A 72,089-nucleotide genomic window follows, 5' to 3' on the forward strand; every position below is an offset into this window, starting at 1 on the left:
AGCAAAAACAGATATTGACTCAGGGTTGCACCGAGGCCGCTCAGTTCTTGCCTTCTCCCTCATTTCTTCAGGTGGGTGAGAAATGGGCGACTGGAGTTTCCTGGGGAACATCTTGGAGGAGGTGAATGAGCACTCCACTGTCATCGGCAGAGTCTGGCTCACCGTGCTTTTCATCTTCCGGATCCTCATCCTTGGCACGGCCGCGGAGTTCGTGTGGGGGGATGAGCAATCCGACTTCGTGTGCAACACCCAACAGCCTGGCTGCGAGAACGTCTGCTACGACGAGGCCTTTCCCATCTCCCACATCCGCCTCTGGGTGCTGCAGATCATCTTCGTCTCCACCCCGTCCCTGATGTACGTCGGGCATGCGGTGCACTACGTCCGCATGGAGGAGAAGCGCAAAAGCCGTGAGGCAGAGGAGCTGGGCCAGCAGGCGGGGGCTAACGGCGGTGAGAGGGGGCCCCTCAGCCCGGACCAGGGCAACGTCAAGAAGAGCAGCGGCAGCAAAGGCACCAAGAAGTTCCGGCTGGAGGGGACCCTGCTGAGGACCTACATTTGTCACATCATCTTCAAGACCCTCTTTGAAGTGGGCTTCATCGTGGGCCACTACTTCCTGTACGGGTTCCGGATCCTGCCTCTGTACCGCTGCAGCCGGTGGCCCTGCCCCAATGTGGTGGACTGCTTTGTGTCCCGGCCCACGGAGAAGACCATCTTCATCCTGTTCATGTTGTCTGTGGCCTCTGTGTCCCTCTTCCTCAATGTGATGGAGTTGGGCCACCTGGGCCTGAAGGGGATCCGGTCTGCTTTCAAGAGGCCCGTCGAGCAGCCCCTGGGGGAGATTCCTGAGAAATCCCTCCACTCCATTGCTGTCTCCTCCATCCAGAAAGCCAAGGGCTATCAGCTCCTAGAAGAAGAGAAAATAGTTTCCCACTATTTCCCCTTGACCGAGGTTGGGATGGTGGAGACTGCCAAGCCTTTCAATCAGTTCGAGGAGAAGATCACCACAGGACCCCTGGAGGACTTGTCCCGGGGCTACCAAGAGACACTGCCTTCCTACGCTCAGGTGGGGGCGCAGGAAGTGGAAGGCGAGGGGCCACCTGCAGAGGAGGGAGCTGAACCCGAGGTGGGAGAGAAGAAGCCGGAAGAAGAGAGGCTGACCACGGAGGAGCAGGAGAAGGAGGCTGTGCCAGAGGGGGAGGAAGTAGAGACCCCCGGAGTGGGGAAGGAGGGTGAAAAAGAAGAGCTGCAGTCGGAGAAGGTGTCAAAGCAAGGGCTGCCAGCTGAGAAGACGCCTTCACTCTGTCAAGAGCTGACAACAGATGAGGCCAGACCCCTGAGCAGGCTGAGCCAAGCCAGCAGCCGAGCCAGGTCAGATGATCTAACCGTATGAAGTGATGCCAAAGGAAAAAAAAAAACGCCCAAGCTTACATAGGGCAAGATGAAAGGAAAAGGTGCCAACATGATCTGAATCTTGTCTCCTGCCCTCGCCCCAGCCCCTGATTAGACAGGCACTGCAGCGGGGCGGTGCATGCCACGCAACTAGGAAACAGTCTTTCCCACATCCAACATAAGGGCTACCAAGATAAACCCATCGACCCACTAAAGTTCCCCAGTCGCATAGGACTGACCCCTTCCTCCAACCCCAACAGCTATGGGGTACTCTTCTTTCATCCCCATTTCTCCGTAGAAACCCTTACATCAGAATTGGGGTTGCCTCATAGCCGTTTACCAGTCTTGTCTCAAGCTCACTAAGCCAGAATCTATCATCCCAGCGTTTCTGAAGCAAATACCATGTGACCATATTTCAGGGATCCACACTCAAAAGCCTACAAAATACAGACAGGTGACTTAAGTTGCAAAGCAGGCCTGTTCTAATGCAAGGGAGAGAATGGGGCTGTGAAAGTTGGAGAGCAGGGGGAGCTACTGCTCACTTCCAGACAATGAGTACCATGAAGTGTTACCTGGTCTTTCTGATTTTTCAAGGGAAGCCAGAAATCCAACTTTTTTTTTTTTTTTTAGACAGACTCTCTGTTGCCCAGGCTGGGGTGCAGTGGCACAATCTCAGCTCACTGCAGCCTCAACCTCCCAGGCTCAAGTAATCCTCTCACCTTAGCCTTACAAGTAGCTGGGACTATAGGTGCACACCACCACACCTGGCTAATTTTTGTATTTTTTGTAGAGATGGGGTTTCACCATGTTGCCTAGGCTGGTCTCAAACTCCTGGGTTCAAGTGATCCACCTCCCTCAGCCTCCCATAATGCTAGGATTACAGGTGTACACCACCATGCCTGGCCCATGAAATCTAAATTTTAATTGAAATTTTCAAAACTGTTAATGTTGGCAACTAAATTTTAAATACAACATGTAGGCCAAATTAAATATGTGCAAGCCACATTTAACCTGTGAGGCACCAATTTGCATTATCAGCTTATGCTAATTAGCCCAGCTTTCCTATGGAATTGGTCTTATTATTTATGGTCTCAACTTGTTTCAGTAGCTCCCAAACCTTATTTCACTACTTTAGAGTGTTTTGTTTAAATCATCAGTCCAGGAGATATCTACAGTTCTCACTGACCATTTTTCTGGGTTATTGTAGCCCCTGGATTCTGAAGCAATAATATGCTTTGTATTGGTGGGAATTCTGCCCTGGGTACCATCAGAGAAACAGAGCAAGTTGCCAAACCTCTCTCTTTGAAATCAAAAGGCTTTGAGGCCTGATCGTAGTTTTTTTTTTTTTTTTTTTTTTTTTTCCCTGAAAGCAAAGAAGATCCTTTCTTTACTCCCTTCTTGCATCATCAGTGCTCAGCCTAAAAGCTATACCTCTTTTCATTAGGGACTAGAAGCAAGCCCAGTTTTGAGCTGGAGGACACCTGCTCACAGGTGTGTCCTGGGAAGAGGCAGCTCTCAGGCCTTGTTCAGGCATGAGATCAAAAGGGCCATCAGAGTGGTGCCAGAGGGAGCCTCTCACAAAGTGGGTGCTCACACAGCTAGGATCCCAAAGTGGAGTCTCAGGCGAAGCTTCATCCCTGGAAAAGACACAGAGGCTAAAGGGAACAAGAAGAATCTTGAAGGGCTCCAGTCCTCATACTCCCACAACTCACCCTCCTCAAACACAGAGTCTATTCAGGGGGAATCCTCATGTACACGTACATATTTCGTAACAGGAGCAATTTTACCCTCAGCCAATCGATTTCCAGAGCAGGGAGAGAAAACTAAGATGGTTCACCTAAACCAACACGATGCTTCATGGACTGCAGTGCCAAAGATCGGGTTGGAGGTATAGAAACCAAGTTGACGTGGCAGGGACCTAGACAGGAGACCAGCAAGGGACCCAAAAGAGGCACTTAGAAAAACTGCCTTTGTTGTATCTTCCCAACCCCAATCAGCACCATCTCAAAGTATTGCAATCCCCTTTGCTGCCCTCTGGTTACCACCTTCCTTTTAAGATATTCATTCAAGATATACTTTTCCAAAGCAGGCCTTTTCCAAAACTATTCCTCCCCCTTGACAAAATGTCCATTCCTTGGTGACCCATTCTAAAGCAAAATAGTCTAAAAATTAAATTCATTCTAAAGTTTATTTGTTTGGTAACTACTCCCGGGAAAATTGCATTTAAAAGAGAAAGACCTAGGTAACCCAAAGTAACAAACCTTCAGTGGAAGGATGTTGAATAGAAGAGGTATGTTTATCTTGGAGACGCGTGACTTTCTGGCTACTGCTTGATCTTATCCCTAGCAGGCAACCTTATTCCACACAGACCTTCTCCTATATGGTGAGACGATGAAGAAAATCTGAGGCCTGAGAACCAGAGAGTGCATCCTTGACCCTAATGGCTGCACTATTGCTCCTATAGTTTTGTTCCTGAAGACGCATTTTAGGAAGAGCCTTATGAATAGCTTGATCATTACCAGAATAAAGTGTCTATCTCAACTAGAGTCTAATACAAAAAAGAAAAGAAAAAGAAAAACAATATCCTGTTCTAAGTAAAACTGCTGTTTGGTACCAGTTGTAGAAATGTGGGCTGCTGGTCTCCTTATCTCAGGTGAGACATAAATTTGTGAGTGAGTGTCTTTCCTCAGATGAAGCAGCATCCTGCTTCCATGCACATACCCACACTGTCCCCACATTTTCCCTCTTAGTCTTCCCAATAAAAGAAGAAGCCTATTTAGGAAGAAACAGACACAGGCATCAAGGGGCTGCATTTTTTTTTTTCTATTTCTGCCAATTAGTAGCTCTGTCATTATTGTGCCTTGAGCTCTCTGTACTTCAGTTTTCTGTCTACAAACTAGAGCTGGCATTTGCCACCTACCTACGTCCAGGGGTGTCGTAAAGATTGAGTTGGCTGCCAAGCATGAAGCCTGCTGAGTGGTGCCATTCCCTGAGAGATTCCTCCAACAGCAGTGAGACTGGGAACAAGGGCAAGTGGATGGTTTCCATCTGTCCCCCCAACCTGCCTCCTAGTTAGCTGGTGAGTTTCTCAACATGAAATAGACACTCTAGAGATCAGTTTTCTCAGAAGAGATTCAAAACAGAATCTTAACCCCATATGTTTAGTAGGAACCTGAGGCTCATTGACCTTAAGAAATGATTGGAGACAGATTGCCAATTACTTTCATCCTCTGAGAAAGAGGTCCCATCTTAAGCTGCCACACAAATGCAGCCAGTTTCCATTCAGAAGCAGCTGCATGTCTGTGGTAGTCCTTACTCTAGGCAGCTGCACCCCTCAGCATCTGTTTTGAGGCATATAATTATGACTACTCAGGATTATAATCCCCATGGGCTTCATTATGTCCAGATTTCATTTCTACTCCTAGTCGGTCCCTTGTTAGATAAAAACCCTTGGGCACATGGACCTACCAATAAAAAGATGCATTAGACAATGGGACATCAGTAGTACAGCTCCTTCCAGAGGAAAAGGGCTAAGCACTTGAGAGCAGTTCTAACACCACTATCAGGGGAGATCTGTGACCAAGGATAGAGGTACTCAAAGTTCAGTGAGAAAGGTTTGAGCCTGGCTGTGTAAACCCTGGCCTAGTGTTTTGGGCGTTGTAAAAAAACAAAAAAAATCCTGTCTGCTTTTCACCATGTCTTTGTCCCCTGCCACACAGGGGAAGCATCCAGTACAGCATTGGACAGATATTCCTGAAGGTCTGTGTGACCTGGGGACCTACAAAGAACACTGCCATTCAAGTCAGGGGTGTTGACTGCCCCTCCTGACTCTGCGTATGCCAAATGCCACTTACCTGCTCTATGAGACAATTTTTTCTATGTTAATTGAGGATGATAAGTTCTGCCCCTCCTTCGCAAGATGTTATAGGTCTTTTAAAAGCTCACTTATTTGGAAATAAATGGAAAAGAAAGAAGCCATCATCAAAATTTGTAAGTCCATATTGTAAAAGGTATACTGAAGCAGTGACAGTCATCACTTTCAAATACTGCGTAGATTGTTCACTAAGATACTGATAAAAAGTGAGCCAATAACTAAAATAAGGGAAATAAATTTGGAGGGGCAGCAGGCAGTCTTGAATTCCTAAGAATTACGGTACAAAAAAAGAAGAATGTCTTTAATCACTCAAGAATTGGCTGCCAAAAGAGATGCTAAAGGTACTCGGCTTACTAGAGCTCACATACGGAGAAGCGTCAACCCCTGAGACAATCTCTGACTCATGGCAGAAGGGGCTCCATGGCTACGGAAAAAGCTGCATGCAAGAACTCTTCAGTCCAGGCCATGTGGAAGGCCTAGGAGAAGCCTGATACAAACCGCTGCTCCTCTCCAGTTCCTGAGAAGGGTCAATAGGCATGCTCTAATTAAGAATGGGAACACCAGCCCAACTGCATGTCCCATTCCATTCCCCCAACCTCCTCTTCTCTCATTTCCCTGACCATGATTTACCGTCTATGCATATCATGTGCAAATGATTGCACAACCCAACTTAGCAAAGTTTAGATGAGAAAGGTTTGCCTGATTGGAAGAAAAACTCTTCTGCGTGTAAATACAATCTGTAAAACTAGTTAAGTGTGTACCTAGAAATGATAGCAAAATAGGCAGGGAGACTTTCCCCTTTTGCAAGTATTGTATTATAACTAAATATGTACTTGGGGAAGGGAGGAGAAAAAGGAAACAAAATTCTCAGTTCAGCGGTTGAGTAAGAGGAAAGAAAAACTTTTATGAAAGACAGTTCATTCTCCACTGCCCTAGACATTGCGGCTCCCAGAGCCAGGAAAAAGTGGTATTCAGCACTGGCAGTAGCCACCAAGTTGCAGTGGGATATCCCATAGCCTCCAGCGCCACTGCTTTCTGGAAGTTCTACAGAGCAGACAAAGAAGATTCTAAAAGAATTCATAAGGTTGCCTGAAGGGAAAAGTAGATGGCCCCATGGCCTTTTTCTGCAACTTTTTCACCTATGAAACAAAGTGGTAAAGACTCAGTTTGTTATGAAGCACATTCATAACAAACTTCCTGGGGAAATCTCTGGCAAAAGAGAGAGGCATTATTGGGATGGTGGTCCTGTATTCTCCAACCTTCCACATTCTTGTGTCAGAGCTAATAGTCGTGTGTTAGACTGTTATAAAACAAAATTAACTTGACTTTTCACCATCTTTGTTTTTTCTTTTTCCGTGTCAGCTCAACTAGACTGTGAAGAGACTGCCTCAGTTTCTAGTTATTTTTCCTTTGGAGTTGAGGGCCTAGAAAACAAGGGGAGTGGGGTAAAGTGGGTGAGGGTGGTATGTTAGTAAGTGTTCCACCACCAGCTCTCTCCAGGGCAAAGAAGGCCAACTTTGTAGTATTTGCCAATTTCCTTGGTATAAATTTTCCCACTGCCACCAATTTCAAGCTACCAACATAATGTCACTGAACGCAGAGCTGGGAAGACGTGCAGTAGCATAACATAATAAAGTTTTCCACCATACGATGGATGTATACCATTCAGTAGGTATAAATAACCTCAAGAACATAGATGATAGTAAAATAATTAGGAAGTGATTAGCTTTGAATATTTATTACCTTTGTGTTTCATATCTTTTTTGTTTAAATTCATATAACTTAACTGTTAATAATGACTGTTCTTAACAAATGACTCACAGAATTCCTGAAAATTTAGCAAATGACTCTTGTCAACCAGTACAAACCAGCTCCAACACACCACTGGGTGGGATGGAAGAGAATCCGATTCAGAAAGAGCATGAAAACTTTCTTGATCAATTGAGATTAGGTCCATTTTTTCCCCCTCTCTTTCACTATACAAATCTCAAGAAAAAATAAAAGATGTATTTGTTTGGACTATGGAAAGGTACAATAGAATGATATTTGTTCTCTTCCATGTCAATGAGAACTACGGAAAGAGTTAAATTTGTTCATTACAGGTAAAAATAAACTGATAACAAAATAAAATTAGCCAAAAGCTTCTGTCTGGGATTCATCATGTCACTTCTCTGCTCAAATTCCTTCAATAGTTCTTCATTGCTTACCCAATAAATTCTAGATTTTTTAAAACATTACTTACGAAGCCCTTTGTTACTGACTCCAACTCACCTAGAGACTATGTCTGTTTTTAACTGACCAGAATCTATTCTCCTTCTTTTATAATTTCCATTTCACCTATGGGAAACATCCTTCCTCAATTAGATGTAGTCTTAGTGAACCCTTAGTCATGTTAACCCAACATCCCCTGGTAAAGGGTCAGGTTTTTTGACCCAAATGGGTCAGTCAGACACTCTCTCCCTGGAATGTGAATCTTGAATAAGAGTAATAAAGAAACTGAAAATCGGTTGGAATTAATTTATCTTGGCAGAAGCTCCGGAAGAAAAATTCACAATTAGTTTCTGCTTACCTAGATTTCCAGGAGATGTTTGGCTCCACATTTTTCAGATGATGGTTCTTCAGCCTTTCTTCAATTTGCTAAGCTACCTCAGAGTTCCTTTTTTTCTAATTTAACACAGCCAAAATCATCTCCGTTGCTTGCCAGCACAACCCAACTAGTACACCACCTTTCTAGCCTCACCTCCCACATTCATCTACCCATACCTGTGCCCCAGCCTTACAGAACCATTGGCCACTCCCCAGTATGGACAGTCCTGGCAGATCATGATGAATGTCATGTTGTTTCAGGACTCTGTGCTCTGTCCTGCCTTTTTCCTACAGTCAGCTTCTTCTCATCCTATGAGAGTCAGCTCAGTTGTCTTTCTCTTTATGAAATTTTACAAACTTCCCAAGAAAAGTCAGTTGCCCCCACCTCTGTGGTCCCTCAGTACTTTTGTGCCCTTCTATCATAGCACTTACCAAATTGTTGTATTTACTTGCTTTTCTCCCATCTGACTGCAAGCAACTTTAGGACAGAGATTTTATCCTATATCGCTGAATATTCAGTACTTAGCACAGTGCCTGGAACATTGTATGTTTGCTGAATTAATGAATGATTACTGAGACATCTCCCAGGACAGGAAGCAGATAACCAGCCAAGCACTCCCCAGCAATAGAGCAAGCTGACACCACACAGGCATATATCTGAGGAAAAGGTTCCCTGAAAGTCCCAGGAGTTCCAGGCTTGAAAGAAAGCAAACTTTCTTTGTCATAAATAAAGGAAGAAAAAGGTATTTTTCATATGAATTACTGGATGTTGTCACCTAGAGCAACCCCAGAAGCCACATATTAAAGATAGTGTCCTTATGTTAAAGACGCTGTCACCCAGAGCAACCTTGGAAGCCATGTTATGAAGGTGTCAGTCAGTTTTTGAACAGTTGTGGATCAGAGGGCTTCCCACCCTGCCAATTCCCATTAATTGGACTTTTAGACCTTACATGAGATGAAAAGTAAACTTTTATTGTATTAATCCACTCAGATGTCAAGATTTATCTGTTATAGTATCTAGCATTATCTATTTACAGAAATTGGTACATTGAGGTTAGGTGTGATTGTAACAAAACCTAAATATGTGGCTTAACAGTCAGCGAGTGATAAAAAACAAAAATCAAAACCTACAAAGATGGAGACCCAGGTTTGTACTATGCAAATATTTAATAAAAATATTACCTATGATGACTTGTGTATTTGTTGTATATTGCTGTGTAACAAATCACTCCAAAACTTAGTGAGTTAAAACAACAAGCATATCTTATTCCTCACAGTTTCTGTAGGTCAGAAATCCTAGAGCAGCTTGGGTGGGGTCTCTCGGAAGATTGCAGTCAAGTATAGGTGGGACCTTCAGTTATCAGAGGTTTGACTGGGATGGTAGGATCCACTCATTCACACGTCTGCACGACTACCAAGTTAATGCTGGCAAGTTAGTTTCTCTCCACTTGGGCCCTTGCATGGGGCTGCTTGAGTGTCCTTATGACCCAGTAGCTGGTTTCCCCCAGAGAAATTGATTCAAGAGACCAAAGCAGAAACTTCAATGTCTTTTATGACCTAAACTTGGAAGTTGTGTACCATCGGTTCCACCATATTCTGTTGGTCATTTTCTCTCAGACTGCCCCAACCACTGTGGAGAGAATAAACCAGAAAGAAGCAAGATTTAAGGCAAAGACATCAATTTTGGCTCTTTTTTCTGTTTCAATGATTTCATTGTACGTATAATATGCATTGTAATCTGCTCTAAATGCTTCTGTTCAATTGTCACCATAAAGGAAGCCCTCATCCGAGGATAATGTGTGGTCATGACCCCTTTGACCAGGACAGTTTCTGTGTCCTCTTTTCTTTCTTTTCCTCTAGCATCTGTTTTTCTCTGACACTCAGCTTTCCTGAAAACTGTTTAGCATTTCTAATTCATCCAAATTTTCCAGTTGTATTTTTCTTTCTCATCTGCTGCAGTTTTCATCTTTAAACTAGCTAGATCTGTAGATGGAAGAAACAATGAGGTACCTCCGAAATTGAGTTAGAGCAGCGTGACCAACAAAAAATGATGAAATTAGATAAACACAAGAGACCTGAACCAATGCAATATAACTTAACATTTAAAAAACTCAGTAATATCTATGAGGCAGATACTATGACAGGGAATGTCGTTATGATATTACAACAATTGTTCATCTCTCTAAGATCTCTCAGATCAGAAGGTCAACTTTCTCCATTTTTTTTTTCATAATTGCATCAGCCTATGGCACTAAGTTCTAGGACAACTCTATATTTTTCTTGAATTACAGATTGCTTGTCTTCCTTTAAATATTTTTTAGAAATTTACTTATCCAATAGTCAAAAAGGATTCCTCTTTACATTTTTATTAATTCTGTTGACCTAATTTTACTGTGTCTAGTCAGGTCCTATTCCTATTCTGGAATGGACGAGATTCTCAGTTTTATAGATAAGTAATAGAGAAAATGACAACAACTAGACAGAGAATAACCTGGAGTCTGTGGAAGGTTTCAGAGACATGAGAAGAAAACAACACCGAAAGTAAAAGAATGGCATAATTTCAAAAAATCTTTACTTAAAAAAATATTTATTTAAAATCTGTTTTGTACTCTCAAAAGAAAGGTTAAAGAAAACATGGACTCTATAAAACAACACATGAAACACAAGATAATAAGGTACTAGACTGAATTGTAAAAGGAGCTGGCAGAGTAGCAAACAATGCCACAGCAGAATTTAAGAATAAAGAGCAGAATTAGCAATACATAAAACCAAATCAATTTTGTAAAGAATCAATATCAGAAATTGGCCCAAATGCCAAAAGAAAGGACAAAGAGATGAAAATTATCAAAGAAGAAATAATAGATATGGAGGAAAGACAATAAAAATCCAACACATGAATATCAATGCTCCTGAAGAAAAGTCAGGACAAGTGAACCATAAGCTCTAAAGATACAATAGAAAGAAATTTTCTTGAGCTGATAAAAGATCTGAAATTGCAAATTGGAAGGGACTCATCATACACCAGGAAAAAAAATCTAGATAAATTTTGATTTGCAAGTATAAAGACATAATTCTATAATTTAGAAAAGTAATGAAACAACCCCTGCAATGGTTTTTGTACCACTGTTGAACAGCTGTTTTCACATTCTTGTCTGCTTGTGAACACAGAGTAGGGTCATACCTCTCTCAATAGGAGGTGAGGCTTCCTTGAAGATAATAGATATTTCAAATGCCAACTGCTGAAAAGAGAAAGATTATAAGGTGAGAAAAGCGAATTTGGAAGGTGGGCCTTAAACAGGAACAAGAGGGAATTCCTTTCTCTGAGCTTCATTCTTTTGAGGCTGCAATCCAAAGTCATAATCTGCTCACTAGTGCTTCCAAAAAAAGAAGGGAAAATGGCATCTGCCATATGGAGGCAAGCTAGGAACTAAGTTGGGGAGTTAATGAGTTAATACAAGTCAAGATCTTAAAACAGTACCTGGCACGTAGTAAGCACTTCACAAATATTAGCTGTCATCACCTTCATAATTATCATTCTATGTGATATGATTACTGTAATTTAGCATAGCCTTATTATTATTATTATTACTGAGACAGTCTTGCTCTGTCACCCATGCTGAAGTCCAGTGGCACAATCTCAGCTCACTGCAACCTCCACCTCCCGAGTTCAAGCAATTCTTCTGCCTCAGCCTCCAGAGTAGCTGCGACTACAGGCACATGCCACCATGCCTAATTTTTGTATTTTTAGTAGAGACTGGGTTTCATCATGTTGGCCAGGCTGATCTTGAACTCCTGACCTCGTGATCCACCCACCGCGGCCTCCCAAAGTGCTGGGGTTACAGGCAGGAGCCACTGCGCCCGGCCTCGTCTTATTATTAAATGATGTACCTTAGACTCAGCTTTGATAGCGATTTAAGAAAAGGGTTTATGTGATCTGGAGGGTAGGAGAGAGATTCCTCCTCTCCCTCAGAGGCCGCTGTTGGTCACAGGGATGAGTAATAGCTTAAAAGGAAAAGGGAAGCTGGATTGAGCATAAGGAACCAAAACGCATGGCTCTCAGTTTCAGCCAACCCTCTCAATGTGGCGCTAGTCCTTCCAGTGCCAACTGTGGATGAACAAAGTGTTTACCAAGTTACTTACAAAGGAAAAACAACATCAAGCTGGCACCATACTTCTCCATAACACATTAAATCTCAGAAAAGAAGAGATTATCCACAGAATACTGAGGATGAAAAACTTAAGCTGAAAACTCCACAACAAGCCAAATTTCACTCATGTGTGAAGCCAATTGAAAGGCACTCTCAATTATGCAAAAGCTCAAAATACCTGCAAACCCTTCTTTAAAGAAAAAATTTATTTCATAAGCCAAAAGAGATATATATATATATATATATATATATATATATATATATATATATTTATTTATTTATTTTTGAGATGGAGTTTCACTCTTGTCACCCAGGCTGGAGTGCAATGGCGTGATCTCAGCTCATTCAACCACCACCTCCCGGGTTCAAGCGATTCTTGTGCCTCAGCCTCACGAGTAGCTGGGATTAGATGCGTGCGCCACCACACCTGGCTAATTTTTGGATGATTAGTAGAGACAGGGTTTCACCATGTTGGCCAGGCTGGTCTTGAATTCCCGACCTCAGGTGATCCACCCACTTCAGCCTCCCAAAGTGCTGGGATTACAGGCATTAGCCACCGTGCCCGCCCAAGAGAAATATTTTTTAAAAGAATTCAAGGCTGGGCATAGTGGCTCATACCTGTAATCCCAACATTTTGGGAGGCAGAGGTGGGAAGACCGTTTGAGTCCAGGAGTTTGAGACTAGCCTGGGCACATTGTGAGATCCTGTCTCTACAAAAATTTAAAAATTAGCCAGGCCTGGCGGCACACGCCTATAGTCCCAGCTACTTGAGAAGTTGAGGTGGGAGGATCACTTGAGCCCAGGACCTACAGTGAGCTGTGATTATGCCATTGCACTCCAGCCTGAACAACAAAGTGAGATGCTGTCTCAGAAAAAAAAAGGAAGAAACCAAGAAGGCAAAGTATGAAAGAGGCTGATGATGAATACTGAAGACATTTAAGCATGAAATGAATTAAATGTAACTATTTTAAGTATAGTTACAAAACAGAATACAAATATCATAAATAATCCTTAACAAAAAAATATTTTTAAAGTAAGGTTTAAAATCCCAGATTACACCAACATAAACTTGGGTATTGTGTGGGGTGTAGAGAGTAACAAAGAAGGAGAAATGTGAGAAAGTAGAAGTGTCCTGGTATTCTCAACTTACAAAGATGCTATTTTATTCTCTATGTTAGTAATAAGAAAAATATAAAGTTGTGTGTGTTATTTTAAAACAAACTGCCTGCCTTCCAGATTACTGGGAAACAAAACAAGAAACAAGGACTATACAGTCCATATAGCAAAAAAGAAGAAAAAAAAAGAAAAAAAAGCAAAACTAAAGACCAAACACACAAAATATGAGAGCAGAATCATTAAATCAAACCAAAATATTGATCTTTATTAATACAAAATATAATATGCAACAAAGACACACTATGAATCATTTTGCACTGAAATATAAGGCACTGGACTGCATGAAACTTTCAGAAAAAAATGGAGATATGGACAGAAAAATAGTAGCAATAAAAGACTTCAGTCCTTGACGAATTGATAGAAGACAAAAATATAGAGGACTTCAATGTAATTTACAAGTCTGATTTAATGGATATGTAATGAAACGTTAAACAAAATATTTCCTATGTTTTGGAGTTTCAGTAAGGTTACATAACCAAGGACAATAAATGCCCAATGCCTACACTTTCTAAAAAGTGGTACAAAGCACAATCTAGAATTCCTTTAAAAAAAAAAGTAGCCCCCAAATGGTCTTGCAACTCCTAGCTCATAATCCACCTCTGGATTATTTAAAAGAAAGATAAAGGTTAATCGATAGGAACAGTCTTTGAAGAGAGTTGTCAGACTGGAAGAAAGAACTGTGGTGTTTCTCATCCCCTTCCCTTACTCCCCTCCAAGTGAGGGGCTCAAGGAAAACCCCTGAGACTTTTCTGGGAAGCACTTGCTGGGAGGGAGGCCTGACCTCTTTCTCACTAGTCATTAGCGGCCTATTTGTCTGCAGAAGTTCACAGGTTCACCTCCGGCTGCCACAGTAGCCAATCTTGCAGGAGCTTGATGTGTGTCCTCAGAATTTGCTGGAACATAGACACAGTGACCTTACCCAGGGAAAATTGGAGGCTTGAATGTGTTTCTTGCAGGCCAAATTCTTCACCATCATATTATTTTATTATAGTAAACAACACCAAAAAAAAAAATCCAAAAGGTAGATTGGTTAAGTTACTCATGACATAACCATATGATGGAATGTTATTGAGTCAATAAAAATGTTATAAAGTCTTTGACATGAGAAAATATTCATAATATACATTTTTTGAGACAGGGTCTCACTGTCTCCCAGGCTGGAATGCAGTGGTGCAATCACAGATTACTATAGCCTCAACCTCCTAGGCTCAAGCAATCCTCCCACTTCAGCCTCCAGAGTAGCTGGGATTACAGGTGTGTGCCACCATGTCTGGCTAATTTTTTTTTTTTTTTAATAGAGACAGGGTCTCCCAATGTTACCCAGGTTGGTCTCAAACTCCTGGGCTCAAGTGATCCTCTCACTTTGGCCTCCCAAAGTGCTGGGATTACAAGTTTTAGCCACCATGCCTGGACTATAATATATTTCTTTTTTGTTGTTGTTGTTTTTTTTTTTTTTTTTTTTNCAGATATGATGCTCTCCAAGGAACACTTGTCCAGCAACAGCATCTCCAACAATGAACTGACAATAACTCTGACTTTGAACCTTGGGAACCAATGAACTCTGAACTCTGTTTCTTTCTTTCTTTCCTTTTTTTTTTTTTTTTTTTTTTTTGGAGACAAAGTCTTGCTCTGTCACCCAGGTTGGAGTGCAGTGGTGCAATCTCAGCTCACTGCAACCTCCACCTCCCAGGTTCAAGCGATTCTCCTGCCTCAGCTTCCCGAGTAGGTGGGATCACAGGCATGTTGCACCATGCCCAGCTAATTTTTGTACTTTTAGTAGAGACGGGGTTTCACAATGTTGGCCAGGATGGTCTCAAACTCCTGACCTCAAGTGATCCGCCCACCTTGACCTCCCAAAGTGCTGGGACTACAGGCATGAGCCACCGTGCCCAGTCCCATAATATATTTCTAAAATGAAGTATAATGAAAACTATATAACAACATAGCATGCTCATTGTCTTAATTCAAGCTACTATAACAAGATACCATACATTGGGTGGCTTCAACAACAAACTTTTTAAATTTTTTTATTCTTAAGTTTTGTGGGTGTATATAGTAGGTGTATATATTTAACAAACATTTATTTCTCACCGTTCCAGATGCCAGAAGTCCAAGATCAGGGTGCCAGCCTGGTCACTTCTTAGTGAGGGCCCTCCTTCTGGTTCACAGACAGCTGCCTTCTCACCAGATACTCACCTGTTAGAAAGAGAGCGTGCTGGTTCCTTCATCTCCTTGGAAGGGCACAAATCCCATCATGGGGCTTCACTCTCATGACCTCGTCTAAACCTAATCACCTCCCAAAGACCCTTCCTCCAAATTCTATCACATCGTGAACTAGGGCTTCAACATATGCATTTTGGGGGTACACAAACAGGATCCATTTTCTCAATGTTGGATCACAAGGAGTGCTATGGACTCCTTGTGATCCAATTTTGGGAAAATCCAAACGTATATGTGCATTGGTGTGGGTATGCATCACGTTAACCAAGAATAGGAATGAATATCCCAGACTTTGGAAATATGCCAGTGTTGTACTCCTTTGCAACTGTCTTAACATCATGGTGGCAAATCTCAATCCAGTGGTAAAGGTGGGGACTTCTTTAAAATAAGCAAATGTCCCTGCTGGTAGTCATCCCAAGAAGAGGTTAGTCCTGGAGCAAGAATTGGTGGGGCAGTAGGGAGAGCTTTTTGCTCTGCCTGAGCACAGATGGCAGGCGACCAGAAGTTTGGAACAGTTCATACAATAAGAATATGAACTTATTGACAACCAAAACTTTTAAATATACATGTATAAACATTAATAAATAAATATAGATTGAAACTAATTAACAATGAAGGAAAACTGAACGTATACTCATAATAATAATGGGTAAAAATTACTGCATACTTACTATAAAGTGCTTATTTTCCTGAGGGATTTATATATATTACTTAATCTTCATAATAGCCTTATGAGAAAAGATACTATTACTATCTCTATTTTTTACATGAGGAAACTGAAGTACAGAGAGTTTAGTAACTTGCATAAAAGCACACAATATTTAATCTTCTTTATTCCTCAGGAACACGGCCTCAAGAACAACCAAGCACTTGATACAGAGTTAACTCTAACTCATATGAACCAATCAAGGCCCTGGACAGGGCGGTGCATACCAGGTCAGCACCAAGGTCGATATATCCAAAATGAGATTGTATAAGAGGAAAGGACTAGAACGCACCTCCAAGAAGGTCTGGAAAAGAGAGAACCAACTGGGGAAGAGGTTCAAAGTAGACTCAAGGAAGATGAAGGGGAATTCTTGAGCCAAAGCACAAGTGGATGGAAAAGATTCTTAGGCTTCCTGAGGCTATGCAGTGAGCGTATCTAGAGAAAGGGGGGCGGGAGTGGAAAAAAGCAAAGAGCAAAGCTAGCACTTAGTCTCCTTTCTCTAGGCAAATCGGAGCTGGCATTTTCCTAGTGTGAAGGTGCTCACTCACTCTAGGAAAGTTTTTAGGTGGGGAGCAGAGTCTCACAACCAGTCCCCAGTCAGTATACATAAGAATCTCCTGGGAAGCTGTTAAAAATGCAGATTCCTTCTTAAAAAAAAAAAATTGAACACACAAAGCAGAGAGTAGAGTGGTGATTACCAGGGGCTGGGGGTGGGGGGGCTAGGTCGGTTGGGGTTGGGGAGATGTTGGTCAAAGGATACAAAATTTCAGTTAGATAAGAGGAGTAAGTTCAAGAGATCTATTGTACAATATGGTGACTACAGTTAATAGCAACGTATTGCATTTTTGAAAATCTCTAAGAGAGTAGATTTTAAGTATTCTCACCACAAAAAATAAGTATCTGAAGTAATACATATGCTAATTACCTTGATTTAGCCATTCCACAATGTATACACACTTCAGGACATCATTTTGTGCATGATAAATGTATATAATTTTTATTTATTATGACTCCCAGATTCCTCCTGGGAGTCACTTTCAGAAATCCCAAGTCCACTGGTCTACATTAGGGCTGATGAATCTACATTTTAAATAAGCTCCCCAAGTCGTTAGAGAACCACACGTGGAGAAAACTGCACCTATACATTTCTAGTTATCAAGTATAGATACTGTCCATGGGACCATTGGGAAATAAACACTTTTCCTCTGAATACTTGGGGTTTCCTGTCCAGCTTACACTGGTGACTTAGTGGGTCACACAGGGAAGTTCTGAGACTCAGTGAACCTGGCACAGTGGGCAAAACTGCAAGAAAGGATGTCTATCCATGAAGGGAGACAACTGGAGTAGGATGCCACGGAATTGGTGATATCATATGTCTCAAAAGATCCCAGACTTACAACTGCATGTGAATCTACAACTATATCACAATAAGTAAAAAATTTCAAAAGAAAATCCCTAACAGAGATCATCCAGCCACTGGCATGGGCAGGTGCTATATATGTGCCTGGAGAAGAGGTACTAGGGTGTTTCCCAGGGATCTGGTGTTAGTGTCTACTCCTGGGCCCAGTCTTTTGCATTAATTTGGAGGAAGGGGGTGAAATAGTTAGCTGTCAGTATGTGGATGGTGCTGGAAAGTGTGAGAGTACAGTAGGTATGAACACTGCAGTTGCTATGAAAAAGGATGGTAAAGTGGTGTGAGCAAACACTTGTCCAAAGGACACAGACTGATCACCTTGTCAATCGACTCTTTATAGCACATCTATGGGACTGGCTGTCAGTCTCTGGATGAGTGGCAAACAATGGCTACTAGTTATGAACATGACATATTTTGAAAAGCTCCCTTGGAAAAATAGCACAAACTGGGGACTCAGAACCCAGATTTGGTTTTACTGTCCATGGAGGCAGAACCAAAAGATCTCACTATTCTAAGAGGAGGGCAGCAGCTAGAGTGGATTGGGAGAATATTACCAGCAGTAGAGATGGGAGGACAAGCCATTTTAGTGTCAGAGTCCACCATCAGCAGTAGAGACTTGCTTTGAGAGGAGAGTCAATTGGATACTAAATGCAATGTGAAGGTTTCTAAAGACATTCCTCAATCAAAATCAGAGGGTAAAGCAGTCCCTTGAATCACCTAGGCCTGTCCTTTACCTGGACACAAGTGGTAGAGTAGAGAGAATTCTGAATGGTGTCACCCAAAGCTTTGCATAGGCCTTAGGTCAGCAGGCATTGCACACCTTTCTTTGCTATTCCTGGTTTCTGAGACTCTGATCCCCACTGTGCACCCCAGTAAGCCACCAAGGTAAACTGCTTGCCTTGATCGTCTCTCTCGGCACTCTGCACTATACACAGTCTTGAATGTCGGTTAGGTGCTGCTATGTGGGAATCTACCTGCTTCCCTAATAGATATAGCCAGGACACAAAGTTGTGTGGTTATGACACTCCCATAATAGAACTGCCTCCACAGCTCCTTGAAATTCTGGATCAGGGATTGGACATCTAACAGGTAGTTTTGCCTGCTTAGTATGACAGAGTTCAATCCAATGAAAGGAAGACACGGTCCCTTGTGTGTAATGAATCTGCAAGTCACTTATTCAAACTGTAGTAGTCTGAACTCAGATGCTGATGTCAGGTGTCCTCAGGATTGTCTTCCTGGGTCTTGACTGCAGCCACTCCTACACAGGGTGATTTCCTGGGCTGGAGCCAGTTTGCAGGACAATGAGACTATGCGGACTACAAAGACTAGCTAGGCCCCAGGGCGCGGCAGAGTAAGCCCCACAGCAATGCACTAAGCCTTCATGAAATGAGTGTTGAATGAATGAGGTAGTGATTCAGTGTATATTTGACCCACGGTAACAGGTGGGAAGGGGGCAGAGGGAGCTACTTCCTAAAATAACCCTTCTTCAGACTCTTAAAGAACTGATCCTTGTTTTGAATTAAAATCTGTCTTCATTTAACTTCCAATCATTTGCCCTACAGATAACTGTCAGTGCCACATCAGTTCTACCCATTCTTTCACATGAAGACAGATGTCATGTTCTGAGTCATCTTTCTTTGCCTCCTTCCACCAGCCCTTATCTGGTGGCTCACATTTGAGCGAGCTCCAATATGTCTTTGTATAATCTCTTTTTTTTTTTTTTTTGAGACGGAGTCTCGCTCTGTCGCCGGGGCTGGAGTGCAGTGGCCGGATCTCAGCTCACTGCAAGCTCCGCCTCCCGGGTTCACGCCATTCTCCTGCCTCAGCCTCCCGAGTAGCTGGGACTACAGGCGCCCGCACCTCGCCCGGCTAGTTTTTGTATTTTTTAGTAGAGACGGGGTTTCACCGTGTTAGCCAGGATGGTCTCGATCTCTTGACCTCGTGATCCGCCCGTCTCGGCCTCCCAAAGTGCTGGGATTACAGGCTTGAGCCACCGCGCCCGGCCTCTTTTTTTTTTTTTTTTTTGAGACGGAGTTTCGCTCTTGTTGTCCAGGCTGGAGTGCGATGGCGTGATCTCGGCTCACCGCAACCTCCCCTCCCGGGTTCAAGCGATTCTCCTGCCTCAGCGTCCCTAGTAGCTGGGATTACAGGCATGCACCACCACGCCTGGCTAATTTTGTATTTTCAGCTGGTCAGGCTGGTCTGGAACTTCCGACCTTAGGTGATCCGACCGCCTCGGCCTCCCCAAGTGTTGGGATTACAGGCGTGAGCCACCGTGTCCGGCCTGTAAAATCTCTTAAAAGTGTGGTACACGGAGTGCAGTACTCCACCTGCGGCCTAACTGATATGCAGTACAATATTATCACTAAATTGCTACAGACGGTGTGCTTTTCGTTGTTGTCACAGGAATGTATTTGGTTAGTTATATTTGTTAACGTCTCATCTGACTTTCCAGTCTTCCTTCACTTTGTGCAGTCATATTTGCCGAGTCAAGTAAGTTATAATATTTAGGACACAATGCCTGACTTACTATAATTATCTTATTAGCTATGATCATTACAAAACAGAATTACCACTTAGCTCTCAGGTCCTACCTCCTTCAGCCTCAGAAACGTTAAGGCTACCTAGCATTGCATCGGCTTTTTAGTATCGCCCCTAATAAGCCCCGCCCCTGGGACCTCTGCAGCTGGAGCCCAGCGTCCGCCCCACCCACGCCGAGCCTGAGGCGGGGCTCTGGATGTAGCCGCTGATTGGCTGGCTCGGGCGCAGCTTGATGGCTTCAGCCTGGAGAGCCGCCGTCCCGGCTGCGGCACCTGGGAGAAGGCACCCTGTAGAGAGTCCGGTGGCCCCAGCGTGCCGTGGCCTCGGGGAGTGGGAAGTGGAGGCAGGAGCCCTCCTTACCCTTCGCCATGAGTTTCCTGATCGACTCCAGCATCACGATTACCTCCCAGGTGAGTCACCGCCTCCCGCCCCGACACCCGTCCGCCTCCCTTTCCCGAATTGCCCTCTCAGGTCCTCCGCGGTGCGGGCTGGTCCGGGGTCTCGCGTCTTTCTCAAGCGGCCTGCGCCAGTTACTCCGGGACCCAGAGCGCGAAGAGGGTGTGCGATTTGCTGCCTCCGGTTCCCTCAGCCCCGGCTGTCAGGAGGCTGGCCTGCGGCCGTCCGCGGCCCCACCCGGCATCCGTCCCTGGAATTTCGGTCCACTTTTGGAAGGGGTCCGCCGGCCTCCACGCTTAGAGCCGGCGCCGCCAGCTAAGGCGGCAGTCCTCAGAGCTCCTCGGAGCCTCCAGGCTGCGCCGCTGACCCTGGGCTGGGGAAGCCTGTGTGGTTCCGGGCACCCGGTGTGCGGGGCGCCAATCAGGGCTGGATACTGAGGACACGTCAGTGCAGGCTTTGCTGTTAGATGTCAAATCTGCATCCGGGTGTGGAGAAATTTGCTGCTTCAAAGTATCAATATAAGGTTATACGTATGCTTAAAAGTTAAGATTTCGTTTTTGCACTGACACCTCATCCTTTATCCTCTGCTTACTTACCCACACTTTTCGGATGTTTTTCTGACCCTCATGTCTCCATTGGTCACCTTCATTTGTTTGTACAGTCAGCAAACATTTATCGACCATTATATAAAGCCCTGAGCGTACAAACATATGAGACACCGTCTCTGCTCAATAGAAGCTTCGTCTAGTGAGTCTCTTGCTTTTACCGTGTAATCCGCTGTTAATTATTGTTTCTTCCTAGCATTTATCGTAGCACTGGCATCATTTATGTATGTGTTTATGATTTTGTTTTTTGAGATCCTGCCTTGTTCATAGCTGTATCCCCACTTCCAAGTGCAGGCATTCAATAAATAATTGTTGGCCAACTGTTAATATTTGTGAAACTCAGACTACTTATTGATCTTTTTCCCCTCGTCTTTCCAATAATTTAAAGATTTTTGTGTGTGTGTGGTTATTTTTACCTGTTCTTTCTCTCAAATGGCAAATAACGAAACAGTTACCTTTTGGGGCTTAAAGTGAACTAAATTTTTGTTCTTTGATTCAGTTTTTGTATTGCTTCATCTTTATACTCGTCTCCGTAGAGAGGAGCATTTGCCTTTTCTCTTCAAAAACTTTTACGATATTTAAGAAATTACGAAAGAAGGAAAAGCCATCCATAATCCTACCACTCTAATGCAATCTTTTTTTTTCATGTTTTGAATATACCACCTTTGCTATAGTTTTCATAATTATTGTTTTTATTGGCTTCATAGTATTCAAATGTATTAATGTTAAAAAACCTGGGCATGTAACTCTTCTGCTTAAAACCTTTCTAAGACTACCCAGTGCCCTTGGTGACAACTCAGGGTTGTTTTTAACCCTAGTACCAATTTAAGAAAAATAACAATATTTAATTAGCCTTTTTTTCCACTTAGAATAAAAATAAGAATGTCAGTAGAAAATTGGCTTTGCATTGCAGCCTCTAAGATTTTTTAGCGTGGATATAATTGATACGTTGAACCAAGGAAGTGGCTTTCTAATTTTGTATGCCTTGTAATCATAGACTTTTACTTCACACATGTATCCATATGCAGTAATTAATTGTTAAACTAATGTGGAAGAAAGACCCGAAGATTCCTTTGCATGGAATGTTCTCTGTTCAAATATTTATGTGGCTACTTTATCATCATTTCGGCATTAGTAAAAATGTCACTTTAGGAAGGTTTTACCTGACACCCTGCCCACAGCCAAAGTGGCTTTCCATTTCGGCTGCCTTCTTCCTCATTTCCATGTTTTATTTTCTTCTTGGCATTTATTGCTATAGTTCATTTGTATGTTCATGTGTTTGTTGTCTGTCCATGAAGTCCAAGACACTGTCTTTCTTGTTCTCTCCTGTATTCACCAGCATCTAGATCAGTTGCGGGCACACAGTAGCGTTGTAGTGAATATGTATTTAATAAAAAGCACTTCTCTAGAGAGGTGCGGTTACCTTGGAAACACCACCATTGCCCCCAGAGCCCCTCCCCGCTCATTTTTTCTGTGTTGTATTAACTGAAAGGTTTATTTGAAATGAAATCTGAAATCAGAGGTCACATATTGAATCTTGCTCACCGCACCACAGGATGAAGTTCACACTCCTTTCCGTGGCTTTTCAGGTCCATTATTGATGGGACCCTTGCCCTTATCAGGTCCCTTATTGATGGCACCCTGGCTCTTCTCTCTTCAGCTGTGGCTTTCACCATTTTATTCTTTAGACTTCCTGAACTTCTTTTAGTTCCCTAACCTGGCCATGCTGTGGTGCCTCCAGATTTCCACACAGTGTGTTTTCTTTTTCTGGGCCTTTTCCTCATATCCCTTTCAGCCTTCAGATCTCAACTTGAACATCCAAGAAGCTTCTCCTAGACTGGACTAGATGTCCCTATACATACTGCCATAGTACCCTTCACCTACTTCCCGCGTAACAACACTACCACATTGTTTTGTAATTACTCCTTTATCTCCTCCGTAGATTATAAACTCTTTGAGAGTAGCATTCATGCTCTCTTGTTTGCCATTCTATCCCTTGGACCTGGCACATATTAGGCACTAATAAATATTTGTTAAATAATTAAAAGGGTGAATAAATGATCCAAGAATAAACTGTCTTTTATAGTTAATTCTGTAATAACTATCCTGCTGATGGCCTCTTTTTTCTTTTTTTAACAGTAATTTTCAACCCAGAAGTCACTTTTATAAAAGTAACTGTTATCTAACTTGTGTTTTGAGCCCTCTATACAGTCATAAGAGTTATCAGTTCCAGAGTACACTCTTAAGTCCTAAGATCAAGACTTTACTCTTTACAATTCTGAAAGTATTAAGTCTCGTTTATAATAAGAAGCTATGTGCCTTCCATTTTATTTGCAAAGCTATTTGAAATTGCATTTTGCTTCTGCATTCTTTTTGGAGCCTCTATAATCTTGCCAGAATTTGTGTTTATCTTGGATGTAAATGAATTATCCAGCTACTTTTGTGTATGTCCGTAGTTTAAAAGTCTTTTTTTTTTTTTTCAACTTTTATTTTATTGTAGATTTGGTACTTGTGCTGGGTATATTGTGGGAGCTGAGGTTTGGGATACAAATGATCCAGTCACCCAGGTACCAGGTACATAGTACTCAGTAATTAGTTTTTCAGTCCTTCCCCTTTCTCCCCTCCCCTGCCCCCAAGTAGTCTCCAGTTTCGTTTTTTGCAATCTTTATGTTGGTGAGTACCCAATATTTAGCTCCCACTTAGAAGTGAGAACATGTGGTATTTGGTTTTCTGTTCTTGCGTTAATTTGCTTAGGATGATGGCCTCTAGCTGCCTCTATGTTGCTGCAAAAGACATAATTTTGTTCTGAAAGTCTGTTTAAGCTTTCTTTGTCAATGCGAAAGGAAGCCACAATGAAATATTAAAGGTATATATCTGTTTCTCTTTTCTTCCATTCCCCTCCCCACCATATAAACTTAAAAGTTTTGCTTGTTTTCCTTGTCTAAAGTTCCATTTCACAGCAATCTTGGTGATTTTTTTTTTTTTTTTTAAATCATCCATTTCCACTATACATACCATTCTCAGTCCTAACTACCCAACTTCTCTGTTTTCAGTTGTGGCTTCGTAAGTCATATGAATATGGTTTCTAAACTCTGAATTTACATTTGTTTCCACGGGTAACCATTTATAATAGCCAAAGGATATCCTGGCATTTTCTCCTAATCTGCTTGACTCTTTCCTTTTCTACTTGATCTAGATGCTTGGATCCAACTTACTTTCTTACAACCTCTTGTTCGTTTACCTTCATATATATATAAGTCCATACTTGCATCATTGCTATAGTTTGTCTACTAATACAGAGGCCTGAAGGCTACTGTAGAAAATCATACAGCTGTGTAGTTTGCCAACGCCGTGAGTTTAACCCTCAACTCACTGAATTATTCCTTTTCTTGACCTTAATCAGCTACTTGTTTCATTCCTCTCAAACTTTCTCTGAATCTTTGTCACTCTCCTCAAAGCTGCCTTTTCTATACTCACCTGTCTTACTCCTAGCAGATAACCTTGCCTCGTACTTACTCAACAAAAGTGAAGCCAAAAGGTATGTTCTCCTACTATGAATACTTTCTGCATTTTAATCTAAAAGGTTATCTGTGTTCACAACCATTCTCACCTCCTTTCCTTCCATTTCAGAAAACGGGGTTCCCCTACTCTGGTTTAAGGCCATTTTACTTACTTTGATCTTAGAGTAGCTTATTTTGAAGTGGTTAAAAGCACAGGTTTTCTAGACAGACTGACTCAATAAGAGCTGAAAAAATAATATTTAAAAAAAAAGCACAGATTTTGGAGTCAAACAAGCTTGAGTTCATTCTTGATTCTGACACTTACTATAAATTGAATAACTTCACTAAACCTCATCTTTCTCTGTGAAAATAGGACAATAAAACCTACCTTAGGTTTTTTACTGGTTTTTATAAGATTATAATGCTAAGTACTACTTAGAGAGCCTGGAATATAGTAAATGCTTAATAAAAGTTACCTAATAATAATAATAAATTAATAGTATCAGTTCATCCTCTAGCATTCCATCATCCTTCTCATCTTTTTCTCCTTACTTGACTGCTTTCTTTCCCCTTGGCCAATAAACTTTCCCTTTTCCCACATTCTCCTCTAGCCTATTATCTAATGTTTTCTCTTTTTCTCATTCCTGGCTCTTCCTAGAGTAATTTGCATTTACTATCCCCACTGGTTTAGCTCCCATTCATTCTGACCTGCTACACTGTAGTTCCTGCCCCTACCTCACCATTCAAACTGTGTTCCTTATCCTCTAGTGTTTTCTTCTTGGCACATTGCTCTCCTTACTCTAGATACTGTTCCCGGGTGATCTCATGTACTTTGGTAGTTTCAACTCATAGGTATATCTTAGATGTGTCTTCGCAATCTGTCTTTTATTCAGATGCTTGCTGGATATCTTGACCCATCTTGCTGGATATCTTGACCCATATTGCTGACTGTCCCTCAGGCCCTTAGTGTGTTCAGAAATGAGCTCATCATTTTCCCCATCCTCTGCCCCCTTTCCTAAACCTCTTCTTTCTCCAGTGTTCTTTATATAAATTGGGTAGCTTCACTATTCATCCTGTATTCCAAACTAGTCATCCTTGACTTCTCCCTGCTGATTTTATCTTCTAAATAGTTCTCAAATCTGTCATCTCCTCTTCTGTCACCAAATGTCTTAATTCAGGGCTTTATCATCTTTCATCTGAACTCCCATAATACATTTCTATGATGTTTCTCTTCCTACAATGTTATTTCCTTCAAATGTGTCTTCCACACAGCCACCATACTGCTCTCTATAATATACAACAAATCAGACCATGCCATTTCCCTGCTTAAATAACCCTCACCACCTACAGACTATAATCTTAGGGTGGCCTTCAAAGCTCTCAGTGGTTGGACATCCACTCCTCCTGTCTAGCCTCATTTTTAACCTCTTCCTTCTTTGAACTTCATCTTCTAGCAGCACCAAACCATGTGTAGTTCCTGGCATATACCACGCTTTTCACTCTGCACCTTTACTCATGCCCTTTGCTATCTGGAAAGCCCTGTCCTCCTACCCCTACCACCTGTTTTTACCCTACCTGATTCTTTTTGTTGTTGTTGTTCATTTGTTTTGTTTTGAGACAGGGTTTCGCTCTGTCACCTAGGCTGGAATGCAGTGACGTGCTCACGGCTCACTGTAGCCTCCACCTGCCAGACTCAAGTGGCCCTTCCACCTCAGCCTCCCCATAAGCTGGAACTACAGGCACGCACCACCACACCTAGCTAATTTTTGTATTTTTCTGTAGAGATGGGGTTTCACCATGTTGCCCAATCTGTTCTCAAACTCCTGGGCTGAAGCGATCCACCCGCCTTGGCCTCCCAAAGTGCTGGAATTACAGGCATGAGCCACCGTGTCCAGCCTCCCTACTTGATTCTTATTCATCCTTTGAGAGGGTGGTTTTTAATATGTTAGGGGTGGTGGAAACCTTTGAGTGTGTGATGAATACCTTGAAACCATTCTAGAAAAATACACATAATCCCAAAATTTGCACACAATATCAGGTTTTAACCCCAAATTAAAACTTCCTTCAGCTCAGGCATTATCTTCTCCAGAAAATCTGTCCTAAGCCCCTACAGATTGGTTTGGTCTCCCTCTTTCATATTGTTTTACAATATCATGTATGTATTTCTACCATTGCATATCCATATTATGTTATAGTTATTTATGTATCGTCTTCACTATGTTGTGAGCTTGTAGAGGGTAGTAACCATCCTACTTATCTTTGTATCCTCAGCACCTAGCATAGCACATCGGAGTTATTACAGAAGATTTAAGATTGAATGCTGAAGGATAAACCGTCTTTTATGTAGACCACTTAGCCATTCAGCAAGCACTTATGGAGAGTCTGCTACGTACCAGGCTTTGTGCTGGATGCCAAGGATACAAAGATTACAAGACAAACATGGTTTTTGTCCTCATAGAGCTTATAATCTAATGTCAAAAAATATTTAAATCAGGCATTACAAAACCATATGGTAAGCACTTTGATGAGGGAAGTACGATGTAGAATAAGATTATATAAAAAGAGCAATTTATCTGTGTTTGGGAGGGCAGCGAGGGCCTTCCAGAGGGAGTAAATAGCGTAACTGGGAGAGGGCTGGAGAGAAGTTCCTGTCAGAGGACATTTACAGAGGTCTCAATGTGAAAGAATATGGGTCTAAAGAACCAAAGGAAGTTCCAGGGGGCTGAACACATGAGTTTGCTAGGCAGCAGGGGCATGATAAGAAGCTAAAGTAGTCTGTGCTAAACTACTGAGTTTACACTTGCTCAGTAAAGTAGTCCCTAGGAAGACATAAAATCATTTTATTCATAAAAGTCCTAGCCAGTTTCAGAAGAAAAGATTAGTCGTGTCAGTGCGTGTCTATGTATAGAAAGTTCTATTTACTACAGACCAGCTTTGTCAGCTGTCATGTGGCTACGGTCTCTGCCAGTTTGAAACAAAACTGACAAAAGAGGGATCCTGCAATCTCTCAGCTTTACACTGAGATGAAAACCACTTTATGTAGATTAGGCAGGATGGCGGAGAAGCTAAGAAAACTCTCTGAAGGAAACAGATATAAAACACATTAGGCTTTCTACTGCTGGTCTACTTTTGGTCTCAACTCCTTTCCCGTGAAGTTTTTATTTTTTAAATTGATTTATTTTTATTTATTTTTTGAGACAGGGTCTCACTCTGTTGCCCAGGCTGGAGCACAGTGGTGCAATCATGGCTCACTGCAGCCTCAACTTCCTAGGCTCAGGTGATCTTCCCACCTCAGCCTCCCAGGTGGCTGGGACTACAGGCACACCCCACGACCTCCAGCTAATTTTTATGTGTGCATGTTTTTTATAGAGATGGGTTTTCACCATGTTGGCCAGGCTGGTATTTTTTTTTTTAAATACTTGCAATCAGGGATCATCTGTAAGAAGCAAGTCTCACTCTGACTCCTTTTCTTTTTTTTGAGACCGAGTCTCACTCTTATCACCCAGGCTAGAATACAGTGACGCGATATTGGCTCTCTGCAACCTCCGCCTCCCAAAATGCAAGTGATTCTCATGCCTCAGCCTCCGGGAGTAGCTGGGATTACAGGTGTCCACACTCAGCTAATTTTTGTATTTTCAGTAGAGACGGGTCTTCGCCATGTTGGCCAGACTGGTCTCGAACTCCTGGCCTCAGGTGATCTGCCCACCTTGTCCTCCCCCTAAAGTGCTGGGATTACAAGTGTGAGCCACCGCGCCTGGCCACTGACTCCTTTTCTATTTGCGAACTTCTGTGGCTCATGTAATGATTATCATAAGATTATGGGAAAATATATACTTCCATTTTTGTCTTACTTAAAGCACACTCTGTAACATGGATAGCTTCAAAAATCCAAGAGCATTTAAACATTTATTTCCAATGTCATGAGCTTTAATAAGTAGGTCTTATAAGAGTGGGTCTTATCTTTAATCCCTGAAATAAGTTAACCATCTAGTTAGCAGACCTTTTATCATGAGTTTCTATAAAACGTTTCTCAAAAGAAAATATAGATTGACATTCTATTTTCCTTCTCCTCCAGATACTGTGTTTTGGATTTGGGTGGCTTTTCTTCATGCGCCAATTGTTTAAGGACTATGAGGTGAGAAGAAATCACTTTGTCATACTTACACTGTATGAATTTAGATTGTTTTAAAATGGGACAAGAAAAATGCCTCCATTAAAGAAACATTATGTTCATTTCCAAGATGGGAAGCTGTTACCAAATAAGTACTATATAACTATTAGATTGGAGAATATAATTAGGCTTAATTGATTTAAAAGGGGTGGGGGAAGGCAAATCAAATATAGCCCAGAAGTTAGGAGAAAGGAATGTTATGCCTTAGTCGTATCAGGATATGCACCAATAGCAAATAGTTATTCTGCAGGAGAGAATTTATTCATAATGTCTCACAAATGTTCCCTTTCATTTGTCTATCTGACCCTGAATTACCAGTCTTATGTTTTAAATTAAAACCAAAATCCCAAAGCTGGTGTAGTTTTTATCTCAAGCTTTGGATTCAGAAGATCACCACCCTAGATTGGACATTTCCTAATTAGTTCTCCTAATTAGTTGTGGGCAGCAAGCCACCCAGGTGCCTAGGCAGGGACCGAGGGCACGAGCTGTTCCAGTATAATAAAATATGTAAAACAAGAATAGTTATACTAGATATAGATTATAGATATGATTATATATGAATATCATTAATCATTAGTTTGTAGCAATTACTCTTTATTCCAATATTATAATAATCCTCGCTCTACAATCATAACCTAGGAAAAACCAGGCCATACAGAGACAGGGGCTGGGGGGGACATAGTGAGAAGTGACCCGAGGATGCCCGTTGCCAAGCAGACCATGGTCTAGCGATAGCATCAGTGTCAGGGAAAAACACCCACTACTTAGCCGACCGGGAAGGGGAGTCTCCCTTTCCCTGGGTAGTTTAGAGAAGACTGTACTCCACCACCTCTTGTGGAGGGCCTGACATCAGTCAGCCCCACCCGCAGTTATCCGGAGGCCTAATCATCTCCCTGTGATGCTGTGCTTCAGTGGTCACACTCCTAGTCCGCCTTCACGTTCCATCCTGTACACCTGGCTCTGCCTTCTAGATAGCAGTAGCAAATTAGTGAAAGTATTAAAAGTCTTTGATATGCAGAAATAATGGCCTAAGATCTCTCTCTCTCACCTGTCTTTCTCTCTGCCTCGGCTGCCAGGCAGGGAAGGGTCCTCCGTCCAGTGGACACATGACCCACATGACCTTACCTATCATTGGAGATGGCTCACACTCCTTACCCTGCCCCTTTGTCTTGTATCCAATAAATATCAGCGCAGCCTGGCATTCAGGGCCACTACCGGTCTCCAGGTTTTGGTGTAGTGGTCCCTCGGGCCCAACTGTCTTTTCTTTTATCTCTTTGTCTTGCATCTTTATTTTTACAGTCTCTCATCTCCGCACACGGGGTGAAATACCCACCGACCCTGTGGGGCTGGTCCCTACAATTAGTAGTAAGATCAGGGGTTATAGTCGACATTTGGGTCATTTCTAGGATGTTCTCCATTAAATTTTCCCAGGGAGTTTATTGTCTGAAAGAGCCTGGAATTCTGGAGATCTTCTTCTGCCCAATACTTTAAGGCCTCCCAAGGGAGGTTCCAGAACTGATCCAGGATCTGCAGAGTGTTGAAGAACCCTTTTAAACATTAACCATTATATACGAATGTGTCAGTTTTTTGTCAGTGTGCATCAGGAATTCTAAGTGCTACCTATGACCCTGTCACTTCATCTTCTTGTCCTCAAAATTCTTCATCCACAAGAGGATGCTGGTAATAGTGACTCAAGATTCAGAAGTGCCACCTACTTTGGTCTTTTTCTTTAGCTCCAGGCAAGTTGCTGTTGTGGCCCTACTTCCAGTGACTTCAGAATTTCCTCAAAATAAGTTTTCTGACTTGTAACCAGAAGGAGGTTATCAGTTCAGTTTTTAAACACGGAAATAACTTCTAGTCTCTATTTGGCTTTTAACAGGTAACGTCGGTATGTTGTACAGGTGATCTTCTCTGATATTTGCATTTTCTTGCACCATGTTTGAGCTCATCATCTTTGAAATCTTAGGAGTATTGAATAGCAGGTGAGTAAGAGTACTGAATAACTCCTCTTGAAGAGTTCTGTGCTACATTGTTTACTATGGAAGATCTACCTGGATCCCATAACTGAAAAAAACAAACAAACAACAAACCAAAAACAAACAAACAAACAAAAACACTGTGTTAATAATTTAGTCTCAGTAGCTACAATGATCACAGCAGATATGGGTCACAGCCACCTAATAGCTGGTTTGACAAAGATTATGAGAAACCAGGAAAGAAAAGATCTGACCATTAACTCTGAAGAACTCACTGGAGTGAGGCTGTGAAGCCGCAGACTAGGCTTCACTCCTAGAAGCTTTATTTTTCCGGGACTGCTCGCTGAGTGAATCCCAGTAACAGCCCTTCACATTGTTCTGCTGATTGAAAATCTCTACCTGAAAAGGTTAGAATTCCTCAGAGATACTTAATGATCTCTCTGAAGACTGAGCTCCAGTTCTTACTTAACTTAGTTACTTTTATTGATTTTACAGTATTGATCAAGTTTGGTTGAATTTAAAGTGTTTCTTAAAACACTTTCTTAAAGTAACTCTTTACTCCCCTCCAAATAATAGACCTATTAGTTTATTAGACAGTCTATCCGAAATATTTATTGCTTCTTTTTTTTTTTTTTTTTTTTTTGAGACGGAGTCTGGCTCTGTCGCCCAGGCTGGAGTGTGGTGGCCGGATCTCAGCTCACTGCAAGCTCCGCCTCCCGGGTTTATGCCATTCTCCTGCCTCAGCCTCCCAAATAGCTGGGACTACAGGCGCACTGTGTTAGCCAGGATGGTCTCGATCTCCTGACCTCGTGATCCGCCCGTCTCGACCTCCCAAAGTGCTGGGATTACAGGCTTGAGCCACTGCGCCCGGCCTATTTATTGCTTCTTAATCTGCAAGCTTGAGTATTTTTTTAGGCCAGCATTTATATGTAGGGTTCATCAACTTTGCTATGCAGACTTTGTTGTACTTTTTAATCACTACCTGGAAAAACCTTTTAAGAGTAAAGTAGTCTTTCACTCTAAAGTTAGGACTCAGCGCCAAAGTGAGTTCACTGTAGACCCCTGACACTTGAGACTTGTAGAGAGACTGTACTCTCAAATCCTTCGATAATCAGAGTTGAAAACAAAATTTAAATTAAAAAGAAAAACTTACTGTACAAATGGTTAATCACAAAACATTGAAAGGTTCAAAAAAGAGAGAGAGGCCAGACACAGTGGCTTACACCTATAGTCCCAGCACTTTGGGAGGCTGGGGCAGGAGGATCACTTAAATGCAGGGGTTCAAGACCAGCCCCGGCAACAAAGTGAGAACCTGTCTCTACAAAAAAATTAAAAAAATTAGCAGTGTGGTAGTACACACCTGTAGTCCCAGCTACCCTAGAGCCTAAAGCAGGAGGACCCCTTGATCCCAGGAATTTGAGGATGTGCAGTGAGCTATAATCACTGGACAAAACAGTGAGACCCCATCTCTTAAAAAAAAGAGTGTGAGAGAGAGAATCAGAGTTGATAATAATGGTCTCTTGATAGAACAATGAATAACATGTATTATGGTAAAATAGAAGTATGTTCTGATTCTCCTACTTTTAAACTTTATTAATCCAAACCTTTTTTTGGATGAGCTAGATATAGATCCTATGACTATAGAGAATAGACAAGTATTATTTTACATAATGGTTATTAAATTTTATTATCACAACCTGCATCTTTCACTGCTATTTAAGCAGGGGTTGGCAGACTTTCTTCTGTAAAGGGACAGATAGTAAATATTTTAGGCTTCTGTGGACCAGAAGGTTTCTATTGCAACTACTCAGCCCTGCTGTTGTAGAGCGAAAGTAGTCATAGGCAATATATAAACAAACGAGCATGACCATGCTCTAATAAAACTTAATCTGTAAAAGCAGGTGGCTGCCAGGCCATAGTTTGCCAACTACTCATCTAAATATAGATACAGAGGATTTAGATATTCCAAAGCTATAGTTACTGTTTTTGGTAGATGATGTCCCCCAGCTTTTAACTTATAGTTAATAACCCATATAGTAAGAAACATCAGTCATACTGTGGTGTATATTTCTTAAATTTCTTAATTAGTTAAAGAAGATAAGAAGTAACATTGCTGAAATCTGGTTCTTCTTTGTGTGCTATATAGAGGATTGGGTTTGTTCAGTCTGAGATATGTCTTCAGTTATACCTGTTTTTTCATGCTAATATTTCACCCAATTATGGAACACAAATGTGAACCTTGATGATATAGTATAACTGTCCATTGACTGGACTCAGAATTGTTTTGAAAAGAGAATCTTGGCCAGAATATTCCTATGAGAAATCTTATGCCATCCTTATATTCAGTCCTCCATATGTAACATGTTCTTTCCCCTTTTATTCCTTTTAGGATTTCCTTTTTATCACTGGTTTTGATGGATTTGATTAAGATGTTCCTTGGTGAAGTTTTCTTCGTGTTTCTTGTTCTTAGGATAATCACAGTTCTGTAATATTTGAAGTTTATGGTTTCCATGAAGGTCCTTAATCTTTCATCCAGTATGTTTTAAATATTTTTGTCTCTATTCTCCACTACACGCCCTTCAGGGATTCCATTTAGCCCTATACTAGGGTATTTAAAGTTTTTATGCTGATGGTCCTTTTATGTTTTCAAGTTATTTGTTACTGTGTGTTTCATTTATGTTTGAACTTCTTTTCCTTCTAGTTCAATAATCTCTTCTGCAATGTTTAATCCAGTGCCTTCTTCCATTTCAGACTGTAAATCATAGTTTTTATCTACAGAATTTGATATTTAAAAAATCTTCAACCTCTCCATTTAATTAAAATACAATTATAACTGCTCTAATGTCCTTTTCTGCTATTTCCAGCATGTGTGTCAATTTCAACTAGATGATTAGATTTTTCATTATGTATCTTGTTTCCCTGCTTCTTTGGTTGCTTGATATTCTTTTATTTTATTTTATTTTATTTTATTTATTTATTTTTTATTTTATTTTATTTTTTGGGATTGAGTTTCACTCTCGTTGCTCAGGCTGGAGTGCAATGGTGTGATCTCAGCTCACTGCAACCTCTGCCTCCCAGGTACACAAGCGATTCTCCAGGTACAGGCGATTCTGTGCCTGGGCAAGTCATTGACTTTCACTGGGATTTTTTTTTTTTTTTTTTCCCGACATCTAGAAACTTAAGTTGGCAATTAACTTTCTCAAAGAAGTTATGTGAGAATGAATGAGACCTAAACATTGCCTCTTCCGTCTGGCAGCTGTTAACCTTTATTAGTTACGGTGTTCATGCTGGGGCAGGTGCTGTTTTCAGATCTCAATGGATATTCACTGGTTGAACCCTCACAAGGCCATGAGGCACATTCTATTATCCCCGTTTTGTAGAGGAGGAAACAGACTTCTGAAGCTAAGTAACTTGTCCAAGCTAACGTAGCTAATAAGTAGCAGATCCAGTATCAACCTAGGCCATATGGCTCCTCCATTTCCTCCACCATGTGCCCGTGGTTAGTACAGAAATAGAAACCATCACTATGATAGCAAATGCAGTGTTTAGTATTCCTTTCAGCAATTCGTTTTATGCTTCCTCCTATAAAGTTACACTGGGGGAAAACAAATAAATGAACTGAGTGTCCCTTTATCCTCATCTAACATTAATTGTTACATGTCCTGAACAAATAGGAAAAAGACTTATTTCAGAAAACAATATGTATGTAAGTGGCCACCAGAGATAGTTTTCTGTATTGTTTGTATTCATTCCTGGGACATGTATTTAGAGACTTCTGTGTTGCAGGCCTGTGCTAGATCTGGTAAAACAAAAATGAGTAAAACGTGATACTTACTCTCAAGAATCTCACACCTCCTTCTTCTATGATAGATTCTTATAAGCCCTTTAATATTTAGTAGAGGCAGTTCTTTCCTCCAGAAACTTACAGTGTCCTTTCTGCATTAGGATCTTAGTGCAACATTGCTGTGCAAACTTGGACCAGGGCAGAGTGAGATAGCAGAGGAGCTGTGCCAGCGTCTACAGCGAAAGGAAAGGATGCTGCAGGACCTTCTAAGTGATCGAAACAAACAAGTGGTGGAACATGAAATGGAGATTCAAGGCCTGCTTCGGTCTATGAGCACCAGGGAGCAGGAAAGCCAAGTAAGGATTAATGCACAGATCAGAAAAGTATCATGTAGTGCATTTATAGTCTGCAAATAGGAAGCATTTGCAGACTATAGATGTGTGTGTATTTATATATTTTACAGTCAACTCTGTTAGTTTCTTTCCTTCTATTTATTACCTAGACCACAGTTTTATTTATTTACTTACTTATTTAGAGGTGGGGGTCTTGCTGTGTTGTGCAGGCTGGTCTCGAACTCCTGGGCTCAAGCAATCATCCTGCCTTGGCTTCCCAAAGTGCTGGGATTATAGGTGTAAGCTGCTGTACCTGACCTGAGACCACAGTTTTACATTAATCATCAAAGTATGAAACATTTCTTGAAAACCTTGCATTTGGAAGGGTGCCTAAACAATACATGTATCCATTAACTTCATTACATACATTTTCTTTGCCTTAATAATCTGATCATTTAAAATCTGAGTTATCTTAAGAGGAAAAAAAGATTACATTTTTCAGAGGTCATGGTGAGAATAAAGAATCTCATAATAGTATGGGGTATATTAATTTCACAATATTTAAGAAGTAAATTCCTTTTTTTTTTTTTTTTGAGAAGAGAGAAGATGGTGCAAGCCTTAATGGAAAGAAATTCAGAATTACAGGCCCTGCGCCAATATTTAGGAGGGACAGACTCCCTGATGTCCCAAGTACCTAACTCTAACCAACAAGCTGAAGTTACCTACATTGGCCCCTGCTCTTGGAGAAAAGACTGATCAAGTAAGAACTATAGACTTAGATAATTCATGCTGATTCCATTTCCTTTTTACATTTGAGGTGTAGGTTTGGTCATTTTAATACCAAAATCTCAGAATAGTCTCAGTACTGTCATTGTGATCATAGTTCCTGCATCTTCCTAAGTCCCCCGACTTTTCCAGTTTTTTAGGGTTCAATGCAGATACCTTCCAGAGATGGTAGCACTTCACTGACTGCCAAAGAGGATGCCAGCATACCCAGATCCACATTAGGTAAGTATCAAATTTCATTTCATTAAGGGACTTTGTTTTTCTCTTGTTTTTCCTTCTAGTAATCTCCGTATTAATAGGTTTGGCCAAGACTCTTTTCTCTTCCTATCTTAATGGAACAAATAAGTTTGGAATTCCTCTGAAAGGCTGAAGAACTGTCCTTACCTTATGTTGAGTCGACGTTATTGCTTTGGGTTCACAATTTGGCCCAGAGAAACTCTTATCTTTATTCTCCTTTTCAGATAGTTTTGCAGGGATTCAGAAATGCAGGAGGTAGTGGTTCCAATCCTGCAGAGTAGGACCATGAGCTGACGACACCTTTTCCTGGGTATCTTTCAAGTCTGGGGCCACTCACTGTAACTTGACATCACCTACATTAAACCATTAGGAAGGGTAGGCAGTGTACATTGAGTTATTTGCCAAGCCTAGCCCCATTCAGGGGATGGTTTAGAAAAGTCTTATAAGTAGTCATTCTCTAGTAGGAAAACTTTATACTAATCAAAGAGTAAAAGAATGTTGGATTTGTTTTATTTATTCTTTATTTGCCTTTTTAAAAAGTGTACTTTTCCCTAAAGTTTTTATTTTTGAAATTTCAAACCTACAGAAAAGTGGCAAAAATAGTACAGTGAATACTCATAGACCTTTTTATTCAGACTTACCAGTTATTAACATTCTGCCACATTTGCCTTTTTTCTTTCTATTACACACACATTTGTAGTTGTGATGTATTTTCTGAACCATTGGAGAATTTCTTACAGAAATCATGACACTTTATTCCTGAATACTCCAGTAAGTGTTGCCTAAGAACAGGCGCGTTCTCTTACACAGCTACAATATAATTATCACACTCAGGAGATTTAACCTTGGTATAGGCTTAGTATCTAATATACAGTCCACATTCAGAGTTCCTGTTGTCCCGATAATGTTCTGTATGGCTACTTTGGTTTCCCCCAACCCAGGGGTTATGCATTGTGCTTAGTTGTCCTGTCTCTTAGTCTCTGATCTAGAACGATTGTCTAGCTTTTTTCTTTTTTTCTTTAGTGAGATTGGCATTTTTTTTTTCTTGTTAGCTGGATATATTTCTTTTTTTTTTTTTTTTTTTTGGTCACAGAATACTGTTTGCCATAGAGGAAACTGGCATTGCAGTCTGGTGGTATAATGGCTTATTCACAGAAACCAGTACCTGTTCATCCTTTAGCGCAAAAAGCCCTAATGGCGCGTACCCTATTAAAATTCAGGACATCTCCAATATTATCTCTCTCTGTTTTTCTTTGTCATCTTTTTTTTTTTTTTTTAAATAAACATTTTCAAGGTTTGTCCAAAAGAAGGCCATATAGGTTCTTGGCTAGCGGAAGACAATTCAGAACAGCTATTGCATACTTGAACTCTCACCTTCCCCAGGCTGGCAGTTGATATCTTATTTCTTTTCCAACTCATTTTTATTAAGAAAATTTTTAAAATGCTCCTACTATCAGTTTTAGAAAATCTCTAAGGGAAACACAACAGTAAGGTGCTGAGGTAAAAAAACACCTGAGGTAGCTTTTTCTGTGTGTTTTTCTCATTTTAAAAAATCTGTAAATTTAATGCCCTGGGCCAACAACCTTGATAAATTTCTACTTTCCTCCACATTTTTTTTTAAAGAAAGAAATCATTTTGCTGAATATTGCTGAATTTCACTGTGGAATTTTTTCTTTGTGTGGTTGATTGGTTGGTTTGATGGGTTCCTGTTTTCCTCTTCCAAAACGCGAGGAAAAGTACCATTGACTCTTGTTCTTTTGAGTAACCAAGTGTAAGTTGAGGCTGGTTTGTGTGTTTAGCTTTTGTTCCTTTCGTGTGATGTGATATTGGAAGCACTGCTTTGCCTGGGAGGGGGTGGGGTGCGTAGATACGGGATTGAGATGGAGGGATGAGGGAATTCAAAAGAATGGAGATGGAGAAGAAGGGGAGGGGAGGGAGGGGAGAGATAAACAGAGAGAGACAGAGAATTATATAGCAGTATGCAAAAATCCAGTTTAAAACCTGTGAAGCAGAGAAATGGGTGTATGAGCTAGACAGGCATGAGGAATGACAGAGTTTCCTCTTCAAGGAGACGGTATCCCTTCTGTTGACATACACAGGCGATCCAGAACTGGTGTGAGTGTCCTTCCAACAAGATTTCCCTCTGGGTGAATTTTGTGTGGGTGGCCTCAAAGCTCCTCTCCACACTGTGAGACCTCCCAAAGAAAGACTTTATTCTTTAAAGTCTAGAAAAGCCTGCTTTCTCCTTAGAAAGAAAAAAAAAAAGTAATGATTGATTAAAAATTGGAGTTAGTTATTTGATATATTATTTCTAAAATATATTACCGCTGCAGGCACCCTGTGTAACCCACAGACCACATATCTTAACATCTTCCCCTTCGAATATGTACACACATGTACAGAGACGATTTGCCACCAGAAAAGGGTGTGCATGTTGCTTGGCTTTGAACACGTTCACCTATGTTAGTTCAACTAAAAGGGATAGCGTCGTGGGAGTTAAGAAGATATCCGAATGGATGGTGAAGTGGATGACTGAAGCCTGCAGAAGCCCTGGGGGGCGAGAGGCGGGCCCCGTGGTTCTGGCAAACCTGGCTGACCTTCCCCACCTCTCCTCGGTCCCTGGGATTCTCGGGGCCTCTGCAGAGTCCCTGGCCGCCTCCGCAGACTTCTCATTCCTCAGATGGTCTTTGGTTTGCTCCCGATCTGGCTGGCTGTGTTTGGTCTCATTCTGTCAGGTGTTGGAAGGGCTCCGTCATCTGCTGTTTTGCTGGTGCCTGTGGGAGCCTCACTTGCTGCGCTGTGAGGCGACTCCCTGAGGGTATTTCTGCTCCTGCTGCTTCACCTGTTGTACAGTTTCTCTGATCTTGCGCTGTGCAGTCTGGCTAGCAAAGAAGTATCCGATAATTCCGACGATCACTTCCGCATTTTCATCTGGCTTTTCGTTAGGAGGCATGATGACTTCTGCACTGGTTAAGTTCTGCAGTTCATTCATGGTCTTGCCACCTTTGCCAATCACCCGGCCAGCTGTGGAAGAGGGCACTCTGATATGGGCTTCCAGCTTCACTTCTTTGGGGTTAAAGTAGTTTTCTTCTTTCAGTTTCCCAAAGATCCGTCCCTGGGCTTAGAGCTGGGCTTCCTGTGGCCGGGTGATGATGACCATCCTTTCGCTGACGTCTGGGCCTTCTGCAGGGGCGAATCTCGCCAGCTGTTTGATGTGTGCCCCCTTCTTCCCGATGATGGCGCCCACAGCCTGGGTTGGGATGAAGAGATTCACAATCTCCTCCTCTGGATAACAGTGATGATGCGAGAACGGGCCAAACTGGTGATGGGGGTACAGGCTGGAGAAGTATCCAGAGTGGGTATTAACAGCCAACATATCATTTTCAAAGGCCTCACGCAGCTTCTTCATAATCTCTCTCTCAGCACTGGCACAGGCCTCAATTGTGCCCTTCACAGTGATGGTTCTTTCCGGGTTGTATATGCTCAAATCCTACAAAGATGAGATTGCTATCTTGATCCCTGTTTCATGTTCAATTTTCTTCAAATTCCTGCCTTCTTTTCCAGTCAGTCTTCCAACCAAGCCATTGTGGGCAAAGATTTTCAGAGGAATCTCTTCGGCTAGTTTGGTCTCATCTGCCTCTTTCTGCGTGATTTCGGGAATCATGCGGCATGCTTCAGAAGTGCCCCCTGGGGTGGCATAGATGGTGACAGGCTTCTCTGCAGCTCCAGAGTTCTCTTTTCTATGGATGTCTACCTGGGACTGGGTCTGCTTAGTGATGTCCTTTATGGTCAAGCCCTCCTTCCTGATGATGGCACCAACAAACTGGGTGGGGACCAGGATCCTCAACAGGAAATCAATCTGTCTAGCCTGAGAAGTGCCCCCAGGGGCTGGCCTTGCTCCCCGGGAAGAGTGGTCCCCACACTGGGCTCACTGAGGGGACGAAGGGGAGCTCACCTCTTCGTCTGGGATGTAGGAAATCTTGAAGAAGTAGTTCTCAAACTGATGCCCACTTAGCTTCTCCATGTTTATTTTCTTCTCTTGTTGCATATGTGACATTGACAACAGCGGTTTCTATGTCTGTGTTGACTTGTTCTACATTCTCCACTGTTCCATATTGAGCCAAAAGTCCATCCAACACCTCCCACTGCAGGCGAGGAGGAATGTTTCGAATCTGAATTTTCCTGCTCCTTAGCTTTTTAGAGACTGAGTAATCAACTTCCACGATTTTCCCATGCAATTCCACTTTACCCGAGAGGGTCTCGATGGCGCAGATGGCCCAGTTCTGGTTGGGGTAGTCCACACAGGCATGGCCGGACTTGAGCAGGATCTGTCCCACCAGGGGCAGCATCCTGTCCCCAAAGAGCTGCCAGAGGTCGTCGGTGGTGACCATGGGGCTCAGGTTCCCAATGTAAAGCTTGTTCATCATCCATCTCTTCCCCGAGAGCCCGCAGCTTCCCTAGCCTGGTACCTGGCGCTCCTCACCTCCTCCGCTGCCCTCATCTCTCCTCCTCCTCCTCCACCACCTCTCCCCGCCCTCCACCTGCCTGCCACCCGCTCCCACCCTCAGCCTGGCTCCCCTCACCACTGCAGGCCCGGCCTGTGCGGGGGCAGAGGCCGAGATTGGCATTTTTGAAGAATCCAGGCCAGCTAATATTCCTCAATTTAGCTGTGATTGTTTCCTCATGCTTAGATTTGAGTTAAACATTTTTGGCAGGAATACTACACGGATGACTTCCTTCCTTCCTTCCTTCCTTCCTTCCTTCCTTCCTTCCTTCCTTCCTTCCTTCCTTCCTTCCTTCCTCCCTCCCTCCCTCCCTCCGTCCCTCCCTCCATCCCTCCTTTCCTCCTTTCCTCCCTTCCTCCCCTCCTCCCTTCCTCCCTTCCTCCCTCCCTTCCTTCCATCTGGCCTGCCTGCCTGGCTGCCTGCCTGCCTGCCAGCCTGCCAGTTTCAAGCGATCTTCCCGCCTCAGTCTCCCAAGTAACTGGGACTACAGGCATGCGCCACCATGCCTGGCTAGTTTTTTTGTATTTTTTCTTAGAGACAGGGTTTTGCCATGTTGGCCAGGCTGGTCTGGAACTCCTAGCCTCAAGTGATCCACCTACCTCAGCCTCCTAAAGTGCTGGGATTACAAGCGTGAGCCACTGTGCCTGGACTGGATGACGTCTTTTTTAGTGCATCACATCAGTGCATGATAATCGGTTTGTATTGGTGATACAAAATATTGGTGATATTAAATTCAGTCATTTGGTTAAGGTTGTAGCTGTCAAATCTCTCTGTTGTAAAAGGTTTATTTCACCCTTAGTATATAAGTGATCTGCTGGCTGAATTTACACTATATTAGTAGTTTAAAAATAGTGATTTTCAGGGTTGGGCGCGGTGGCTCATGCCTTTAATCCCAGCACTTTGGGAGACTGAGGTGGGCAGATCACTTAAGCTCAGGAGTTTGAGACCAGCCTGGCCAACATGGTGAAACCCTGTCTCTACTAAAAAATACAAAAATTAGTCGAGCTTGGTGGTGCATGCCTGTAATCCCAGCTACTCAGGAGGCTGAGGCAGGAGAATCGCTTGAACCTGGAAAGCGGAGAGATTCCCCACCGCCACCCCGCCCCCCCCCCACCCTCCCCCACTCCACCCTGGATGACAGAGCAAGACTCAAACAAAAAAAAAAAAAATATATATATATATATATATATATATATATATATGATTTTCTGTTTGTGAAATTTCTTCTTTGTTTATTTGTGGGTATTATTTATAAAGAAGAGCTGTCCTTTCCCTATGTCTATACCCCATTTGTTTTTATCAATATGGAGTTTTAAAAATCATTATATTATTGATTTTGGTCATTATTTCCTTTAATGCTCAAATTAACCCATATTTGGTCGGTGGGAGCCTCATCAAGCTTTGCCATATCCCCATCAGTTTTTTTTTTGTTGTTTTTTTGTTTTTGTTTTTTTTAGCATAGTTTCATAGTTTCTGGCACAGTAAGATGTTCTGTGATTACCTTTTGCTTTACCTGCCTCAGTCCCAGAATCAGCCGTTATCCTAAAGAGCTCCCTGGTTCCTTTTGGTGGGTAATGGCATTCAGAAACTGTGATCTGGGCACAAGATGTGTTCATTGCTACATGAATGCCTTTTGCTTCTAGGCCCTTTTAAGTGAACAGAGCTAGCAATGAATATTTTTAAGTATATGTGTGTGTATTTGTATACATATGAAGATTTGATACTGATTTCTGTAATTCCAATTTAACAATATAGGTTCTTTTTTCCCTCATTTCATGTTTGTATCTCTTTGAGAGCCCTGGTTACTTAGAGCATCAATATGTTTCAAAATATTTACACATTTGCAGAATACTATAATATGCAAAAGTTGTTTCAGAATTGCTACATAAATACTACCATCAACAATAAATGTATTAAGTAATGTTTAAGATTTTTTTGTAATTCTTTTTATCCTTAGGATATTTTGCACTGACAGTGTTCAGTTAGAGTAGTGAGTTCAAAAATTATTTGGATTAATTTTTTAGTATCTTCTGGGTGGTTTTATTTATTTGCTATATATATTTATATTAATACTCAGTTTTAGACATTTTCTCTCCCATTAATTGTCAAGCTGACTTATACATTAAAAATTAAACATTTACACAGTTCAGAACTCCAGCATATAAAATGATATACTCAGATGTCCCATATTTCCCTCTCCCTTCTCTCCTGTTTCCACTCGTCTCCTGAAGGTAATCAGTTTCATTTCTGGGTTATTCTTCCTGTATATCTTTTTGCAAAAATAAGCAAATGAATCATCTGTGTATATGTGATGTATATATGTACATTCTTATTTCCCCTTTTTCCTAATAGAAAACCTACTACCTTAGATGTATTCTCAACCACATAGCTTGTTTTACTTAACGTATTCTTAGAATCTCAAAGTCACTTCATATAAGTTCATAAAGACCATCCTTATTCTTTATTTACAGTAGTATATAGTGCCATCTGTGAATATGTTTTATTCAATCTTTTCTTTATAGCATCTAGGATGATTGCAATATTTTGCTATTATAAATAATGCTACAAAGAACAACCTGTGTGTATGTTTTCTTTTTTCTTATTATTGGAATGTGTCCTCTGTAAATTACTCAGAGGAGGCAGCAGATATCACGTTATGTTACTAGCAATTAAAACTAGTGCTGTATTTTCATCTTAGGAGACTTGAACACAATTGCAGGGCTGGAAAAAGAACTGAGTAATGCCAAAGCGGAATTTGAACTCATGGCTAAAAAAGAAAGAAAAAGTCAAGTGAATTTTCTAGTCAAGTCTTAATTTCTAAATCCCTATTATTTTTTCTTTCAAAATAGTTTATATTTAAAAGTATATAATTTTCCAAGTATAATATCTGAGTCCAAATGCCAGGTATGACTTTTTTCTTTTTGGAGAAAAATATAAGTTATTTTATATATACATTATCTCAAAAAGATGCTCCTGTTTTTAGATTGGGACCATTAAAACTTATTAAGTGCTAGAAAACCGTAACTCTCTCTCCCCATTGCTAAATGGAATAAAATAATTGTAAAGGCCGGGTGCGGTGGCTCATGCCTGTAATCCCAGCACTTTGGGAGGCCGAGGTGGGCAGATCACTTGAGGTCAGGAATTTGAGACCAGCCTGGCCAATATGACGAAACCCCGTCTCTCCTAAAAATACGAAAATTAGCCAGGTGTAGTGGCGGGCGCCTGTAATCCCAGCTACTCAGGAGCCTGAGGCAGGAGAATCGCTTGAACCTGGGAGGCGGAGGTTGCAGTGAGCTGAGATCATGCCATCACGCACCAGCCTGGGCAACAAGAGCAAAACTCTGCCTCCAAGATGATAATAATATTTATTATTTTTATTATTTAAAAAATAAAAATTTTAATATTTTTATTATATAATAAAAATAATATTATTATAAAGCATTAGTGAAAAAAGGGAGTGTTATGTGATTGCTGCTTAGAGTTATGATATTAGACCCATGAAATTAGTTTTAGAAACATGAAATGAGAAATTTGAGTATAATCAAAGTTTATCAAGTATTCATGAGCTATGTACTGTGCTAGGTACTTAAATTAGCACTAATGCTCACAGCTCTACACAAAGTAAGTGGTGTCAGCCCAATTATTATAGATGAAGAAGCTGAAACACTGATTTCTCCTTTAAAATGGGAGTGGAGAATAGTCATGTAACTAATAAATGCCAGAGCTATGATTTAAACTCAAGCCTTTTGTGACTTCACATACTTCCTAAGAAGACTCATTTCCCACCTTTTTCCCACCTTGCGCTTTAACTCTCTCTAGCATAGAGTTCTCATCAAATTTTTTAGAAGAGGCCTTTCAGCCTTAGCGATTCCCTTCCCCCTGCGTTTCCTCCACACTAGCTGCATACTCAACTATGATGTTGAAGAAATACTAGGACCACAGCGCAGAGTTACAGACTGAAACTGAAAGCTTGTTTGTTACTATGTTGGCATCTCTTTTAGAAGATCAGTCAGTGTCATGGCTTCCTGAATTCAGTTGAGCTAGCTAGTCCAAATAGCTCCTTAGTTTTTTTCTACCTTTTGCCATAGCTAGATCTCTAATATAAAACCTGTGTTTGTATTTGTGATGGAATTATCATATTTTATCTTTTGATTTCATTACCATATTTCTGCTTACAAACAGACTCATGTTTTATGACTCAATTAGTTTTCAGGATATGAGAATGTGTGGCGTTTAAGAAACACCAGTTTTAAAAATCCCCTAGTCTCCCTTTTTGTGGTTTTACCTTAGCCATTATCTGATTATTCATATCAGATATTTTAGTTTCCACATCCTCTTCCTGTTTTTCTCACATTTATCAAATCCAGAGTAATGTTACTTTTTGGTTCTGTCCTGTTTTCAGGATCATGAAATTGAAATGCCTGTGAATGGGTATTTTGAGTGGGTGATATTTAACTATTGCTAAATTCCTTTAAATGGTTTCTTTAAAATAACTTGTCCTTACCATAAAGACTGTATGGATATGTGGGATTTACAGGAAAGACATTACAGCCTAGTTTGAATTCCACCTTACAGGCTTTTAAAGATAAAAAAAGATAATATGACATTGATTTGAAAACTATAAAATAGTATCAAAAGCTTAAGTACTAAGATAGTGGGCTTTTTAAGTCCTAGTATATGCTAATGCATTTTCTTGTTTCTCAGGGTTAACTGTGGCTTCATGTCTCACTGTGCCATTTGCGTGTTGCTGCTTCTCTCTTCTTTCCCCAGTTGCTGCTGGTGCTAGAAGGACTAGTGGATGAACGGAGTCGGCTCAATGAGGCCTTACAAGCAGAGAGACAGCTGTATAGCAGTCTGGTGAAGTTCCATGCCCATCAGAGAGGTAAGAGAGTGGCTGTTTTTCCTTTTATTCTTTATTGAAATTTTTATTTCTTTTACTATCGTGTTCTTTTTATGCCTTTTATTCTTCATTAAGTGCAGATGCTTATGATACTGAAGAGGGGAGAAAAAACAGGGACAATTACTGGGGCTACCCACTTTGTCATTTGTTTTATGGATTGCTCTGAGCCTCAGTGTCAAAATCTCAAGTTGGGAATAGTGTCTGTTTCACACAGCTATTGCAGAGATTAAATAAGAAGACAGCTTTGGTGTCTGAAACAATGCCTTGCATAGAGTAGCCACTCAATGTATGTTCATTTCTCTTCTGTGATCCATGTCCTATTAAAAGCTGTTCTATTATAAACATAAGGCTGGCCGGGCGCGGTGGCTCAAGCCTGTAATCCCAGCACTTTGGGAGGCCGAGACGGGCGGATCACGAGTTCAGGAGATCGAGACCATCCTGGCTAACACGGTGAAACCCCGTCTCTACTAAAATACAAAAAAAAAAATTAGCCGGGCGAGGTGGCGGGCACCTGTACTCCCAGCTACTCGGGAGACTGAGGCAGGAGAATGGCATGAACCCGGGAGGCGGGGCTTGCAGTGAGCTGAGATCCGGCCACTGCACTCCAGCCTGGGCAACAGAGCCAGACTCCGTCTCAAAAAAAAAAAAACAAAAAAAACATAAGGCTATATATACCCTGTCTCTACTACAAATACAAAAATTAGCTGGATGAGGTATTGTACACCTGTAGTCCCAGCTACTCGGGAGGCTGAGGCAGAAGAATCACTTGAACCCGGGAGGCAGAGGTTGCAGTGAGCCAAGATCGCACCGCTGCACTCCATCCTGGGCAACAGAGTGAGACTCCATCTCAAAAAAGGAAAAAAAAAAAAAAAAAAAAAAAAAAGTAAGGCTATAATGGACACTGATATTCATTTTAATATCATCGAAGAAAATATATTAATTGGGATGGCTAAATCATCCTGGGACCACCGATAACTATCATGATGAATATATTTTCTTCTACCTCTTGATTTTTGGTTGCATATATGATACCTCTCTGGATCATTTTATATTCTCTTCATTTTTTTTTTCTCATTTTGCCTTCCCTACTAGCCCTTTTTACTCTTTTTCAATTTTTTTATTATGATTTTTGCTATTCAGTTTCTTGTAATTTATTGTTGGGCTTTAAAAATGTTTTCTTTCCACCAGAAAATGAAGGCAGAGGAAAGGTCTGATAGGACCAGTTGATTGTGTTACTTTTTAAAGAACCTCTGGAGCTTTAGTGTTTATGAACCAGATTCCTTTTCAGCACACCATCCCACCTCAAGTTTAGTAACAAATGAGAAAACAAGTCTCTTCAGTAGTGGTTCTACTTGGCTCAGTCTTGTTCCAGTTTATATTTAGTTTGTCCTGGGTTTTAGTTTTTCAGAAACAAGAGCTTTTAGTCAAATAATGAAATATCTCTTGTTTGGGGTATAGGTGTGTGAGATAAGTCTTAGAAGCTATAATTTTAGGTGAAATTGGCCCAGAATCTAGTGTAAGGGGGAAGCTTTTAAAAAAAGGATGAGTCCTTACTCATCTATCAGCAGTGAACACAAATGCCACACAGACTACATTCATTTATTGTGTCCTAGAGAACAATTACTTTACAAAGTCGTGTGGCTCAAAGTGGCATTGATGGTTCTTTGGAAGCAAATGTGGACTCACTACAGTTGATGGCTAATCCATTTTCCTTCCGTGTGGCATGTTTAATCAGCTCTGAGAGAGACCGAACTCTGCAGGTGGAACTGGAAGGGGCTCAGGTGTTACACAGTCGGCTAGAAGAAGTTCTTGGAAGAAGCTTGGAGCGCTTAAACAGGCTGGAGACCCTGGCCGCCATTGGAGGTGGGGAACTGGAAAGTGTGCGAATTCATCACAAGCATGCCTACTGAGCACTGGCGGGTCAGACTGCAGCCCAGGATGGAAAACCTTGTTTGCACTAACCAGAAAGATCCTTGTCTGACTTTGACAGAATTAAATGGTGACTTACTAATGATGGAACTGGTACAAGTAGCATCAACTACAAAGTTAAACTCACTTTAGTCTACATGGATCTCACTGTACATGCATATTCCTAAATTGAATGGTAGAGGTTGCAAAATATATTTGCACATTTTAAATCATTCTGTTTTAGTTTTTCCACTTTTATTCATTCTTATCTCTAGCCCCTTCTCATTCCCTCATCCCTTCTGTGGGCCAATAAAGTTTATTCTTCCCCCACTTTCACAATCCATTTCATATGTTCCATATCATATCATAAATGCATGTGTGTGTATTATTTTTGCCTTTCAGTCAACTCCTCTTTGAGTGAGAGCATTTTTTAAATCAAAAGAATGCCCGTTTTAAGATGAGAGAGTGGGAAGGAGATTGAGAGTCTGTAAGAATGACTTCATAAAAGTGATATAATCCTTATCAGAAGGTAATCAAAACCAGGAAAGTAGTCTTGTAATAGTAGACTGCAAGTATTAAGAAGGCCAAGTTAAAGAACAGAGGGAAAAGCTGTGAAAGTGATCATAGTAAACTTTTATCTCCAATACTGTCTCAGAGTTGACTGTTGTACACGAGTGAAATTAGATTAGGTACAGATTAAATTCTATTTAAAATTTGTTCTTTATTGATACCTTTAGGTTTCTTTAAACCAAAGTCATGCTATTTAGTCAGAACATGACTTCTAGAATGGTCTTCCAGAGTCAGAATTCTTTGTCTACAAAGATAATTTCAAATGTAGTATCCCTCTTTACATTCAGTGTTTCACCAAATAACTCATTACAGCCAAAGGAGGGTATTGCTTCTTCCATTTGTGGCACTAGATAGGGTCCTAAGTTTTTCACTATTTAGTATGTATACATTTCTTCATATAAAAAGAAGTAATCAGCTTCAGGCTTTGAAGTGCTTGAATAGTTTAAAAAGAAATGTTACAGATGTATGTTTATAGTTTTAATCATTGTCTCAATGTTTTCTTGTGGCAACATGACAGGTATAAGGAGAGGGGCACTGGAGATTGTACCTCTGATGTCTTGACAGTCAAGAGTGTGAAAAGTAACCAAGATTGCTTTGCAGCTTTGTGGGTTCAACATCATGAATTTGTTTTTATTTCCTCTAGTTTTAAGTTTCCTAGGTTAGAAGCTGAGGTTTCTGTTACTTTAAACATGGAATTGTGGAACAGCTTTGTAGCATAATAAATGTGACCGAATACCCTTTCTAAACTAAGTGGGGCACAATGATTTTTTTCCTTCCATTATTTTTTACATGACACTTTATTTCTTTCACGTGCTGACATGACTTGTATTACATTCTAAATTTCATCTGTTTCTGTAACTTTAGCTGTGTCTATAACAGATAGAGCATCAGCAAAACTAGAGTGGACAGGGAGAAAATGTTCTACTGGGGAAGCACTCTGGAATCTTCTGATTAAGTAATTTGCAAAAGATTGATAGCCATAAGCCTTACTCTTAATAGATCTGGCATTTCAGTTTCAATGGCTTTTGAGGAAAAAGGAGTCATTTAAGGAAGGAGATAGGAAGTGTAGGCAGATCCATCCACTTTTCTTAGTCTCCCAATTTTAAGAGACCATTTCTTGCACAAAATGTTTTATAACTTTCCAGAAGTAAAGAGGAAGGTAATGGAGCTGTAGAAATGCCAACCCATCAAAGACTAGTTTGTCATGTCGTTACAACAAGGCATTTAGGGAACATCTCTCCTTAATTTTACTAATAGACCAAGGAAGCTCTCTGAGTCTGCTATTAACATTCAGCTCTGGGTGATTCTTTGTTTCTAATGGCTCATAGTGATTACAGTTTATGTTAATAATCACTTCTACTTCTGTCAACCTCCAGCAAGAGTAGATTGATAGAAGGATAAATTAAAAGTCTGATCTTACTCTCATAAGTGTGACTAAAATTTGGCACTAACTTTTTCTTATCTAGATAGCTGGAATGAGGCTTATAAACAGTGTTATCTGGGGAGAGCTTGCTGGTCTGACAACTTTGGGTGTTGAACACATCATTTAATAGTATTTAGCATGATATAATATTCCATTTTCTCTTCAGGAGCACAGACTCTTTCTCACACTGGATTATTCTACCTTTGACAGTCATTTTTCAACATGACAGTAATTTTAGATAAAGCATCGTGTGCTTATAGAACCTTCTGCTTGAGTAAAAAAGTAAAAATAATCTTCAAATAAAAATAATGAAGTAGAAACAAAATAGGGGGCGCCAAGATGGGCGAATAGGAACAGCTCCAGCCTCCAGCTCCCAGCGTGAGCGACACAGAAGACACGTGATTTCTGCATTTCCAACTGAGGTACCGGGTTCATCTCACCAGGGCATGTCTGACAGTCGGTACAGGACAGTGGGTGCAGCCCAGTGAGCGAGAGCCGAAGCAGGGGAAGGCATTGCTTCACCTGGGAAGTGCAAGGGGGAAGGGAATTCCTTTTTGTAGCCGAGGGAAACCGTGACACACAACACCTGGAAAATTGGGTCACTCCCACCCTAATACTGTGCTTTTCCAAGGGTCTTAGCAAACGGCACACCAGGAGATTATATCCCACACCTGGCTCGGAGGGTCCCACGCCCACGGAGCCTCCCTCATTGCTGGCACAGCAGTCTGAGATCTAACCACAAGGCGGCAGCCAGGCTGGGGGAGGGGCGCCCACCATTGCTGAGACTTAAGTAGGTAAACAAAGCGGCTAGGAAGCTCGAACTGGGTGGAGCCCACCGCAGCTCAAGGAAGCCTGCCTGCCTCTGTAGATTCCACCTCCAGGGACAGGGTATAGTAAACAAAAAGCAGCAGAAACCTCTGCAGATGTAAATGGCCCTGTCTGACAGCTTTGAAGAGAGTAGTGATTCTCCGAGCATGGAGGTTGAGATCTGAGAACCGACAGACTGCCTGCTCAAGTGGGTCCCTGACCCCCGAGTAGTCTAAGTGGGAAAGCCTAACTGGGAGTAGCCTAACTGGAGTGGACCTCAAGCAAACTCCAACAGGACTGCAGCTGAGGGTCCTGACTGTTAGAAGGAAAACTAACAAACAGAAAGGACATCCACACCAAAACCCCATCTGTATGTCACCATCATCAAAGACCAAAGGTAGACAAAACCACAAAGATGGGGAAACAGCAGTGCAGAAAAGCTGAAAATTCAAAAAATCAGAGCACCTCTCCCCTTCCTTCCAAAGGAATGCAGCTCCTCGCCAGCAATGGAACAAAGCTGGACAGAGAATAACTGATGAGTTGAGAGAAGAAGGCTTCAGTCGATCAAACCTCTCAGAGCTAAAGGAGGAACTACAAACCCAGAGCAAAGAAACTAAAAACCTTGAAAAAAGATTTGACGAATGGATAACTAGAATAACCAATGCAGAGAAGTCCATAAATGACCTGATAGACATGAAAACCATAACACGAGAACTATGTGACAAATGCATAAGCTTCAGTAACTGACCCGATCAACTGGAAGAAAGACAACTGGAAGAAAGAGTATCGGTGACTGAAGATCAAATGAATGAAATGAAGTGAGAAGTTTAGAGAAAAAAGAGTAAAAAGAATGAGCAAAGCCTCCAAGAAATTGGGATTATGTGAAAAGGCCAAATCTACGTCTGATTGGTGTACCTGAAAGTGACCGGGAGAATGCAACCCAGTTGGAAAACACTCTGCAGGATATTATCCAGGTGAAATTCTCTAACCTAGCAAGGCAGGCCAACATTCAAATTCAGGAAATACAGAGAATGCCACAAAGATACTCCTCAAGAGGAGCAACCCCAAGACATGTAATTGTCAGATTCACCAAAGTTGAAATGAAGGAAAAAATGTTAAGAGCAGCCAGAGAGAAAGGTCGGGTTACCCACAAAGGGAAACCCATCAGACTAACAACAGATCTCTTGGCAGAAACTCTATAAGCCAGAAGACAGTGGGGGCCAATATTCGACATTCTTAAAGAAAAGAATTTTCAACCCAGAATTTCATATCCTGCCAAACTAAGTTTCATAAGTGAAGGAGACATAAAATCCTTTACAGACAAGCAAATGCTTAGAGATTTTGTCACCACCAGGCCTGCCCTACAAGAGCTCCTGAAGGAAGCACTAAACATGGAAAGGAACAACCAGTACCAGCCATTGCAAAAACATGCCAAAATGTAAAGACCATTGATGATAGGAAGAAACTGCATCAACTAACGAACAAAATAACCAGCTAACATCATAATGACAGGATCAAGTTCACACATAACAATATTAACCTTAAATGTAAATGGACTAAATGGTCCAATTAAAAGACACAGACTGGCAAATTGGATAAGAGTCAAGACCCATTGGTGTGCTGTATTCAGGAGACATATCTCACATGCAGAGACACACATAGGCTCAAAATAAAGGGATGGAGGAAGATCTACCAAGCAAATGGAAAACAAAAAAGGGCAGGGGTTGCAATCCTAGTCTCTGATAAAACAGACTTTAAACCAACAAAACCAAAAGAGACAAAGAAGGCCATTACATAATGGTAAAGGGATCAATTCAACAAGAAGAGCTAACTATCCTAACTATATATGCACCCATTACAGGAGCACCCAGATTCATAAAGCAAGTCCTGAGAGACTTACAAAGAGACTTAGACTCCCACACAATAATAATGGGAGACTTTAACACCCCACTGTCAACATTAGACAGATCAATGAGACAGAAAGTTAACAAGGATATCCAGGAATTGAACTCAACTCTGCTCCAAGTGGACCTAATAGACATCTACAGAAATCTCCACTCCTAATCAACAGAATATACATTCTTCTCAGCACCACATCACACTTATTCCAAAATTGACCACATAGTTGGAAGTAAAGCACTCCTCAGCAAATGTAAAAGAGCAGAAATTATAACAGACTGTCTCTCAGACCACAGTGCAATCAAACTAGAACTCACGACTAAGAAACTCAATCAAAACCGCTCAACTACATGGAAACTGAACAACCTGCTCCTGAATGACTACTGGGTAAATAATGAAATGAAGACAGAAATAAAGATGTTTTTTGAAACCAATGAGAACAAAGATACAACATACCAGAATCTCTGGGACACATTTAAAGCAGTGTGTAGAGGGAAATGTATAGCACTAAATGCCCACAGAGAAAGCAGGAAAGATCTAAAAGTGACACCCTAACATCACAATTAAAAGAACTAGAGAAGCAAGAGCAAACATATTCAAAAGCTAGCAGAAGGCAAGAAATAACTAAGATCAAAGCAGAACTGAAGGAGATAGAGACACAAAAAGCCCTTCAAAAAATCAAAATACCAGTACCAGTTGTTATGCTTGTGCACATGGCAGGCCAGAGGCCCAGATTGTCCCCTTTCCACTAAGGTGGTCCTCCAGTCGACCCAACATGGGCTCCATGGTAGCTCTTTTTCAGCATTCTACAGCCTGGAGTAATAAGTCGTGCCAAGCTCTCTCTGCTCTATCCCAAAGCCCAGCACCCTGTGGGTCAGCTCCTAAGGGCCATCCAGCTTCCGTCTCCCAACACTAAGTTCACTTCCTGTCTCTTATGACAGAGAGGAAACAGCATTCCTTGGAGACCCGACGGGATGCAGTGAGCTTAAGAATTTTCAAGAGCTTATCCATCAGTCAGCCCCTGTTCATCCCCAAGTAGATGTGTGGTGGTATTGTGGTGGACCTTTACTGGGCACTCTGCCAAATAACTAGAGTGGCACTTGTGCTTTAGTCCATTTGGCTATCCCTTTCACCCTGGCATTTCATCAACCAGAGGAAGAAGAAAAAATAAGACATCATAAAGCGAGAGAACCCCTTATAGGTCTTTCAACTCTCACATCTATTTAGATGCAATTGGAGCCCCACAAGGAATACCAGATCAAATTAAAGCTCGAAATCAAATAGTTACAGGATGTAAGTCAATATTTTGGTAGATGACAGTCAATAAAAACATAAATTAGATAAACAACATTTATTACAACCAACAGCAACAAGCTTTACATGAGTTAAAAGAAAAACTCAGGTCGGCCCCAGCCCTGGGGCTACCTGACCTGACAAAACTTTTTACACTCTATGTGTCAAAAAAAATATGGCAGTTGGAGTTTTAACCCAGACTGTAGGGCCCTGGCCAAGGCCAGTGACCTATCTCTCAAAACAACTAGACGGGGTTTCCAAAAGCTGGCCCCCATGTCTAAGGGCCCTGGCAGCAATGGCCCTGTTAGCACAAGAAGCAGATAAGCTAACGCTTAGGCAAAACCTAAACATAAAGTCCCCCGTGCTGTGGTGACTTTAATAAATACCAAAGGACACCATTAGCTAATGAATGCTAGACTAACTAGATACCAAAGCTTGTTCTGTGAAAATCCCCACATAACCATTGAAGTTTGCAACACCCTAAACCCCGCCACCTTGCTCCTGGTATCAGAGAGCCCAGTTAAACATAACTGTGTAGAAGTATTGGACTCAGTTTATTCTAGTGGGCCCAACATCCAAGACTATCCTTAAACATCAGTAGACTGGGAGCTGTGTGTGGAAGGGAGCAGCTTTGCCAACCCCTGCAAAGTGACTCTGAAAAAGATGACAAGCCCTGCTCCAGTCATACCCGGAAGCTGACTGGCCCACACATGGCTGAAGCATGAGAAAACTCATCATGGGACTCAGTTTCCTTAAAATTTGGACTTGTACAGTGAGGACTTCAGCTGACCTTCCTCAGACTGAGGGCTGTTCCCAGTGTATACATGAAGTCACTGAGTTAGAACAAAAGATTGCTACAGTCCTATTATTTTATGGTTATTATGAGTGTACTGGGACTCTAAAAGAAACTTGTTTGTATAATGGTACTCTATCTAAGGTATGTAACCCAGGAAATAACCAACCTGATGTGTGTTATGACCCATTTTAAGCCTCCCATGATCACGGTTTTTAAAATAAAATTCAGGACTGGTCCTTTTCTAGGCGACATAAGTAAAGTAATAGCTAGGACAGAAGAAAGAGGGGTCCCCAAGCATACAACCCTAAAATTTAATGCTTGTGCCACTATCAATAGCAATTGGCATACAATAAGATGTGGTTCTTTAAATTGGGAAAAAAAAAAAAAGTTACACGGCAGGAAATAAGTATACCTGCCATGAATTAAGCTCAGGTGCAAATGTGTGTAATTACTGGTCTTGTGTCATCTAGACTACTTAGAAAAAGGATGAAAAAGATCCTTTTTAGCTCCAAAAAGGAGAAGGCACCCCCTCTTGTACGAGTGGAAGCTGCAACCCCTTGAAATTAGTAATTACAAATCCCTTAAACCCAAGGCAGAAAAAAGGAGAACACGTATCTCTGGGCATCAATAGAAAAGGACTAGATCCTAGAGTAAATATCTTTGTAAAAGAGGAGGTTCGTAAACTCTCTCCAGAACCAGTATTTCAGACTTTCTATGATGAACTAAATGTGCCAGTACCAGAGACTCCAGGAAAAACCAGAAATGTGTTTTTGCAATTAGCCAAGCATGTAGCCCAGTCTCCAAATGTCACTTCATGTTATGTTTGTGGAGAAACTGTAATAGGAGATCAATGGCCATAAGAAGCCTGAGAATTAGTGCCTACAGACCCAGTTCCTGATGAATTCCTGGCCCAAAAGAATCACCCTGATCATTTCTAGGTTCTAAAAGTCTCAATTATTAGACAATATTGCATAGCTAAACAAAAGAAAGAATTCACTCATTCTGTAGGATGACTTAGTTGCCTAGGACAAAAACTGTATAATGGTACCACAAAAACAGTTACATGGTGGATTTCAAACCTTACAGATAAAAATCCATTCAGTAAATTTCCAAAGTTACAGACTGTTTAGGCCCACCCAGAATCCCACTGGGACTGGATGGCCCCCACTGGGCTATACTGGATATGTAGACATAGAGCCTATGCTAAGCTGCCTGACCAGTGGACAGGTAGTTGTGTTATTGGCACTGTTAAACCATCTTTCTTCCTACTGCCCATAAAAACAGGCAAACTCCTGGGCTTCCCTGTCTCTGTTTCCCATGAAAAGCGCAACATAGCCATAGATAATTAAAAATATGATGAATGACCTCCTAAAAAATTATACTATAGTCCTACCACCTAGACACAAGACGGCTCATGGGGATACCGGACTCCCATTTACATGCTCAACCAAATCATGGTTGGCAAGCTGTTTTAGAACTCATCACTAATAAAACCGATCAAGCCTTGACTATTCTGGCGTGGCAAGAAACTCAGATAAGAAATGCTATCTATCAAAATAGATTGGTTCTCGACTACTTGCTAGCAGCTGGAAGAGAGGTCTATAAGAAATTTAACCTTACTAATTACTGTCTACACATGGATAATCAAAGGCAAATAGTTAAAGACATTGTTAAAAACTTGACAAAACTGGCATATGTGCACGTACAAGTGTAGCACGGATTTGACCCTGAAGGCATGTTTAGAAGGTGGTTCCCAGCACTAGGAGGATTTAAAACTCTTATAATTGGAGTTATAATAGTAATAGAAACCTGCTTACTGCTCCCTTGTTTGCTACCTGTACTTCTTCAAATGACAAAAAGTGTCATTGCTACCTTAGTTCACCGAAATGTTTCAACACAAGTATACTATATGAATCACTATCAATCTATTGCGCAAGAAGACATAAGTAGCAAAACTAAGAGTGAGAACTCCCACTAATGAAAAATGAGAGTTTCAAAGTGGGGAAATGAGGGAAGAGAGAGACCCTTTCATATTGTTTTATACTCAGAAAAGGAAAGAGAAGCGAAACTAAAGGCAGGTAGCCCAGTGCCTAGGAACCAGACCCGAAACCAAGGAACCAGACCCAAAACCAGGCCTGGGCCTGCCTGATCTAAGCCTGGTAGTTAAAATTCGACCCCTGATCTAGCAACTGTTATCTACAGATTCCAGACGTTGTATAGAAGGACATTGTGAAATCTCCCGTTCTGTTTCACTTTGACCACTGCTACTTGCACCCCCTGTCACGTACCCCTTGGCTTACTAAATCGATCATGACCCTGTCACACAGACCCCCTTAGAGTTGTGAGCCCTTAGAAGGGACAGAAGTTAGGCACCTGGTGAGCTCGGATTTTAAGATGCTAGCCTGCCAATCCTCCCAGCTGATTGATTAAAGCCACTCCCTTCACTATCTCGGTGTCTGAGGGGTTTCATCTTCAGCTCCTCCTGCTACAGTTCAGTGGCAGAATTTTTGTCTCCCATGCAGGAGACTCGGGTCCAACTCCCGGCCATGCAGGCCTTCTTACCCTTCAGGCAGGAAGAGCTACTATGTTTCTACCCAACAAAGTTATTATATTACACAGGCTGTACTGCATTTATGGACCTTGGTCGTGGAAGCTGGAAGCTAACCCGAGGCGCGTGCCACCTCTGGAGCATTCTCTTTGCTCGAACTAATCCCGGAATTTACAGTTCCTGTGCTCGAAGCCTGTCTTTGAAAGTGGGGAGTGTTTCCGGTGGGTTGCTGCAGTTTTGAATACTGAGAATTAAAACCTTTGCTACTTTCATCTAGTCTCAGGGCAAACCCCTGGGTAATCCAAAGGCCGTCAGACATTCGTCAGACAGATTCGCCTGCTGGGCTTTCCGCTACATTAGGCCACATCTCACTATAGAGCCAGGATCAAGAAATGAAGGTCTGGGAAGGAGAGAAGCTGCGGGGCGGAGGAGACTCTTCAGTAGTGGGTCAGAGAGGCTTCAGAGGCCCAAGGAGAAGGGAAGCCTGTGGGGAGGTATCTGCATAGAGATGAGGGGAGCCGCGGAGACAGTCTCACAGAGAGGTGTGCGGAAACACCGAGTTACTTAACTTCCTCAACCACCTTGGCATCTGCGCCTTCCGTGGGCCCGTCGGTCTTTCGGGAGGGATTCTGTGACCCTGGTATTGTGTCAACAGGTGTTAGCCTGATATTTATATTTTTAATGAGAGAAAACGAACTACAGAATTTGCGAGTTTTGCTTTTTTTTCTGGTTTTGCTTTATACCTCTTGGAAGCTCCTTCCAAAGGATTCCGATCTGAGGGGCATTGGGGTGTGACTATGGTACACAAGGGGTGGTTAATTTTCATCCAAAAATCTTTGGAGGATTCCCTTGCTCTCCTGCTCCCCAGTCCAACCAGTAGTTTAAAACAGAAGATCAGTTACATTTGGAGAGTTTTTTTCTCTGCGTTCTAATGATAAACTTGACTTATTCAATTCCAAAAGTTTCCTTATTCTGAGGTTGTCTTTCTATATTTTCAGTGTAAAACCATGGCCGTACTATGTTGGACCCACCAACGTTCTTCTCTTCCCTTGTTTATTTGTAAAGTCTCTTTGTAATCTCAGAATTTCCTGAGTAAACTGGGAACTGTTATACGTAATTCTGTGTTTTTGAACATTCTTTGTAAACAGGAATCAGGATTGGGGGTGGGGAAGGAGGGAGGACTAGGAGTGCTGATTTGTGTAGTGGAAAATCATAGATTACTTACGTGATGGGGCAAAGGTTTTAAAAACTCAGCGTCCCCAGACTTCCCCTTTTACTGTTTGCTGAAGAAAATTCTGTCCTTGACTCCCTTCCTTATCCTCTCCTGGCAAGGGAAGGGGTCCCTTCCCACCTCAGGGTCTCTGTCCTCCTGGGGTTAAGAGACGTGCATCCGACTCTCTCTACAAGTGCTGGAGAGGAGGCTAGGTCTTTCCCACGGGCTGGGGGCCTTGCTGTCCCACGGACAGCTGGGGAGGAAGAGGAGCCAGAGGCGGAAGAGGAAGCCAGCCGAGATGTGTGAAGCAGCTCTTGCTACAGCGGGTAGGGAGAGGGTGCGCGGGACCCAGGAGCCTCGGTGCAGAGCCAGGCCTCAGGAGCAGCCTCCTTATTCCTGGAACGGGTGCCTCCCACCATCTTGTCTCCAAAGACTGTAGGGAGACCTTCTCGCCAGGTGGGAAAGCGATGTCTCCCATGCTTTCCCACCACGGAAGCCTTGTGTCCCTTTTCCTGCTAGTGTCTGACCGCCAGCCTGCGGGGGCTGCGGCTGCCGCGGTTCCACACTGGGTGGAGGCTGCCCACCCGCGAGCCCAGAGCCGCGCTAGGAGGCCGGAGTCGGGAAGTCGTGTGCAGGCCGGGGGGAGACCCAAGCTCTGGGTCAGGGCTTTTTTGCCGATAGCCAAATTCAGCGTGTAAAAGACAGAGAGCTCACATCTGTCTGTTCGTGAACTTGAGTGAGAACAAGGCCCTCAAGATCCCTAGGAGGGCGGTGAAGGGTCTCTGGCGGCGATATCGGCGTCGGCGGTGAGCCAAAGCATGTCAGGAGAGAATGCGAACCCAGTCGCCCGGTAGCACAAACAGCACCCCGGAGGAGGGCCCCGCGTGTGGGGAAATCGCAGGGGTCAGCGCAGCCGGAGAGCGGTGGACTAGCCTCGTCCAGGGAGAACTCCCTTCCTGACCACAGCCTGTCCCCCGCCAGGTAAGGGGAGAGGAGGGACAGCACAGCCTCCTCTCCCTGGCAGGAGGCTCAGGGTCACTACCTTCCCCTCTGCTTGCCCGTCGCTATTCTTCCAAACCACTCTTAGCCAAAGATTCCACCGACAGTCACCCACACGACAACCCGGGCCTCCTTTCAGCAGCGGCTGCCGCCCCGAAGCCACCGCGCCCTCTCACCTCCGTGGTTCTGCCGGCGGCCTCTGCTGAGTCTGTGCACTTCACTTCCCTGGCCCGCTCTCCCCTGAGCTTACAGAGGACGCGGGGTTCGTCCCAACCCTTCTTGGGAGTACTGAATGGCAAAGGGGGAGCGTGCGCAATTGCTTGGTCGAGTGTAGACAAGACATTGCGGGATTTGACTGTGGGACCATCGCTTAGACGTCCTAGTGATTTTTACACCTGCCTTCTGCTTAGGGCACCGGCCAATTTTCCATTTGTGTCTACTCCACCTGCTGTCTTTGTTGGGTAAGCGAACATGGCTCCCCTCTGCCACTTAATCGACAAACGGGCGGTCCTGGAGGACTTCGCCCGCCGCTCACCCCGCTCCCAGCCTCGCGGACATCGCCTCCGGTCGCCTGTTCCAAGGCCAAGAAGCGCGTTAGCTGCGAACGGAGGTGAGGAGGCTCAGCTGACCGCCTGTGTCAGCTGACAACGTGTGGCACGCACAAACGCCACAGCTTGGCTTGGCCTCTCTGTTATTTGCAGCTCAGCCCAATCGGCGCCTCCAGGACGGCGGAGGCGGCAAAGACGGTGGGCTTCTTGGGTGCAGCCCCAGGAGGGCTGGCATCCCTGCACGGCGGTGTACACCTGAGCGAGACGCCCCTTCTGCGGATGATTGACACGGAGATAAATAAGAGCGGTGTGTCATGAGAGGCCGTCCACCAGGACTTACCCTCCTTCGCCAGGGTTGGCACCTCGCGGCCAGACTGTTCTGCCTCTGGCCCTTGGAGCAAGCCGGCTGACAGCGGAGTAAAGAAAGATTCCTGCGGGTGGGCGGTCAGTGCAAAACAATTCCCTGACCGGAAATCACACCCGGGATGCGGTGGTGAAAGAGCTGAATGCTAGCCACTAGACCAGCAGGGGCGCACGGGAGGGTCTTTCGCAACCTTCTTGCCATATAAGCGACTGTTTGCCTGTGCGCTGGGAGGACTTGGGCCTTGTCGGCGTCGTTGGTCGCTCCTGGAGTCGTCTCACAAAGCCTTTTCCTCCCTCCTTTCTCCGAAAGAGGAGCCCGCAGGCGACGCACCCAGCACTCCACGAGGCGAGTCCTGGAGCGGGTTGCAGCATCCCGGCTGTACCTGAACACTGACCTACAGATAGGCCTTTGTGAAGCTGCAGCGCGTGGAGAAACAGTCGCGGGTCGCCGGGGTCAGAGCCGCGCACCGGGTAGCCAGGAGCAGGTAGGAGCGAGGAGGCTCCTGGGGTGAGACCGAGGCACCCGAACATCATAAAGGACTCAGAGCTTGGCATCCCTGACACCATAAAGGACTCACACGGATGCGGAAACCGAGACGGGCTGGATGGAAAACTCTTTCCAGGGAGGCTCCAGGGCCCTCAACTGGTCTCCTACCTTCCCCTGCAACCTGCGACACCTGCCATTTTCCCATCTTAGGCAATGGCAACGCCATCCTTCCTTATGCTCTGGGCAAAACCTCCAGAGTTCCCTCTGACGCTGGAGTTTTTTCCTCATATCCAAGATCCAATTGGTCGCCAATTAGTGATTTCCCGTTGGCCAAGTGCGTGGGCATTGATCTACACGCGAGTTTCTCCACCTCCGCGGAATGGCTACTTCGGGGTTGGGGAGGGGCCCTCCGGTGGATTGCAAGGTGTTTAGCAGCATCCCTCGCCTCCGCTGACTAGATAGATACCAGGGGTTAACATTCTCCCTCCGGGCTTCCCCTTCCCCCATCGTGGCCTAGTGTCCCAGCAGGGATGGGGGAAGCATATGAGGGTGAAGTTGCTGCCTGTTGAGAACCATTGGTGCTGAGCTGTGCTGAGGACTGTCCAGATGAAGGCTCAGGGGTCGATCCAGCTTGAGAACCCCTCGCTCCCCCGCGCAGTCGGACCTTAAAATTGGAGGGTTTTAACATCTTGACATCATGAGATTCTACCGTTAGGTCTTTTCTTCCCTTCTGTCCGCCAGTTCGGCTTCTTCTGAGTGTGTCAACCAGGGCCAGCCAGGCAGAAGGCTGGTTTCGCTCAAAGAGGATCCTCTCGCCCCTCCTGGAGCTTCAGGCCTATTTGGGTTGGGCCTGCAGAGACGCCTTAGGGGCCACTTCGTTCAGCATCGGGCGGGGTGGGCGGGAGGGGGCAGGTGCGCGATGCGGGGAAGAAGAGGGTTTGACTGCTGTTCCCGACCCCGGGCGCCAAACCTCCACCCTGGTGCCAAACCTCCAACCTGGTGGGGCGCACCCCTCCAGACTCCTACTGGTCCCACTCGCTGGTAGTTAGGTCTCGGTCAGCCTGAGCTCCCGAGACACCCAGGCCCAGAAGGACACGTCGGGGAAAGCGGCTACTCACTTAGGTCCTGTCCGCAAGGGATCCCTTTTTGATGGGAAAGAAAGGCGGCGAGTCCTGTCCTGTTGAGTAAGCGGAAGAGAGATCAAAGGGAAGAGAAGAAAAATCCTGTGAGGTTTCAGGATCTAAAGTTACCATGAAGTCAACCAAACCTCGTCTGGAGGTCCTCCCGTGGCTGGTGAATGTGACTCATGTCCCCGTCTTCAGTTTGTCAACGTGGAAAAAGCCTACGACAACGGCCAGTACCAGCTACTAGGCATCCCCGGTCTTTCTAGTTGGTGGTACTGGAGCTTCCCTACCCAGGATTTCCATGGATTTCAAGGATACAACTGAACAGCCTTTGTTGTTCCAACTGCTCTTATTTGAAGAAAGGGCCGATCTGTTGAGAAGCACATAGGAAAACCACTTCTGTAAGAGTATAGCAACTGTTGTTGAGACTGTCACATTCCCCCTCCTCCTCCTCCTCCCTCTTCCTAGAAATGTGCAATGAAAATTAATCCCCAGGATGGGCCTGTTGTACTTTCAATGCACAGTTGTCAGAACCTAAGAGAACTCTAGGAGGTTCTGGGATGAATATTTGAAGTATAACATAGTCATTTTTATTTATAGTTGCATTCCAAAAACACATTGGACAAACACATCCAGTTCACCTGTGCCAGACTTACAAAGATGGCAAAAGAGGGACTACATACAAACAAGTGAAAGATGTAACCAAATGGCTTTTAAATATTTGCTGTTTCCACTGAAGGTCTTCTCTGGATACACCTACCAGTGTCTTCTCTTTCCCTAAAGTCAGACATTCAAGTGCCAGACCCTGAAATCAGTTTTCTGATTCCAGCTTATTCTTCCCCGTTCTGTATCTCTGCCCCTCCATTCTCTTCTTTCATATGCAGTAAAAGGTCAGCTCTCTGTCAGTTTCTCATTTGCAACATCCCACTTGAAGAACGCAATGACCAGCATCAAAAATTAGACACCCTCCATGGGACTCCATCTCTGTCTTAGTTGGAGCTTCTATAACAATGTACCATAAATTGGGTGGCTTATCCATGACAGACATTCCTCACAGTTCTGGAGTTTGGAAATCTAAGATCAAGGTGCCAGCATGGTAGGATTAGGGTGAGGAACCTCTTCCTGGTCGTAGATTACCGTCTTCCTACTGTATCTGCAGGTGGCTGAAAGAGGCTGAGAGAGCTCTCTAGTGTCCCTTTTATAGGGGCACTAATCCCACTCGGGAGGACTCCACCCTCTGGATCTAATTACCTCCCAAAGGCCCCTCCTCCTAATTTTAACACTTTCCAGGGGTGGGTGGGGGAAGGTTATGGTTTCAACCAAGGCATTTTTGGGGGACACAAATATTAGGTCTCCTGTGATCTTTCTAGAAAAAGAAGAAATTATAAATGATCCAAAGCTTTGTACATTTCACAGTCAGAAATAAAGAAAACTTTTCCTAAGATTTTGAAAGGTCTGAAATGTGAGCTTCCTCCCAACCAAACTCACCACTAAAATCTGGACTCTGTGCTGAGTGTTGTGGACTTTTTGCGTGTTCATCCTCCCTGCAGACAACTGAAGATTTATTCTCTCCAGAGGGTAGAAGAGAAGATCTATTGGGAGAACCCACCCCCAATATTTCAATGTAGGTTCTTTCTATTTTCCGTAAGTGTCAGCCTGCTGAGAAATAAAGAAAGACAGTACAAAGAGAGGAATTTTACAGGTGGACTCCCAGGGTGACATCACATATCAGTAGGACTGTGATGCCCACCTGAGTCTCAGACCAGCAAGTTTTTATTAATGGTTTCAAAAGGGGAGGTGGTGTTAAGAACAGAGACTAGGTACAAAGATCACATGCTTCCAAGAGCAAAAAGCAGAGCCACTGATAAGGGTCTAACAAAGATCACACGCTTCTGAGGGAACAGGGCAAAGGGCAAAAGCAAAACCACTGATAAGGGTCCAACAAAGATCACAGGGCAAAGGGCAAAAGCAGAACCACTGATAAGGGTCTATGTTCAGCGGCACGTGTATTGTCTTGGAAAACATCTTAAACAACAGAAAACAGGGTTCGAGAGCAGAGAACTGGTCTGACCACAAATACACCAGGGCTGAGTTTTCCCAACCCTACTAGCCTGAGGGCTCTGCAGGAGAGCAGGGCTTATCTCATTTCTTATCTCAACTGTGCAAGACAGACCTTCCCACAGTGGCCATTCATAGCCCTCCCCGCCGGGGCACATTATTTTCCCGGGGTATCAATATTAATATTCCTTGCTAGGAAAAGAATTTAGCGATATGTTTCCTACTTGCACGTACATTTATAGACCCTCTGCAAGAAAAAAATATGGCTCTTTTTGCCCGACCCCACAGGCAGCCAGACCTTATGGTTGTCTTCCCTTGTTTCATAAAAATCGCTATTATTCTATTCTTTTTCAAGGTGCACTGATTTCATGTTGTTCAAACACACATGTTTTACAATCAATTTGTACAGTTAACACAATTATCACAGTGGTCCTGAGGTGACATACATCCTCAGCTTACAAAGATAACAGGATTAAGAGACTAAAGACAGGCATAAGAAATCATAAAAGTATTATTTGAGAACTGATAAATATTAAGATGAAATCTTCACAATTTATGTTCCTCTGCCATGGCTCCAGCTGGTCTCTCCATTTGGGGTCCCTGATTTTCCATAACAAGGATCCTTGGCCCCAAGGGGGCAATCAGCATAGATGAGCGAGGGCTTGTGTCCCACACTGAAATGAGAGGGATGAGGTGACAGCATATGTTGATCTGTGTGATGGTTACATAAGTTGTGACCTAATTCAAAGCTTATTGTGCTGTATTAAAAAGAAAACCAGAGGACTTGCACAACCTGACTTTCAGACTCACTCCAAGTTGTTATAAACAAGGCAATGTGCAAGCAGCATTGGGAGACCCAAATACATAAACAGACTGACTTGGGAGACCTCAAACTGACCCACAGCTATAAGATTCATAGGGTTTTTTTGTTTGTTTATTAATTTCTTTTTGCTTTCTGAGACAGGGTCTCACTCTGTCATCCAGGCTGGAGTGCAGTGGCCTGATCTCGGCTCACTGCAACCTCTGCTTCCCAGGCTGAAGTGATCTTCCTGCCTCAGCCTCCTGGGTAGCTCATACTACAGGTGCATTTTAGTAGACACGAGGTTTCGCCATGTTGCTCAGACTGGTCTCCAACTCCTGGGCTCAAGTGATCGACCAGCCTCAGTCTCTTACTGTGCTGGGATTATAGGCATGAGCCACCATGACCGGCCATAGGTTTTCAATAAAAGCAGTTCAAGGGGCAAAGGAAATAGTTTCAATTAATTGACTTTCATAAAAGAGAAGGAGGAGATGAACAAGGTTATTTCTCCCTCACACTATACCTGAAAGTAACTTGAGGGACATTATAGACCAAAACTTAAAAGCTGAAGATATAAAGCATTTCGAGGATACTTTGTGACTTGTTGGTAGACACAGATTTATTAAACAAGGCACAGAAAAAAACATGTATAAAGGAAAGACTTGATAAATTAGACTTCATCAATATTAGCCATATCTTCTCACCAAAAGACACCACAAAGAAAGTGAAGAAATGAGTCAGCCTCAGACTGGGAGAAAGCAGTCACAAAACCTATCTGACCCCCAAACCCTGTAACTATGATGTATGGTGAGATCTTCTTACCTGGTAATTAAAACAGCACGACAACAACAACAACAACAAAACCCAATCAACCCAAGTATGCTAGATGGGTAAAAGACTTGAACTGATACACAGGAATAAAAGGTACACACATGGTCAACAAAGCACATACAGTATGTTTAGCTATCAGGAAAATGGAAATTAAAACCACATTGAGACACCGCTGTAACTCCCCGTAGCATGGCTAAATTTATAAGGAGAGGAAACACCTAATCTTGGAGAAGATGAAGAACAACAACAACTCTCACATGTCATTGATAGAAATGTAAAATGACACAACTACTTTGGGACAAGTTTTGGCTATTTTTATGGACTTGCACATATCCCACTCTTTGGTACCAGCAATTCTGCACCTAGGTTTTCCCCAAGAGACATGAAAACAGATGCCCTCAATATCTCTTGTGGGAAGAAAGTTCAAAGCAGGCTTATTCAGAATAGCCAATACCAATTTATTCAGAATAGCCAATACCCAAAGGCTCATTATTGGGTTTGGGGGTGGGGCGGGAATGGCAAACAAACTGTGCTGTTTCTTTGCAATGGAATACTATTCAGCAATGAAAGAGGAATGAACTTCTGCTACACTCAGCAATGGATAGAGCCAGAGACATTATGCAGAGAGAAAGAAGCATGTAGAACAGAGTAGATGCACTGTGATTCCATCTACATGAAGTTCTAGAAGCAAAGGTAAAGTGAAAACAATCTGGAGAGTGAGTATTCACAAATAAGGCAGAGAACAATGACAATGATTTTTATAATTCTAGTGATTACATTATTGATTGAGTAGTCACTAAATCCAGGCATGTCTGACAACAGCAGTGTAAGGCAGAGTTTGTGAAGTGGCCCAACCTTCCATAGAAAAATGTTGAGGCACATAAAATTTAAGATACTTAACCAAGGTCAGGCAAGAGCTGACACAGATTTCCAACATAGAACCTGGGTTCTTGGACATAGGTTAGACTGGACCTGTCCACTTCTCTGTTTCAGGTGTCTCTGGGATTCTCAGCTACACCAGAGGAGAGAGAGAAGGAGATGGAGGGAGAGAGGAGTAGGGAAGAAATGGAGGGAGGCACAGGGCCTGTAGCTGTCGAAGAGCAGAGAAGGAACTCTTGCCAGTGTATTTACAGTATAGAGAAGTTTCCTGGGGATCAGGACATTAGCAGATGCTAAGCTTGCTGTGGTCAGGAGATGAATTTGATATGCCATAGATTTAGAAATTAAAACGAAACCTTTAAGTTATTGGAAGAGAATGTAGCAGAATACATTTCTGCCTTAAGAGATAACAGGAAAAAAATAAAGCAAAGTAGAATTTCACCAAAGTTCTCAACTTCTGCTCATCAAGAATCACCATGAGAAAGTAAGAAGGTGAGCCACAGACTGGGAGAAGATAATTGCACTGTGTTTACCTGAAAAAAAAAAAAAATGACTCAAATCTTGAATGTAGAAATCAGTAATAAAAAGTCAACCCAATTGAATTAGGGAAATTGCTTCGATAGCCTCTCTTTGCAAAGAAGGATTGCTAAATGGTGAAAGACATTAGTAAATATGCTCAACAGCATTACTCATTAAAGGAAACGCAAATTGAAGCCATGATGTGGTACCGTTTTACATCCACCAGAACGGGTGTATTTAAAAGACAGAACACACCATGTACTGTCAAGGATGTTCAGCCAGTGGAACTCTCCTTGCTGGTGAGAAACCATTCTAGAAGAAACCATTTGGCCGTTTCTAATAAAGTTAACATTGCACCTACCCTATGACCCAACAATTCCAGTACTTGGTATTCCTCAAGGGAAATGAATGCACGTGTCCACAAAAAGACCCACGCAAGAAGAATCTTCATTCTTCTTGTCCAGCAAGTGGAATCTGTTCCTTATCAGCAGGAGTAGAAGTGTGAACACTTCTGGCCACAGCCTCTTGGTATCAGAGTCACCAAGGAAATACAAGCAGTCAAGTGCTGGATGGAAGAACAACACATTATTCACACAGAGAGGAGACAGAGCGGGGTATGGGCTCTGCTTTAGTCCTGTACATTGGTCCCCCATGGCCAGCAGATCCCTCCATTTGGCCTGCACACACAGCCTCTTGAGAAGCAGAAAAAAGGGTCCCGCCCCCTCCTCTCAGTGGGGGGCGGGGGGGGGGGGCAGATACAGCAGCTGGTCAGGTGCCAGTTGATGCACATGTTTAAGTGGAACAAAGGGGTACACACTAAGTCTGATCCGAGAAAGATATTCCCACACAAGGAGGTGAGCCCAGCACAGGCTGTGAGGACTCCTTGTCTCTTGGGAAGGAAGTGCTGCAGGCCCAAGGCCCATTTCTACCCAGCAGAGTGGAGGTGGAAAGACTCCTGCAAAAGATTGCCCTTTTCCACACTTTCCTGTTGACATATAAACTTGGTGATGGGCGCGGAGACAAGCCATGGGAGGCCACAACAAACAGTTCGGAGTTGAAAGTCATTAAAAGCTTTTCGTCGTTTCGTGTGTAACAGCCCAGTGACTGGAAAACAGGTTCTGATCACACCATTGCCTTCGTGTAAGCCACCACCAACACGTCTGACTGGGTTATTTGCTCTGTGAGGCTCAGAGACAGGGCGGTGCATGTCCAGGGTTTCCCTTGGACTCCTCCCCCGGTTGGTGAGCTGTGAGGTCTCTTTTCCTTCCCCTGACCTGCCCCCAGTGACCGGAAAAATGGTTCTGAGCACACCATTGCCTCCGTGTAAGCCACCAACAGGACTGACTGGGTTATTTGCTGCATGAGGCTCAGAAACAGGATAGAGCACCCCCAAGGCTTCCCTTGGATTCCTTGCCAGATTGGTGAGCTGTGAGGCCTTTTTCCTTCCCCTGAGGCGCCTGGTTGCCGGGAGCAAAAAGCGATAGCCTGAACGAATGACGTTGCCGTGACTCGGATTCGAACCGAGGTTGCTGCGGCCACAACGCAGAGTACTAACCACTATACGATCACGGCGAGCCACAGGCCAAGCGGCAACGTCCGAGTTTGCTCTAGTAATTTTGACGTCAATAGATTTCGATTATCAAGCGGATTTGTTCCCAGACAGCCACGGGGGGCTCCCGCTTTTCTTTCTTTTATGCCGGCTCTGCTTTTCCCTTCCTTCCTCCCAATCCTCATACGTGATGAGAACAATTCTCATCTCCTCCACTCCAGCCTGGGCCTCCCTGCACCAGACTCTCTCGGGGTGTCTCTCTGTCCTCGTCCGCACCTCCTCTACTTCTTTCCCGCCTCTCCGTATTTCTGCTTTTCACCCTTCCTCTCTCTCGCCCTACCGACCGAAGCCGAGGTGAGCGAGAGGAGCGCAAGCAGCGCAAAGACTCGGGTGAAGGCGGTGCCAAGAACGGGAAGAGCCATCACTAGAGCCCACAGGGCGTTCTGCTTGCTTTCCTTGGGACCCACGCTGCTCAGGCCCAGGGAGTCGCGGACCCAGACGTTTCCTGGGATGCTAGGTCTGACGCCTGCGAGAGGCAGGACGCGGGGATGGCCGTTCCCCTGCGCTTCCGGCTTCGGAATCACTCAATGCACGGGTTTCAACCGTAGCCAGCAAGATGCGCCTCTCCTGTTTTCCGAGGCTTTGGAGCCTGCACAATTGTTCTACAAAAGGCGGTGGCTCCGCCTAACGTTGGATGGGCGCTTGCTCTGCATGGCAATATCAGAGCAAGAGTTGACTGTCCGTGTGTCGCAGTCGGGTGGTGTGCTTGCTTCCAAGTCTAGAGGTGGGTGGTTCGAGCCCGTTCTATGGGGCGTTTCTTGCATTTTAAAAATGCTTAAACCGCTGGTAACTTTCTTCTATCCAGCACATGCTCTCATGGAAAGGCAGAGCGACAGAGCAAGACCAACTTTACCCTCCTCTCCTCCGTGTCTCGCGTACGACATGAGGACATAAATCAAGGTCCGCTAGGATTCTGGAATCTCTCTCCCTCTCTCTCTCTCTCTCCCCCCCCCCCCCCCCCCCCCGTTTTGAGACGGAGTCTCGCTCTGTTGCAAGGCTGGAGTGCAGTGACGCGATCTCGGCTCACTGCAAGCTTCGACTCTCTGGTTCAAGCAATTCTCCTGCCTCAGGCTCCCGAGTAGCTGGGATTATAGGCACGCGCCACCACGCCCAGAGAAGTTTTGTATTTTCAGTAGAGACGGTTTCACCATGTTGGCCAGGGTGGTCTCCATCTCCTGACCTCGTGATCCGCCCCCCTCGGCCTCCCAAAGTGCTGGGATTACCCACCGCACCTGGCGCGCTCTTCTCTCTCTCTCTAACTGTCATTCATTTAGCCCTTTCTATACGCTTTTGAGGTTAAATTGGTTCCGTGATTTTACAATTAACATATAATGCTCTAGACATTCTTGTACGGGCATTTTCAGCCACTGGTGTAAGAATTTCTACAGCATAGTGGTTCAATTACTATAGGAAGAGCAATTACTCTATCATAGTGTTCACACGGTTTTTATGATTCCATTCTCTCTCCTCTGTCGGCTTATTAACTATAACTCTTTCTTTTGTTATTTTAGTAATTGCCTTAGGGCTTAGAGCAAACCTTTTTAACTGATCACAGTCAACCTTCAAGTGATATTAAACCGCACCTTCTGGCCTTGACGCTACTGCTGACATGTACTTTACTTTTAGGTATGTTATAAACCCAACAACACAGTGTTATTGCTTTTGTTTAAATAGTCAAATTTTTACAAAAGAAATTTACAAAATAAAAAAATACCTAGTATAGTTACCCATTTCTGGTGTTCTTCATTTCCTCCTGTAGATCTGGATTTTCATCTGGTATGGGATTCCTTCTGCCTGGAGGACTGCTTTGATGTTTCTTGTAGTGTGGGCGGGCTGGTAGTGAATTTGTTCGGCTTTTGTACATCTCTAAATGTCCTTATTTCACTTCCAGTTTTGGGAATTTATTTTTTCTGGCATAGTATTCTAGGCTAACTTCCCCTGCCCCCAGTACCTTAAAGATGTTGCTTCTCTGCTCGCCTGCATTGCTGCTCCTGGTAGAGGCCGGCAGGAGCAGAAAGGAAGCTGACACAATCCTCATCTTTGTTCCTGTGTATGTACAATGTCTTTTTCTTCTGGCCAGATTTGAGCAATGTTATTTTGATGGATCCAGGAGTGGTTTTCTTCATGTTTCTTGTGCTTTGGTTTCCTCAACTTTTTGGGTCACTGGATTTATAATTTTTGTTATGATTGGGAACTTTTCAGCTATTGTTTCTTCAGAAATTGGCCAGGCAACAGTGGCTCACACCTTCAGGAGGCCAAATCAGGAAGTGTTGAGTGAGGAATGAAATTCAAGACCAGCCTGGGCAACATACTGAGACCCCATTCCTAATAAAAATAACAGAAAGAAAATAAATGTTTCCTCTCCTCCCTGCTCCTTCTCAGGGACTCCAATTACTCATAAATTAGACCTCTTAAGTCTGCCCTACAGTTCACTGATAATCTTTTCACTAAAAAAAAGTCTTTTGTCTGTGAGTTTCATTTTGCATATTTTCAATTATTCGTGGTTCCATGTTCCCTGATCATTTCTTCCTCAACGTCTAAGCTGCTGTTAATCCCATCCAGCAAATTTCTCATCTCTGATACTGTGGTTTTGGTGTGATATTGGCTCACTGCAACCTCTGCCTCCCATGTTCAAGTAGTCCTCCTGCTTCAGCCTCCCAAGTAGCTGGGACTACAGCCATGTGCCACGACGCCCGGCTAATTTTTTGTATTTTGTAATTTGAGTAGAGATGGGGGTATCACCGTGTTAGCCAGGATCGTCTTTATCTCCTGACTTTGTGATCCACTGGACTCAAACTCCCAAAGTGATGGGATTACACTTGTGAGCCACCACACCAGCTCCTTCCTTCCTTCCTTCCTTCCTTCCTTCCTTCCTTCCATGAGACAGGGTCCCACCCTGTAGCCCAAGCTGGAACTCAGTGGTGTAATCTTGGCTCACTGCAACCTCTGCCTCCCAGGCTCCAGTGATCCTCCCACTGCAACCTCCTGAGTAGCTGGGACTACAGGTACACACCACCATGCCTGGATAATTATTTGAATTTTTTTGGTAGCGCTGAGGTTTCGTCATGTTGCCCAGTCTGGTCTGAAACTCCTGCACTCAAGGGATCAGCCCACCTTGGCCTCCCAAACTGCTGGGATTACACGCACCTGTTTGTTTGTGGAGAGGAGCAGTGGGCAGATTTCAGGTAGGAGAGTAAATTGGGCATCTGTTACTCCAACATTGCCAGGAGCCGAAGGCATCTCTTTACGTGTTCTTAGTTTGACTTCAACAGGAGGTGTGCCAATTTATCTTCCAATATATTTTTCCAACTCAGTGAGAGAGGCTTTTCCTTTGTGCTCTTGCCAGCACAGCAAAGTTTCCATACATCAGTCTGATGTACCAGTGAGGGGGTGGTGCCCGCCTGACTTACCTAAGCAGAAGATGCAGCAGAAAGACATGGTGGACACTGACTGCCCAGAGATAATCTCTGGCACGTGTTCCACAGCAAAACCTCCAAGATGTTTAGAAAGTCTTCCAAAAATTGTAATTGTTTTCTCTGGTGATTTACCTAACTGAGTCCAGAGAAAACTGGCTGGAGGGACCCTGAACTGCTTCCTGTCAAGAGGCCTATCAAATAGGAGAAGAAAGAATGGCTCCTTTTAGACATTTGTTCCTCTTCTCTTTTCTTTGTGAATTGCATTCTGCTTTTGTTGAATGCAAACGATCTACGGACTGTTCTCCCTCCTAGACAAGGGTGAATTGGCATGCTAATAACTACCTCTGTGTTTTATTCCTTCTTTGACGGTGTTTGTTTTGTTTTGTTTTTCTGTAAAACTCATCTCACTGGAGACAAATCTCTGGAGCCATAGGTTCTTGCACCTGACCATGCTTCTTACGCAGACCTGGATTCTTGGAGTTATTGGCTCCCTTTGCCTTGGTTCTTTTGTTGACTCTCTTCAGCAAAACTGAACTCTGACTTTTACACCCTAAATCTAGCTCTTGGACATATAGGTCCTTTTGCTTCCTGACTCCTCCTTGACCCAGCCCAGCCTTTCCAACCTCTCCATCTGTGTCTGTCTGTCTGTCTCTCATACTCCAGGCTGCCCCTAGTATTACCCACTTTCTTCTCCTTCTCTTCAATGTTCAGGGTTTACCTTCCTCTCTGCCTACAGAGTCCCACAGGCTGAGGG

At 43.0% G+C, this 72,089-nt stretch overlaps 2 protein-coding genes, 2 non-coding genes and 1 pseudogene across 4 annotated transcripts in view; 2 read left to right on the forward strand and 3 right to left on the reverse strand.

The window, feature by feature from the left end:
- The window catches only part of GJA8 (gap junction protein alpha 8), a 6,511-nt gene extending 5,109 nt beyond the window's left edge, over window positions 1-1,402 (forward strand). The window contains exon 2 of the mRNA XM_025375563.1: window positions 72-1,402. Coding sequence (XP_025231348.1) covers window positions 83-1,390 — 1,308 coding nt within the window. The 5' untranslated portion in view covers window positions 72-82 and the 3' untranslated portion in view covers window positions 1,391-1,402. The remainder of the gene's footprint in view (window positions 1-71) is intronic.
- A 19,020-nt stretch (window positions 1,403-20,422) lies between these two features.
- On the forward strand, window positions 20,423-47,156 carry PDE4DIP (phosphodiesterase 4D interacting protein). Its single transcript, XM_025366305.1, is given in 8 exon segments — window positions 20,423-20,854; window positions 34,648-34,854; window positions 35,422-35,541; window positions 35,543-35,578; window positions 35,745-35,826; window positions 43,045-43,136; window positions 45,117-45,228; window positions 46,918-47,156. Coding segments are annotated over 8 exon segments (1,320 nt in total).
- Window positions 37,655-40,268, reverse strand: LOC112618405 (annotated as a pseudogene).
- An 11,369-nt stretch (window positions 47,157-58,525) lies between the features above and the next one.
- On the reverse strand, window positions 58,526-58,692 carry LOC112614844. Its single transcript, XR_003117158.1, has one exon. It is a non-coding gene; the product is annotated as a U1 spliceosomal RNA (small nuclear RNA).
- Window positions 58,693-67,810: 9,118 nt separating this feature from the next.
- TRNAH-GUG lies at window positions 67,811-67,882 on the reverse strand. The gene has a single exon. It is a non-coding gene; the product is annotated as a tRNA-His (tRNA).
- Window positions 67,883-72,089: the final 4,207 nt, after the last annotated feature.

This window comes from Theropithecus gelada, chromosome 1 (assembly GCF_003255815.1).
Source record: "Theropithecus gelada isolate Dixy chromosome 1, Tgel_1.0, whole genome shotgun sequence".
Taxonomy (NCBI): domain Eukaryota; kingdom Metazoa; phylum Chordata; class Mammalia; order Primates; family Cercopithecidae; genus Theropithecus; species Theropithecus gelada.